The 72,089-nt window shown below is 35.3% G+C and overlaps 1 protein-coding gene across 4 annotated transcripts; it reads left to right on the forward strand.

The window, feature by feature from the left end:
• The first annotated feature begins 434 nt into the window (after positions 1-434).
• Positions 435-55,070, forward strand: LOC111513684 (uncharacterized). 4 transcript variants are annotated; one of them, XM_074178292.1, is made up of 7 exons: positions 518-653; positions 847-928; positions 990-1,155; positions 7,444-7,587; positions 20,790-21,224; positions 23,139-23,342; positions 52,876-55,070. In XM_074178292.1, the coding sequence occupies exons 3-7, from the start codon at positions 1,138-1,140 to the stop codon at positions 54,286-54,288; spliced, it is 2,214 nt and encodes a 737-aa protein (XP_074034393.1). In that variant the 5' UTR covers positions 518-653; positions 847-928; positions 990-1,137; the 3' UTR covers positions 54,289-55,070. The 4 variants fall into 4 exon arrangements, with proteins under 4 accessions (XP_074034394.1, XP_074034391.1, XP_074034393.1 ...); XM_074178290.1 differs by lacking the exons at positions 847-928; positions 990-1,155 and adding an exon at positions 442-472 and having other exon boundaries at positions 532-653; XM_074178291.1 differs by having other exon boundaries at positions 847-1,155.
• The last annotated feature ends 17,019 nt before the right edge of the window (positions 55,071-72,089 follow it).

Genomic DNA, 72,089 nt, shown 5'->3' on the forward strand with positions numbered 1-72,089 from the left:
ACACATTGAAAATTCTACTGCATTTACAACAAAATGTCGTTGTGAATATGAACATTTGCGTTTCACTGCAGGAATGATTATAATTTCACTGTCCATGAAAAGGCACCGTTACGATATGCATTGATTATCAAATCAATGAAAGCACATAGTAATGTGTTTAGTTAATATGCGAGTCGATTGCTGTCTTCAGACGGTTGTTTTAGAACATTCGGTTATTCTCGTATCCATTAAAATAATCACTATACGGATTTTAAACCGTTCGATTCAAATGATGCTTTCCAAAATCAGTATAAAAGTTGTAATAAATAATTTAAGTCGTTCGTAAAAATTGTGGAGAGGCAACAGTTAGGGCAAACCAATTGTTCAATGTATTCAGGCCGACAACCGCCTAATGAAAAGGTAGCTTAAATTAGAATAAATGTTTAACTACAGGTTATGCAGCCATCAATACGAGCATAATGTTTACAACTGGGTAATTTAATATGAACATCTTTATGTGAATTTATTTTATTAAATTATTTCATAAACCAGGAAGTATGTCTCCTGTAAATTCCATTTGTCGATTATGTCTTCAAAAAGAAGAAACTATATCAAAGTTCAATATTTTCGATTTGGGATTGAGTGATTCATTGTACTGGATATTTGGTGTTGAAGTATGTATTTTCTTTTTTTATTTATATTTTTTTGTATGTACCTATCCTTGGCGATTTATTGTAATCGTTAAAACAATTGACATCCATAAATTTATCAAATGAACTTGATCTACCATTGTTTCACTTGTACTTAGGTGCCTGGATGGCTGCTGTGCTGTCTTAAGATATTGATTTTTTCTTTCTCTCCTTACAGTTTCATGTAGGTACTTCCCAAGAATAAATAACTGAAGGAAAAAGAGAACTAGTTCTCTGAACACTTTCAAAGAAAAAAAAAAGTAATATTATTGAAAACTTTCTAGGAAACGTGTACAAGTCATCTACAGGTGTTTCTTTCAGAATAAATAAGAAGATAGAGAGCCTTTTCAAGGGAAAAAAAAGTAAATTATATAGATGATATATTTGGTTTCGAATGTCCTTCCAATATCCTAGGAATTGCATCGAACTCAATCAAGAATTATATACATGTGATAGAGCTACTCAATAAATGGAAGATAAAAATAAAGTAAATTGATGGATGTAGCCGTTACAATGTGGTAGGAAATCATAATGAAGAAAAGAGAAAAGGAAACTTTCTATATTTTTTACCACTTTTATTTGTAACTAACGTTACTGCAGTTTCGTTCTATACGGACATTTTCAAGGTGTATTGTATAAGTTTGAAAATGTCCATATAGGACAAAACTGCAGTAACGTTAGTTACAAATACAAGTGGTAAAAAACATAGAAAGTTTCCTTTTCTCTTCTCTTCATTAAAAATAAAGTACTTCAGGAAAATAATCGCTTGCTTCTGGAAACTTGTGATGTTCTAACACCATTTTGCCAAAAAACATAGAAATCAATGAAAATAGTTCTGCCACTAACCTTCCTTTAAAATTGCAAGTGGCTCAGAACGCGATTCCAATAAGTTATAATGCATCTACAAATTGAGACACTTTTTTTATATAAAATATTATCAGGGCACTTTTATTGTCCCGAACTACCCAGTTTGTTCAATTTGAAGATGAAGCAACCTGAAACAAAAGATGATAAATCTGTCTTCATGGTAAACAAGCACATGACAAACTATGGACGCAAGAGTCCACTATCAAGAATTTTTAGAGGCCAACGAGTCGGGTCTCGATTTTTTTGACAACTCTTTGGAAGTATTCAAACATAAGGTTAAGAATTGTGTATTTACTATGTAGTTAATGAGATTATATATTAGTTTTAAGTTGGTCTTTACTGTGTAAGTTATTAATTATATACAATTGAATTACAACATTATAAAACAGGGGTATCTCGTTGATACTACTGAAGAAATAAATAAACAAATCGTGTTGTAACCTATGCTGAAAGAGTTCAACACAGACATTTAATACAATTATAAGGTCCCAAGACGTATCTAAGAAGCATATTGTGGATCCAGGAGTAATTAAAGCTGGAATAAATGAGGTGGTTGCTCAAAATAAAATGAGGAAAATACAAGAAATAACACTGAGCACTGAACAAAGAGCAAACAGTGAATGGAATCAGCAGAAATCTAGTGGAAGACCACGTTGTCATTTCGTTATGGGAGGAAACAATGAGATGGTGAACCAGACAGTACCGAAGACAATAGCACTTATTTATCAGGTTGAAACTTAATTCTAATCCTGATGAACTGAAAAAGTACTAAAACCGAAGTTTCCAGAAGTGGTTTGTGAAATTCATAACCTAGATACAGCGGAGAGAACTTTTGAGGACTACATGCAATATACTCATCACAATATATCCTTTAAATTCCAAGTAAGAGATAAAATAAGTTTTTTGAGAAACACCCTAAACACCCTAAAAAACCTCATTGTTTATCCATTGACTCAACTCTTTAATCTCTGTATAAAAAAAAGTTTATTTCTATCTTCTTTAAAAATTGCAAAAGCGATTCTTGTTTATAAAAAAAGGTTCAGTTCATGACAGAAATAACTATAGATCTATTTCCCTTCTACCGATATTTTCAAAAAACTACTAGAGTCGCTAATGAATCAAATTATGAACTATTTTGAGGTTAATGGTTTGTTTGTAGATGATCAATGTGGGTCCAATAGATCTACTGTAGCTGCCATTAATGAGTTACTAGACATTGTATTGAACGGCTGGGAGCAAAAACTCTATTTGACCTGTCTCAACTGACATATTGACTGAAAGTTTTACAACTTTCGTTCTGATAGTACAGCCTTTCTTAGCTCCTACTTAACAGAACGCTCTCAGTATGTTCTATATGATGGTGTCTCTTCTGATGGTATGCAGTGGCTTCGTGGAGTTCCTCAGAGCTCAGGCTAGTACAGCCTTTCTCAAGTCCTACCTAACAGAATGCTCTCAGTAAGTACTATATGATGGTGTCTTTTCAGATGGTATGCAGTGGCTTCGTGGAGTTCCACAGGGCTCACTTTTGGGGCCTCTACTCTTCTTGATCTACATGAATGACTTAAAAGTCAATGTAGCTGTCGCAAAACTCATACTATTGGCTGATGTCACCACTCATCTGCAATTTAAGAAATTGTGGCCTAGGGACAGAATCAGATAAAAGAATGGTTCTTAGTATACAAACTTTCTCTTAACCAAACCAAGACCGAAAATATCAACTTTTCTCTCAGATATCTGCATCCAGATCTGCCAAGAAGTGATGAGGTGAATCTTTTTGGAATAATTATCGATAAAGGTCTAACATGGGAAAGAAACATAACTATCGTCTAAGCTATCGAAAATTTCATATATGATAAGATCACTTGTTGAAACTGTATCTGGAGAAACTATGTCAGCTTATGGTTACTTTTATTCAAACATGACATGCTGTGCTGAGTTGGGGTCACTGTTCTCATTCGGAAAACACTTTTAGGTTACAAAAGGAGATACATCCGTATTATTATGAATCTCAAATGTCGCCATTGCGATAGATATGAGATTCCACTGAAATGAATCAGTTCTAAAGGGGTTTCAAGTGACACCGAAAGTTCAATTTCAAAGAAATTTTCAACAGTAAAATAATAATTGTCAATTTTCCTACATTTCATTGATCTTTCAGCTCCATTCGATCAATTTCGATATGTGAGTTCAATGATTAGTAGGAATCACACGTTAGTTAGGAATCACACGTTAAAAGGTAAGACCTCGTTAGTCCTTAGCTCGCACAAGTTTCTCAACTTCTGAGAGTTGTCGTTCGTATGGGGGCGGCAGCTGATTAACGGAAAAACAGATTTTGAAACAGATTTCATGTATCATTCAGAAAAATGGGCATTCTGTAGCATACTAGAAGCATTACACTTGCTTGACTAGCAATATAAATATAGTGATTATATACTTCCTTCAGAAATTACTCAGTTCAGTATTTCAGGTCATTTTTAAAAAGGTACCAAATTTATTCTGCACAATTATTTCAAATAATTCAAAATTTCACTTATATAAAAATTTGATGGGTCTATAAATTAGAAAAATGGTCAATATTTCTTCTACACATTATTGAATGCATGGTTCCACTTATTTGGCTTCAACATGAATTCGGTAATTGTTAATAATATTCCAAAGACTTTTTTCGTTTAGAATAAGAGACAAAATTTATTTTAAACATCATTTGTCATACAGTTTTCACGTTCGTTTTAAATATTTATTAAATTATTTATTCATCCAAACAGGCTGATTAGCCTAAAAACATGGATATAATATCAAGAAAATATAGTCTAATAATAATAAATAATATTTTGAATGATGTAACTAACTTTCCTTTATTTTCAGTATTTTAATATTAATATAAGTCACAATATAAGCGCTTTTGTGACAGCTCAAATCCTTTTTGTGACTTATATTAATATTAAAATAATATATAATAACAATACAGTGTATTCATAACGATAACTATCAATATACAAAAACCGCAGGGAGAAATCATTCAGAAATATTAATTGAATTTAATATTAATCTTCGAAAATTGTTTTGAGATGAAGTCCAGTCCAATGATGTTGAGACACCAATTCAATATGACCATTTCAAAAAGTGTTTGGCTTGATTCACAGTTGTAAATAACCAAAAAAAAAGAAACAAAATTCGTTGTACGATTCATTGAGGATAACAAAAATATCTAACAAGCTGCCTTGTTTGATCTGGAAAAGGTAAATACAACACTCTTTAGAAAAAGGTATTGTTCGACACATTCTTGATTGCATAGTTGTCTTTTTCAACATGGATATATAGAGTAAAAATCCACAAGTTCGGCTTGTGGCTGAAATTCTGAAAGTCGGTAAAATAAAACCCATACATAAAACAGGTTGAAACTCAGGTTGAAAATTTCAGGCCCATCACTGTTCCCAGTGTGTTTGCAAAAGTTTATGAAAAGTGTGTGGCACACATGGTAATTTCTTACCAAATCAATTTGGCTTTAGAAGAGGGCGGTCAACAACGCATGCCATAATAACATTTCTTAATGAACTATATAATAATCTAGATGAAGGAAAGAGAACCCTGGGTGTTTTCTTGGATCTTAGTAAGGCATTTGATTTGGTAAACCATAAAATCCTACTAGATAAATTAGAAAAGTATGGATTTAGGGGCATTCCATATAAATGGTTTGAAAGTTACCTGGGCAGTAGAACACAATATGTTGAGATAGACAAGTTTAAGTCTATTCACCGTAATTATACCATGGGAGTGCCACAAGGTTCTATTCTGGGACCATTGCTTTATATAATATATGTCAATGATTTTGCAGGTGATGTTGTAATGTATGCAGATGATACAACCTTACTGGTAAATGGACCAAACATCTCTGCTACAGTTGACTCTGCTCATATAGAAATATTGAAAGCACAGGATTGGTTCTCCAAAAATAAATTAGTTTGCAATGATAAAAAATCCTCTTTTGTAAGATTTAGTTATGCACCAAAAAGGTATGATCACAGTTTATTTTTAAAAGCATCAAATGGTTCGTTAAAACAAGTAACATCAGTTAAATTCTTGGGACTTAACCTCTCAGAAGATTGTAAGTGGAATCATCACATTCATGAAATGTGCAAAAAAATATCACCAATGTGCTATTGCCTGTATCAACTTAATAAAGTTGTGGACAAATCTGTATTACTTATATTTTATCATGCACATGTTCACTCTTTAATCTCATATAGCATATCAGCTTGGGGTTTATCTAGTGAAGCGCAAAGGGTGTTTATTTTACAAAAGAGAGCTGTCAGAAATATTCAAAGAGTAAGTAGACGCACGAGCTGTAAAGAACTATTCAAAATCCTAAAAATTTTAACCTCACCTTGCATTTATATTTACCAGATACTGATGTTTGTAAAATCAGACAGACAATTGTTTGCTCCATTGAATAGAAACAAATACAGTACAAGAAATTCAACTTTATTGGAAATACCAATTCACAGACTGGCCAGGACCGAATCAAGTTCTTTTTATATGGGTATCAAATTATTTAATAAATTGTCAACTCATGTTAGAGAAATGTCGCTGAGAGAATTCAAACAGTATGTGAAACAACTTTCGATTGACAAAGCCTATTACTCCGTTGATGAGTATTTGAAAGATCCTATGTAATGTATAATCGGTTAATGCCTTCATGGGTTGATTAGAATGCCAATACAATTACCAAATGTGGCTCAGTTCATAATTATATTTAATTTTGATGTACCTACGATTTCAATCATATAATCGACTGTTTCAATCAACGGGGTTTTCTATCTATATATTTAGATTTTATTTTATTTTATCTATCATATTTATTTTTTATTTTTATTATTGACTTGTTCTATGTCATCATGTTAAGATCGTTATGAACGAATAAATATTATTATTATTATTGTACTGTGTATTAATCCCACAACTTGGACAACTCGAACAGTATATCTATCTATCTATATCTATACTAATATAAATGTGAAAGTTTGTGTGTAGATGGATGTGTTTATGTATGTATGTTTGTGGCTCTTTCACGCCTAAACGACTGAACGGATTTATATGAAACTTTACATAAATACAGCTTGTACTTCAGAATAACATATATGCAACGATTTACAAAGGTTTTGTGTAGTTTTGGTCATAATATAACGATAAGTATTAAGTAAGTCGGAAAAATTCTTGCTCCCTGAGAGCTATCTTGGCGTCCGCTGCCTATACCTTTGGAGTTACATGCAGATAATGTACTTTAAGAGTGTTTATCTCAAATAGTTCTAAATGAAAGTCAGCGATAGCATATATCTATCTCTTATGTGGTAGCCACTATATGCAAAATACTGAGTCATAAATACAATTGAATTGGATACTTTTTTACAATGCACATTTTAGAATATCTGTCAAATTTTTATAAAAATGGATACAATTGTGTTTTAAGTATTTAATATAGATAAACTTTGTCTTTTACACTAAGTAATTTGGACGAATCGTTTAAAAGTTATCACGATAAGATTAAGTTGACGCAACGCAGTAAGCCATTACGCGTCGCGTCTACCGTAAGACGAAGGGGGACGATGCGCGGGAGTAGAGGGGCGGTCTAAGCAATGAAGCACCATCGCCAAGAATGGGTTTCAAATGAAGAAGAGCAAAATATAATTTTTATGAAACTTATTTTATTTCAAGTCAGTTATTTTTTTTGTCCTTTGAAATTAAAACCACTTTTTCAGTTTGCTTTGATATATGATCTGAACAGAAAATTCAGAGTCTTTTCCTTTTGTACTGGATGACAATAGTAGAATATTCCTCTTTAATTTTGTATACTACTTACATGTAATGAAAACACATTGACTTACTAGTAATTGTAATGTTTTTTTTTCAGATTGACGTTGGAGATTTTTTCTCAAAACTAATTTGTCACAAATGCCTGAATATCGTAAAATATGTACAGCGAGTGCAGAAGCAATTCCAGACTAATCAGTATATATTGAGGGAAAGAATATGTCCCAAGGATTATGATGTTGAGGTTAGTTCTTTCAACAAGCAAAATTGATAAAAACTGTGCTGGAGAAATATTCATATTTGCCTAAAGAAAACTACAGAGAGATAAAACGACTTTATGTATGGCTATCGATGGGTTCAAAATTTCAAAATGTTGCATTGGTGATCCAACCGAATACCATTGATGCGATTTCAGGAAGATTATAACAGTCCTTCCGGTACTATTGCATATAATTAGTTTTTGCTTGAAAAGTGACTGACATTTTCAGAGTACCAGCCCTCCAAAGTTCCGAACTTTTTGGCCTTCTTTTTGCACAATACAAACTATAGAATCTGTTTAAAAATCTGTTTCAAATCTGTTTTTCCGTTAACCAGCTGTCGCACCCCTACGAACGACAACCCTCAGAAGGCGAAACTTGTGCGAGCTGAGGATTAACGAGGCCTTACCTTTTAAAGTGTGATTCCCAACACGGGTGACAAGTGAATATCGATCGTTCAGCCTGGGGCTTGAACCACCGACCAACACGGCAGGCAACTCGAGTGAGTGAACAAAGCACCCACGTCGACTCGACCGGCTACCGACCGACCGAGAATCACAAGTATTCATTCACCACATCAACTTCATATCTTATTTCACTTCGTTTGATATTTCTTTTCAGTTCAATAATCAAAATTTTTTCTTTTTCTATAAAAAACTTTATTGAGTGACTGAGCTCAAATAAGTCGAATTTTCATTTTCCTCAAAAAATATTAATTTATTCATCAATTTCTATTTTGACCCCTTCAAAGTAGTGCCCCTCAGGTATAATACACTTGTGCCAGCATTATTTCGAAACGTCAAAACAGTAATGATATGCACTTTTTTGTATGTCCTTAAGATATCTCAGCGATGCGATTCGGTTTTTATTTCCTCGATCGTCGCAAAAACGCTGTCCTTTCATGGGTCTCTTCAATCTTGGGAACAGAAAAAAGTCGCAGGAGGGCAAGTCTGGTGAATACGGTGGCTGAGGCAGGTTGGTTGGATGGAAGAGCTGCTGGTTGGATGGAAGAGCAATATCTGTTTGAAAATCTGTTTTTCCGTTAATCAGCTGTCGCCCCCATACGAACGACAACTCTCAGAAGTTGAGAAACTTGTGCGAGCTAAGGACTAACGAGTTCTTACCTTTTAACTTGTGATATCTGTCTTAATTTATCATGTGCAGATGTTGAATTCTGCCATTTGTTAGGTTAGTTCTCTTGAACTGAGTAACCTTTCAATAAAAGCATTTATTATTATTATTATTATGGTGTTTTTGGCCAAATAATTACCAACAAGCAATGACGAGTGAGCAGGTGCAGTATCGTGATGCGAAAGCCATGAATTCTTTTCCACAATACCATTGAGACGTTTGTACTTTGGTTCCGATGTCATAACCATATACCTATGATTCGTCACCAGTTATGATACTTTTAAGCAAATCTGGATCGTCGTAGACGTCATTCAACAATTCCTAAGCGATGCTCATGCGACGGTTATTTTGGCGAAAGTTCAGCAGTTTTAGAATGAACTTCATTGTCACAAGCTTCATGCCTATAATTTTCGAAAAAATTGTGTAGCATAAGCCAACCGATATGCAGACATCCTCAGCAAATTTTTCTAATAGTGATTTGACGATTGTCCATAACAACTTTCTTCGCTTTATAAACATTCTCATTGGTTGTTGATGTGCTGGGGCGTCCAGGGCGACCGTCGTCATCCACATCTTCTCGATCTTCTGATCTGATCGATTTGTAAAAATTTTTCTGGCTCAGAGTACAATCACAGTATGCCACTGTTAAAATTTCAAGTGTTTTTTGAGCACTTTTAACTTTAATGCCTGTCACCAAGAAACTGAACAAATATACAGGCTGATTCACGGTGGATGGCACATTAGACGTTTCTGGTGAACCAGACAACGGATCACTTTGAAAATTTAATGGAGGGCATATTCGGACATTCTCTAGCCAACTAAAATATTTTCGATCATGCGGTGTTGCCGCTTCTATTAGAAAGCAGTAGCAACTTTGATTTTTCAAATGGAACACTCTGTATATAATATTATTTTTGGAATCTCCAACAATTGCCCGACAACTTTTCTTGATATTTCCCTATACCTATCTGTTACCGTTTTCGAAATAAAAATTAATTTCAATTTTTTTCTTCGAAAATCATGACTTCTAAAAATGCCGATATCTTTTAGTTAAGAAGTACTATGATATCGAAATTTGGTTTGGAGTTAGGTGATACTTGGACACTTCCCACACGTCAGCCTAATCTCCGTTACTTCAATACAGGGTGGTAAAAAAATACAGTTTTTTCGTTTGCTTGAAAAAGTTGCTGAAATTTGATTATTTTAAATGGAACACCCTGTATATTATTGAAAATTCGGAAAGCTGCTGAAATTTGCTTTCTTTCTATGTATATCATACCTATACCTATACCTAACTAGTCAAGTTTCGGACTTATGAACATTTATTTGTGAAAATGTCCCTTTAGAATGGTATTTCCATTCGGTATTTGGTAAGCAGGCCATGATTACTATTTGACAGTAGCGTTGAGACATTCTCCTAATAATATCGACATTTTCGTCACTTCAGAAGTTGCAAATACCTTCAAAACGATGGAACAAAGTTATTCAAACGAAGTTCTTATGAATTTGTTTATTATTTTTGGACAGTGTGACAAAATTATCAGCAGAACATGTAGAAAGTTCAATGAAATGTATCCGAATCTACCGCCAATGAACCTCAAGAAATTTATACGAATTCAGAACAATTTCAATATGTTTGGATAAACTTTAAAAAAGCACCAAGAAACTTGAAATTGGAAATATTGATATGAATAATTATAAAAAAGTAAAACAATCATGTGGAATATTTCAAAATATGTTCGAATCGCTGGCCGTTCACTTCCAAGCACTTTAAAATGCGGGTGTTGACTGCTTTCGTGGTGGCAGATCTGATTTCATTGGGATCCAAATCTTCAAATGTTTGGGAAATCCTTTCTAACAATTCATCTCTCGAACGCACGGGTATTTTGTAAACTTTTTCTTCAAACATTCCCCACAAATAAAAATCTAATGGATTAAGATCGGGTGATCTCGCTGGCCAATTCCATGGTCCCAAGCGCCTCATCCACCGATCGTCAAATAGTCTATCCAGTTCTGCGCTCACTTCTCTTGTGCAATGTGCAGGAGCTCCGTCTAGTTGGTACCAACAGTTTCGATAATCTACGAGTGGCAGATTATCCACGAAACTGTCTACAGTATTCTCCAAAATATTCAGGTAGCTTCTGGATGTTAATGACTCCTCGTATATCACGTACCTCAATTTGTTGTCCATCAACATGCAGAAGACATTAAAACTAAATTTTTCTTGAAATCCGGCTTCTTTTGTGACGTGAGGATTTTCACTGGACCAATAATGACGATTTTTTCTATTGAAAATCCCTTCTCTCGAAAATTTCGATTCATCAGTCCAAATAATTTTATTTAAAAAAAGTGGATCTTCTTGAATGCGTGTCAACAACATTTCACAAAATTCTACTCTCTGTTGAGGATCTTGAGGCTTCATTGCTTGAATTTTGGTGAATTTATAATCATGCATTTTATGTCTTCGCAAGATTCTTTGAACCGATGAATATTTTATACCCAAATCTTCTTCAGCACTTCTTATCGATGACTCGGGAAATGCGTGAAAATATGCTAAGACATTAATCTGGTTGTCTTCGAAAGTTACGGGTCGAGGCAAGTTTCTTGGTGCTTTTAAAGTTGATCCAAATGCATTGAAATTGTTCTGAATTCGTATAAATTTCTTGAGGTTCATTGGCGGTAGATTCGGATACATTTCATTGAACTTTCTACATGTTCTGCTGATAATTTTGTCACACTGTCCAAAAATAATAAACAAATTCATAAGAACTTCGTTTGAATAGTTTAGTTCCATCGTTTTGAAGGTATTTGCAACTTCTGAAGTGACGAAAATGTCGATATTATTAGGAGAATGTCACAACGCTACTGTCAAATAGTAATCATGGCCTGCTTACCAAATACCGAATGGAAATTCCATTCTGAAGGGACATTTTCACAAATAAATGTTCATAAGTCCGAAACTTGACTAGTTAGGTATAGGTATGATATACATAGAAAGAAAGCAAATTTCAGCAGCTTTCCGAATTTTCAATAATATACAGGGTGCTCCATTTAAAATAATCAAATTTCAGCAACTTTTTCAAGCAAACGAAAAAACTGTATTTTTTTACCACCCTGTATTGAAGTAACGGAGATTAGGCTGACGTGTGGGAAGTGTCCAAGTATCACCTAACTCCAAACCAAATTTCGATATCATAGTACTTCTTAACTAAAAGATATCGGCATTTTTAGAAGTCATGATTTTCGAAGAAAAAAATTGAAATTAATTTTTATTTCGAAAACGGTAACAGATAGGTATAGGGAAATATCAAGAAAAGTTGTCGGGCAATTGTTGGAGATTCCAAAAATAATATTATATACAGAGTGTTCCATTTGAAAAATCAAAGTTGCTACTGCTTTCTAATAGAAGCGGCAACACCGCATGATCGAAAATATTTTAGTTGGCTAGAGAATGTCCGAATATGCCCTCCATTAAATTTTCAAAGTGATCCGTTGTCTGGTTCACCAGAAACGTCTAATGTGCCATCCACCGTGAATCAGCCTGTATGTTTATTGGCAATTATTTTTTGTATAAAAAATTTCCATGTTTGAACTTTGATATCAAAATAACTGATCAAGGAATAGAGAGGGTTCAGGAAATAAAATATTTTGGATTCGTAATTGATACCCAACTGAAATTTGATGAACATATAGACTATATTTCGAAAAAAATCGTCAAAAAAATTGGGTTTAGCGTATAGCTTCATCATTATCTCATTATAGTCGGATAACAGTGTACAATATTATAATATTGCCTCATTTCAATTATTGCAGTTCTATAATTTACACGAACATATCCAATTATGGCAGACTACAAATTCTACAAAATGAAGCAATGCGTATTATCCTTGGTTGCAACAGATATACGAATATAACATCAATGTTAGATGTCCTCAGCTGGCTCAATGTGAAACAAAATTATTATATTCAAACAATGAATTTCATCTTCAAAATGATAAATAATTAACTGCCAAATTATTTACAGTGTCAATTGATTCCTGTGAACAATATCCATGATTGAGCAACACGAACGGCATGCAATATGAGTTTTTATGTAAAATCAACCTCTATATCTAGTTCGATGAAATCTGTCTTTTTCAAAGGTATTGTTGAATTCAATCTTTTTCCTTGTGAAATCAAAGAATCTTCGCCCATTGAATTGTAAAAAACAAAATTGAAAGAATATGTGACAAATTGGATATTATATATATAGTGGTATGGGTTTCTTAGTATATTATTTTATTTATATATACAGGGTGTTCCAAATTGAGTCGGCACCATTGTCAACTCTGTTATTATTGATGCTACGAATTCAGTGCAAACTAGTGCAAACACTAGTGCACTATAAGTGCAAACACTAGGTTCTAGTGCAAACACTAGGTCCTAGTGTTTGCACTTATATTGCACTAGAACCTAGTGTTTGCACTTATAAGGAGAAATCTTATGTTTCTTCAGAAATCATTGAATAAGAGACGGTGGAAAAGCTATTTACCCCAAAGTAGGCTAAAACATCAATTTCTGTACCTTCAGATATTATTAAGGTTTTTCGTTTCTCCTCTTCTCAAAAACTTTTTCATTGTTCCTGAATCGATGATGAAGCACAGCAAAAACACGTCGATTAGGTAATTCACGATCGGAGAACGAATTGCTGTAGTGTTGGAGTGCTCTTATGTTATTTTTCTGTCAAACCAAGTAGGATTCTAACATATCATTTTTTTTGATGGGTAAACGGCATTTCTAAAAATATTCGAACAGTAGTTGACAGTGTCAATAATTAATGACATTGTCATGATATACTTGTGAATATTTGACAAATAGTATTTCAACAAAGTTTTGAGGCAACTTTATTACTCGTAATATCAAATTAAACACATTTTTTTCCAACCGCATTAATATGTCGCTCCAGTATTTTAGATTCTGTACAAAAACGGCTTCAATATTATCATTATAGAAGACATATTTTGATTTATAAAATAAATACGGATAGTGGAATAGCTTTATGATCTATTTGGTTAATACCAAATAGATCAGTGGTGTCAAGTGAGTGGTACGACATGATGATCACGAGTACCAAAATTGGGTGTTTGGACAATCATGAGGTTTTATTTCCCAAAACAAAGAAATTTTTTCTACTAGTGACATAAATAAATATTTTCACATAGGTGTAGTAATTGTATAGTAATATATGAGATCTGTCACAGCCATCCATTGCAATTCCTTCAGCATTGCTTTGATTGGTGTCTCTCTTGGTTTTCTTAATATGATCCTCATGGCTCGGTTTTGCTGTTTTTGTAATCTATCCATTTCATTTTTATTGGCGGTATATATTATCGATACACAAAATGTAAAATGTGGTAATATAAGTGTGTTATATATTATAATTTTTGTAGATTTTGTAAGTGTTGACGAAATCCTTCCTAGAAAGCTAACATTTCTTGAGATAGTTTTTATTACCTCTTGTACGTGTTCTTCGAATGTTAAGCCTCTATCAATTAAGACTCCAAGATATTTCGTCGCACTAACGGTTTCTATTTCTATATTATCAATATGGATATTTAAATGTCTGCTTTCAAGTTCATGATATCCCGTTTTATTAGTAAATAACATGAATTATTTATTACCATTTAATTTCAATACATTATAACTACACCACCGACTTATTTTTTGTAGTTCACTATTCATTGTACCTATCAAATGTTCCACATCATGTGCACAGTAATATACAAGTGTGTCATCAGCAAAGAGATGAATTTAACACTTGTCTACCTCATTAACAATATCATACCATACTGTCATACCAGTTAGGGTGACAGTGTTCCATGTGAGTACAATTTATTACCATTCATTCAAAGTAGAACTCATGTGAATGATATCTGATAGATAGATCTTTATTTCAAAATAGGTAACCCTAATATACATATATATCCCAATGAAATCAACGGTGTATATATACAACATTAGACAAACACAAAAAAAAGAAATACAATGCAGCAATAATATACGAAAATCACAATTTTAAAAATAGAATTAATAGAATTAGTAGAATTACAAAAATTACAAGAATTGCTTTCAATACGTTATCTATTTCATCTTAATAAGTTCTTTCAATTGTTTTTTAAACAAATTCAACGATGATGATGTTTTAATGAAGTCTGGTAGTTTATTGAATTCTTGGAAACCTTTGAAAAATAAAGAGTTCATAGTACTGCGATAAGCAGTGCTGCTAATGTGAATGTCTGATTCTTATTCCTCCACGAATGTTCGATATACAAACTGAATAGAGAAAAGTATCTTCTGTATAATTCAGTGTTCATATAGAAGTATTTGTTTCGAAAGAATTTTTTCTTTCGTGTAATTCAATGTTTATATGAAAGTAGCTGTTTCAGGAGGACTTTCTTTCAGTTTGTGTCTGAAAGTTACTTCTTTGCATGATCTACACATCCATGTATAGAGTTACTTATTTTCAAATTGATTAATCCTTCCTTTCTTTGGAAGATTCTCTCATCCATTTTTTTTTTGTATCAGATGGAGTAGTAGAAAGCCAAAAACTTTCTTTCCCAAAAAATTAATCACTCCTAAAAATATAACCCTTTCAAATCAAATTGGTGAATTTTGTTCTTTTCTTTTGGGGACAGCAAAGGTTTCAGTGTTTTCCACATTTTTTTGGGGTCACCACTACAATTATCTATTTTGTCCTTGTAAAATATTGATTTATGTTCTCTAATAACTTTCACCACATTATTTCTTGCCTGTTTGTAGTTTCTTTGTCTTCAATCTGTTTGACCACATTATCAAGTATAAAACTGGAATCTGAATTTTGAAATATCGATTTTATTAGAATTTTCAGATATGCTGCAAGGACAGGTATTTGAGAGACAGGATGACACTTAAATACCACCCTGAAAATTCTAAGGGTTGCTAAACTCATAAATTCAAGAGAGAATACCTACTTAAATCAAGTTGCTCGTTTAGGGGTATACGTTTCTGGTTTTCAATTGATTTGGTAATTTCCATGGCCTCCAGCAGATTCATTTTTCTCCCTTTATTACATATATATAGGATTTTGAGGTTATCTTCATTTATCTTGTGGTTTGATTCTTGAAGATGTTCGTACATTGCAGATTTTTTTGTCCAAACAGACGTGTTCCGCAGTCTTATTTCAAAGTTTCTACCGGTTTGGCCTGTATATACTATAGAGCATTCGCCCCACTCTACTCTATACATACCTGATTTTTTTATTCCATCCCGTTTGGGTTTTGCATTAAACAGGGTTCTACCTAAATTATTATTACTTGTGAAAGCTGTTGAAATTTTGTATTTAGGGAAATAATTTTGAATATTTTCTGAAAGTTTACCTTAGTAATTTATGCTACTGTACTTGACTATATTGTGTTTGGGTATAATTTACTCATAAGTGTTTTCTGAGTTTTACCTGATATTATCTTTTCTATTAGGGAAATTGGTACCTGATTGTTCACTGCAATTTGCTCGATTATTTTTATTTCATCTTGGAAATTTTTTTCAGGATTGCAAAAGCTCTGTGTATCATTGACCTAAACGCGAATAACTTATGTGAGAGCGGACTGAAAGAGTCAAAGGGAATTGTACAGTTTGTGAACGTGTTTTTCCGGTAGATATTGAATTGAAAACCATTGAAAAAATTGATTAATTTGTTTGTTTGAACCATCAAAACCAACCAGTACTTCATCAACATATCTGAACAAAAACACAATATGTTTCTGTGAAAGGGGGTATTAAGGATGCGGGTGTTTTCAAGTGTGTCCATGAAAATGTCTGCCAGAATGGGACTTAATAGTGAGCCCATAGGGAGACCTGGGTTTTGCAAGTAAAAATTATTATATCTGAAGAAATTTTGTTTCAGACATGTACCAAGGAGATTGCAGAATTCGGTAGTTATATAAGGATTTGTATGACTCTTATCTAATATGTATTTCACGAGGGGAAGACATTCGTCTGTTGGGATGTTAGGAAACATGTTTTTTACGTCGAACGATACTAAAGTCTATCCAAATCCAAGATAGAGTAAAACAAAACCGAAGCGTGATGTTCACGTGATCGCCCAGTGTCAGATGGAAAGGGCAGCGTTCATTCGTGAATTCGCCTTCTTGGTATGAGTTCGGTACCAGCACAGGGTTGTTAGCAGTCGTTTGCATGTTTGTGTGGCGTGTGTTATAGTATATTGTTTAAAATTGTTTTCCAAGATGTCCAGTACAGACACTGCTGATGACTCTGTGAGCTATCCTCTGAGTCCAGCCAGGAAACGATCCAAAAAAAGACATTTGAGTGTTGAGATGAAAGAAGTGATTTTAAATGTGTTCAAGATAGAGATGGAAGAAATTGAGACATCGACTGTCGACGAAGTCGTATCGAAAGTTTCCGATAAAATTGGAGTGTATTGTGCTTCGATTTACAATGTTTTATGGGAATATAAACAAAATCTTACATTTGTTTGAAGGTGATTGACAATGTTTCGTGATGAATTTCACTAGTTCGGACTTCCATTGTCTACTATATGAAATGATTTGAAATCCCTGAAACAAGTAAAAAAGAATAATTAAAAAGAATAGGTGAAAATAACAATTATATTAAGCAACAATAACCCTGAAATGAAATGATAGTGAAATAACCTACTAGTAAAAATATAATAATTGAATAAATAAAAATTAAAGGACTGCAAAAAGAAAATAATAAAAATAAAGTGTAGAGATTCCAAGTCACGTTAGTTCACGACGTTTCGATTGTTGGTATCTACAATCGTCTTCGGGTGATGACTGGACTGATTCCTCCGAGAGATGACTATTTTATAGGTCGTGGAAAGTAGAGAAAGTGAAAGTATTTCAACGACCTATAAAATAGTCATCTCTCGGAGGAATCAGTCCAGTCATCACCCGAAGACGATTGTAGATACCAACAATCGAAACGTCGTGAACTAACGTGACTTGGAATCTCTACACTTTATTTTTATTATTTTCTTTTTGCAGTCCTTTAATTTTTATTTATTCAATTATTATATTTTTACTAGTAGGTTATTTCACTATCATTTCATTTCAGGTTTATTGTTGCTTAATATAATTGTTATTTTCAACTATTCTTTTTAATTATCCTTTTTTACTTGTTTCAGGGATTTCAAATCATTTCATATAGTAGACAATGGAAGTCCGAATTAGTGAAAATCTTATATTTTCCAAGCCAAATACAAATCAGAATCGTCAAACCATTATAAAATCAATAGATGATGCTGATAAACATGCAATCAGGAGGAAAGTGCATGAGTACTTTTTCAGAAATGAAATACCCGCGATAGACAAAGTACTCACAGAAATAAATGAAGATATTTTATTGCCAAGTTTCAAGCGGTCAACATTCCATAAAATATTGAAACATTTGAATTTTGTATGGAAAAAACGAGGGCGCAATAGTTTATTATTGGATAGAGAGGAAATTGTGTTATGGAGGAGAGACTATTTGACCAAAATTAAATATTATAGGGAACAACAGAGAACAATTTATTATATGGATGAAACCTGTGTTAATGCTGGTCATACTACCCCTAAAGTATGGGTCGATGAAACTGTGACCTCATCTAGGATGACTTTCTAGATGGACTATCCACCGGATTAACAAATCCATCAGGTAAACTTATATTTATATTAGGACCTGCCTCAATCTCAATATTTAAAAAGTAACCCTCGTATTTGTTTTATTTACTTACATACCTCGTCATAATTTCATAAAGGAAAATGGCTTATTATTTTTCACTTCGGCAATGAGAATGGGTTTGTTGCTGAAGGGCTGTGGTGTTTCGAGTCGAAGAAAACTGGAGATTATCACGAAGAAATGAACGGTGAATCTTTCGAACAGTGGTTTTGAAAAGTTCTACCTCATCTGGAGGATAATGCTGTGATTGTAATGAACAATGCACTTTATCATTCGCGACGGTTAGAGAAGATTCTGACAACGTCTTCAAAGAAGGTTGAAATCCAAAATTGGCTGCGATCAAAGAATATTAGCTTTGAAGACTCAATGCTAAGAGTACAGCTACTAAAAATTGTCGAGGAGCGCAAGCTTCAATACCAAAAATATATAGTCGATAAGATGGCAGCATGCCAAAACAAAATTGTCCTTCGCCTGCCTCCATACTACTGCGAGCTCAATCCCATCGAGTTAATATGGGCGGATGTGAAGAATTTTGTAGCTCAGCATAACACCACGTTCAAATTTGCAGATCTCAAAGTACTTTTTGATGAGGCTTTGAAAAGAGTCACAGCGGAGAAATGGGAGATGTATGTTCGGCATATGATATCGGAAGTCGAGACAAAGATGTGGAAGCTTGATAACATAATAGAGGCACAAATCGAGCCACTGATAATTCAGATTGGTGAGGATGACACTACTGATGAAGAGATAAATTCATCCAGTTGAATAATTTTGATTAATATTCCTTTTGATTTTACATGAAATAAAAATTATCAATAAAGAAATAATTACGTCTCTTTTCATATAATGCTTGAGTGCGCTGTGAAAAATCCAATGAAAATCTTTTTATATTACACATATTATCTGCATTTTTCCCGTTAAACTGCAAAACTTGTGCATTTCACTCGTTATTATTAAAAAGTTTTCCTAAGTATGATATAGCATTTGCGATCAACAAGATGTTGGTTCTGAATACGACCCTGGCCAATTCTTGGGATTTTCAATATCACGTGCATAGGGCATGTCAGTGTTTACATCCACTCTATCTTGGATTTGAATTTGCTTTAGTTTGATATTATTTTTGATATTCAGATTTGATAGTTTGTCAGCTAGGTCTACCGAATTTAGAACTGTGATTGAAGGATTAAATTTTGTGAGGTCTTTGAGTCTTGAATTTAAAAATTTAGACAACTTACTGGTTGGGACATCTATATATGATACCACGGGTCTGGCTGGATGTCCTTCTTTGTGGAGTTTGATTAATCCATACAATTCTGGAAGCTGGGGGTTCATGCATATTATGTATAAATAAAATTTACCAGTGGTATTTAGACAAAAGTGTTTTTATCTATTTCATTTAAATAATCATGAATTACAATAAAGTAAACAAGTCATCAATCACACATAATAATAACGGAGTTGGCAATGGTGCCGACTTAATTTGGAACACCCTGTAGATCTGTGTGCAATTTGATCATGTTTCATACTATTTTTCTTTTTATACTGATTATCCGATGATAAATAAAGCATTCATTCATTCATTTGTTGAGCTCCTAATAGAGAAATCTTACATGATAACAGTTTCAGTAAAGTGTAAAAAGTAGTTACCACGACTGACAAGGGGAATACTGCAGCCACATAGGATTATTGCGTTACATACAACCTGGGAAACATGTTTGGTTTCCACTGTACATTCAGAGGTTCTGGTTTCAAGAATAAAAAAAAATACTTTGTTTTGAAGTTACAAAAATTATTTTGGCTTTTATGTTTCATAACAAATGCAACTCTATTCATAATACACCAGCATAACTTTGAAGCAAAAGTATGTAATAATTCATCAATATAAAGTATGAAAAAACTCTACAGTAAAATACAAAATTTGCATGGAACCTTTTTCCTGAGAATAGTACAGCGAACGTGTCACAAGCACTAGTAGTAGGGACAAACAGAAACTATTCACATGTAAAACGGTATTATTTACGTAATATTAATTTATTATTTAAAAATATAAATCTGATATAAAAAATCATTTTGTGCTAGTATAATGCCAACAAAGCATTGCTGTTTTGCGAATTGTACGTCGGATAATCGATATCCGGAAGAAAACGTGTTTTTTATACCATTTATGAAACCTCATAATAATGAAGTTAGATGAGGGAAACGGATACATGCTTCTAGGAAAGTGGATTTAACAGTGCAAAAAATAAATAAATATTTATTTCATTACCATATATATTTGATTCATATTTCACTCGTAAATAAATCTGAAATTCATAATTATTTTAAATTTCTTTTATTACAGTTTGAATCTACCTCTACTCTTTTACTAGAGTCTGTTACAAACCTGACTTCACTAGCCGAAAGTTCCAAGTCTGCTGGAACTGCAGCATTGTCTGGCGAGAAATTGAAAAGAAAAAAATACCAAAATCTTGGAAACAACTATCTGTTTCATCCAGTAGCGATTGAAACTTTTGGTGGTTATGGCCCGGAGGCTCTGTTATTCATTCATGAACTTGGAAGGAGAATAGGCCAAGCAACGAAAGATCACCATTCTACCTCTTTTTTGATAGAAAGAATTAGTATTGCTATTCAACGTGGCAATGCTGCTTCAGTACTTGGAACTATTCCTCCTTCACATAATTTTGATGAGATCATGCATTGCCCTAATTTCAGTACGGAACTGAAATCTCTTCGAAACAAGCCGAGATATGTGGATATTCATCAGTCTCCTATCAAGGTTAATTCACAAGTGATTGATCCACCTTTTTCTTTTTCAGTGCGGTCAGTGGACTCAGGTCATTCTTGCCCCCCAAATATGAGTTGCAGTCCTCGTAGAACTGGTTCCCTTTCAGTGGAAGAGCTTCATGAAGCAAGAGCCGAATCGATCCCTCTACGAAACCCTTCTTCACTTGGAAGGATCGATCGCAGCTTGAGAAATGGTTCTTATGGAGATTCTGTGAAACATGTTCTTCCTTACGAATCATTAGATAGTTGTCCTGAAAATCTAGAGAAGAAAACTGGATTGGATAAATTAGGAAACACTTGCTACATGAATAGCATTTTACAAGTGTTGTTCATGACGAAGAATTTCAAGAACGAAGTTTTAATGATGAACGAGAACGGGATTGTTTCCTACTTATTCATCAAACTCAAACACCTGTTCATGCAGCTGCAGTTTCGTAAGAAGGTATCATCTTTACCTCCAACCGAATTCCTGGAGTCTTTGAAGTTCACTAAATACTCGTTAGGACAACAAGAGGATTGTTCTGAATTCTTGGGTTTCTTGTTGAATACTCTTCATGAGCAAAATAATAGCAAAATCAATACTCCTGACCGCTCTGGACTGAATGATTCCGTACTGCCCATCTCGTCTTGTGTTTGTAAATCTTTTGCTGAAAAAATCCTCACTTGTTTACTTTGTGGTAAATGTTCAAGAAGTACCGAAAACTTATGTGAATTTCTGGAACTTCATCTAGCTTTTCCTAATATGACTAATAACCAGTCCATGCAAAGCTTATTGTTAAATCATCTGAAAATGGAATTTTTAACAGGTGATGATCGACTGTATTGTCAAACACGCGCCAAACTAACTGACTGTTATGAGGAAACAAGTATAGCTGAGGCACCAGTCAATCTAATAATAACACTGATGATTTTCAAACAAGACTCAACCCCTAACGGAAGCGAGAAACTCTTTGGAAGGTTCGAAATAGATGAACATTTTAACCTAGCAGACCACTATTATAATATTCATGCAGTCATTGTTCACTGTGGTTCTGGCGTTGAATTTGTCATTATTATGTCTTGGTCAAAGACGAAACGGACTGGTTTAAGTTTGACGATAGTCGTGTCACGAAGTGTTCTGGCGAAGCATTGAATTTATTGGAGCCTCTGGAGACACCCTACATTTTGTTTTATAAGAGACAGGACATTGTTACATCAAGATCTTCAGATGATGTGGTGCTGCAGGTTTTTCCGGGTTTTCCTGCAGCTGAAAAAGCAAATGCGCCACTGGAATCAATGAAGTCGCCCCGGAGCGCCAATTAATTTTTATTATTGTTTTTATTTTATTTTTATCGTTGTTTTAATATAATTTTTACCTGACTAGACTATTAATTCACTTTTTTTTTCAGTTACTTTTAAATTACGGCATGCAAACCAACGTTTTAATGTTACAACATTGTTATCCTTTACAGTTGCAAATTTTAGTTTTGCTCCAGAAATATCTTCTTCTGTTCAACATATTCTTTTTTAATTGTACTTTACCATATGTTTATATAAGGATTAGGCAGTGTTTGTCCCTACCAAACTACTAGCGCTGGTAGTGAGTGATTTTTTGTACTTCAGGAAAAAGGTTTATTAAACAATAATAAATAAACAATAATGAAGTTATCACTTTGGTTGATTTTTTTTTGTTTTCATGTTAATGAGTACGCTTATGTATTATATTTATACAGGGATTTTTAAATTTGAACCAGAAAATTAATTTTTCTCTGAAACGTATTGATGAATTATTACGAACTTACCACTCCTTTTCCTGAACTTATTTTTATGTCTGATCGGATATCTGTTCTTAGTTTGTTTTATCTTACCCGTTTGCGTTGCAATTGTAAATTTCAAATACTAAGATGTGATCAAACACTTGTTTCAGAGTGCCAATGCTACCAAAGATGTGAGTACTTCAACAGATCATGAACCAGCTAATGACCGTTTATCACTATCTATGAGTACACTGTTTATGTTGAATCGCCCCTATGTCTCAGTTGAGAAATTGGAGGAGAGTGATATCAGCAAGTACTGGAAAAAAATTGGTAAAAGCACATATCGAATCAGGAAACAGAGTGGATTGAAAGAGGTGAGATTTATGTAGGAATGTTTTTATCAGTTACATACATAATCGCAGTAATTAATTTTTTTTGACGACCAGTTGAAACTGGATGATTATAGAAAAAATTTGAAACATTGTAAATAAGTCCATTTGAAACTTGCAATGCAACTCATGCTTGGTGTAGTCTTTCTTGGATGATATCACATGCTGAAGTGGTATCCTGGGTGTACATCACAACATTTCGCTAAGATCACATTTGCTCTACTCATGTGCTCCGCTTGGTAGCTCAACTCGAAACAGTAAATAGTGTAGTGTAGTATAATATATAATATATGAAGCCTCAATCAACCTATTCCTCAGGTATTTACATGCTTCAAGGGTTTTGTCACTTGAGGCCGGGGTCTCCACAGGTCTCTTCTTTGGTTTCTGCAAGGGTCTTAACCCTTTGAGGACGAGTTAACTTTTTCGAAAACCTATAATTTTTGATTGTAGGGTGTAATAAAAAGATTAGTAAACAACAATTTTGCAAGAAGAAAATATGTTTTTATAATCCTTTTTTCACAATCATGTGGTTCCAAATCATGAGCACAAAGAAGCTATGAGAAAAAAAGTTCAATGGAACCAAAAGTAACAAATTCATGGTTGGTGAAATTTAAAAAAACAATTTGAAACTTCGGTTAAACAGAGTCCAACGTTGCAGTTAGAGCAGTGCCATCTGGTCCTGTGAGGCTGGGAGCGTGTGCTACAATGTGCACACCTAACCTTTGTACCATGAACTGGTAAATGTGCACATTTATCAAACCTTATGTAATGAATCTGAAGCCGGCCCTGACCGATGTCCCAGTCAACAAACGCATGTCGCATCGCGAAAGAGCGGGAAGGATGCGGATGAGTCCCGAAATCCGCAGAGGGATCCGGAACGATCGTTGACGATATAAAAAAAGGTCGCTCTCCGTCCCGAGGAGTAGTCTGTACTTAGAAAGTGAATCGTGCGTTTAAGAAAAGGAATCTAATCGTGAAGATAAATTAAGCGTTAGTTACTAAGTGTTGGATATAAATTAGTTGTGATAGTGAAATATTGTTAAAAATAAATTTGATTAAGACAGTTAATTCTTTAATTCGTTACAATTGGTGATCAGAAGTGGATTTTCAAAATAAATTTGTGAGCGCTTGGCGGACAATTTTTGTCTCACAGTGAAATTGACTATAAAACTTTCGCACTTTCGCGCAGATAGACTGGTGATTTATTGTCTTTCGCGAAGCGGACAGTACAGGACTACGGAAACATAAACTGATAGACCTTTCTCGCGAAAAATAGACTCGTGAAAATAAATAAGTGGACATATTCAGTTTTGAGTAAAATAGACAGTAAGAGTTGAAATATGTTCAAGAAAAGTGCGCCTAGTGGACTTGAAAGTCGCCGAATTGAAGCAAGAACTGGAGGAGAGAGAACTAGATTCTTCCGGAAAAAAATCGGTACTCCAGAAGAGACTAAGGGACAACTTGATTGAATCAGGAGAAGATCCCGAAACATATTTATTCGAAGTTTCTGGGGGTGATTGGAGTTCACTAATGAGCAAACTCGAGGAGAACACCAAATCGCTGAAAGATGAACTTCAACAAAATTCGAAGTGCCTGGAGGAGAAGCTTCTGGAAAATTCGAAAAGTTTGGAAGATAAATTTCTAGAGAATTCGAATAGCTTGAAGGAAGAACTTCTTGAGAATGCAGAAGGCTTAAAGAAAGAGCTTTGTAGTGTGGCGAGCCTACTCGAAGAAAGAATAGGAACCATTGAGACAGAGATAGATAAAATCAGGAAGGAAATGAACACAGAAGTAGAAGAAATCAAAGGCGGGGTTCAGGCAGAAATCAGCGAGATAAAGAAAACAATTAGCAAGTTGCAAAACAAAATCGTTAATTCTGCCCACCCTACAGAAACGGTTACTGAAAACTCAATTCCGGAACTGAAAAATGTCAAACTCAGTTCTGAACCAGGAAAGCTCTCCATGAAGCCGCCCCAGTTTGACGGAAAAACTCCTTGGGCAAATTACCGCCGACAATTTGAAGCTGCGGCCAGAGCGAATGGATGGAATGCAGGAGAAAAGGCGGAAGCATTAACATTGGCGTTGCGTGGAGAAGCAACGAATATCCTGCAAACCCTCACGGCCCAGGAACAGGAAGACTATGACCAACTTGTAAAGCATCTTGAACTGCGGTATGGACAGGCCCACTTAGAGCACGTTTACCATTCACAGCTGAAGAACCGCTGCCAGAAATCAGGAGAATCCCTACAGGAGTTTGAAGCCGACATAGCTCGATTGGTCCGTCTGGCATACCCTGCTACACCCGAAAATGTAATGGAGCGGGGTTAGCAGTTCAGGCATTCTTGGATGGACTTCGCGACGAAGAAACGAGACAGGCTTTGACGCTAGCTCATCCCAAACATCTCGTGGATGCACTGGCAAGCGCTCTGGAGTTTGAGGCTGCAAAACAATCCTGCAAGAGCCAGAGCAAAGTTCGAGCTATCGAGAAAAATGGACAAGTGCCTGCTGATATTGAGGCCACCATCAGAAAAGTAATGAAAGAAGTGTTGCCTGAGAGGAAACAAATAAGATGCTGGAACTGTGGTGAAATTGGACATGTGCGTAGCACAGCTTTCAAAGAATCGACACCCAAATCAGGAAAACTAGAGGGGATCGATGAGAGGGAGCAATCGTCGGCCTGTACCCAGCAAGCCCCCGTGAAAAACGCATATGTTGCCGTTCTCCAACGACAAGACAAAGGTGTTTTCGCAGACGGCTTCATTAACAACGAGCCTTGCACCATGCTGCTAGATACAGGTGCGACGAGAACCATTCTCGGGCCAACCTTTGCCAAAACACCGGCTAAAATTGAACCGTCAAGCTGGAAGCTACGCACCGCAACAGGGGAGCCAGCCACTGTAATTGGAGAACTACCAATTGAATTGGTGTTGGGCAGCACTAAATTGAAACATCGTGCATTGGTGGCGGACATCGAGGACGACGCAATCATTGGAATGGACATAATGAATTCCAGAGGGTTCGAGCTGAATTTCCATGACGGCGTCCTACGTGTCGGCGGAGAAGAGTTGGTGCTTCATGGAAGAAGCGAAGAGACGATCAGGGTCCTGTTGGCTGAAGACGTGTGCGTACCGGAAAGGGCTGAAACCATCCTGGAGGCTCGCTTGGACGGAAGTGCGAGCAGCGGCAAGGTGGTAATGTTCGAGCCCAAGCTACACGATGAGAAAATTGGACGAGGAATCGCACTGGGGAATACCCTGTTGCGTGTTGATAAAGTTGTGCCAGTCAGGGTCATGAATGTCAACTACTTTCCCGTGACCTTGAAGAAAGGAACCATGCTGGGGCACTGTTCGTCCATTTCCTCTGTAATACGGAGTGTACGCAGTTCTGTTAGCCAAGGCAACAACTTGCCTAAAGAGTTGGAGAAGCTGATTGACATTTCCTCCAAGGACATACCACCAACTCACCGATCAAAACTGAGGGAGTTAGTCAAGAAGTACCAGGAAATCTTCGACATTGGAGAAGGAAAAGGCGGCAGAACGAATGTGGTTCAGCATAGAATCGACACTGGGCATGCCCGACCAATCCGGCAATCGACTAGAAGACTCCCTCTTGCCAAGAGAGAAGAGGCAGACAAGATAGTCAACGATATGGGAAAAGAAGGAGTCATCGAACCTTCTGACAGCCCCTGGTCTTCCCCAGTCGTGTTAGTGAAGAAGAAGGACGGCTCGACAAGGTTCTGCGTGGATTATCGCCAACTAAATCACGTGACAAAGAAAGACAGCTACTCTCTTCCAAGAATCGACGACACTCTAGACACGCTAACCGGCTCCACAATTTTCTCGACCTTGGATTTGAAGAGTGGCTATTGGCAAGTTGAATTGGCCCCAGAAGATCGAGAAAAGACAGCTTTCACCATCGGCTCAGGATTGTGGCAGTTCACGGTTATGCCATTCGGGCTTTGTAATGTAATGCTCCAGCTACCTTCGAGAGATTGATGGAGACGGTTCTCAAAGGGCTCTCATGGAAGACGTGTCTAGTGTATCTCGACGATATAATCGTGGTCGGAAAATCGTTCGACGATCACCTGAAAAATCTGGAGGAGGTGTTCATGCGTCTGAGGAGTTCTGGATTAAAACTGAGTCCCAAGAAATGCCATCTGTTCCAGAAAGAAGTTCGTTACCTTGGCCACGTTATCTCTGGGGAAGGAGTGGCGGTAGACGAACAAAAGATCATAGCAGTTAAGGATTGGCCGATTCCAAAAGACATACATCAGCTTCGGAGCTTCCTTGGTTTATGCACCTACTACCGCCGATATGTGCTGGGGTTTACCAACATCGCCAAACCATTGACCCGCCTCACGGAAGGGCAGATCAAGTTCCAGTGGTCTGAGGAATGCCAAGACTCATTCAAGAAGTTGAAAAGAGCTTTGATCAACGCTCCTGTTTTGAGCTATCCCCTACCTGATGGAAAGTTCATTTTGGATACGGACGCCAGCAACGTGGGACTTGGAGCAGTCCTTTCTCAAATCCAGGATGGACAGGAGAAAGTTATTGGCTACTTCAGCAAAACGCTCAGTAAACCAGAGCGTAATTACTGTGTCACCAGGCGAGAGCTGTTGGCCGTAGTCAAAGGTGTAGAGCATTTCTACAAATACGTGTATGGAAGACGATTTCTGTTGAGAAAGGACCATGCAGCTCTCAAATGGCTTCTGCAGTTCAAAAATCCCGAGGGCCAAGTAGCGCGCTGGATTGACAGATTACAAGAATTTGACTTCGAAATAGGACATCGAGCTGAGACTAGCCATAAAAACGCAGATGCCCTATCACGGAGACCTTGCCCCGATGACTGCTCACATTGTCGACGAGCAGAAGAGAAGGAATAAGCTATTTGTAGAACTACAGCTGTAGACGACAACTGGGAGGATGATAAGATCAAGGAAGACCAAGAGAAAGACCCAGATCTTGGTTTAGTCATCGAATGGAAGAAAAGTAATCAAAGACCAACGTGGCAGGAGGTAACAGGTTATTCGCCTGCGGTCAAGTCCTACTGGGCACAATGGAACTCCCTTTCTTTGGAAAACGGGGTTCTGAAGCGGGTGTTGGAGTCTGAAGACGGTGCAGAAGAAAGGCACCAGACAGTGGTACCCAGGAGTAGATGACGGGAGGTGCTCAAAGAAATCCATGATGGAGTCACTGGAGGACATCTGGGAGTAACGAAGACCCTCCAGAAAGTAAGACAACGGTTTTATTGGGTTAATTGTCAAGCCGACGTCAAGGACTGGTGCAGAAAGTGTGCTGTATGCGCTGCCAGTAACGGACCTAGGATACGACCGAAAGCTCCAATGCGCCAGTATAACGTGGGTAGTCCTTTCGAGAGAATCGCCATCGATACCACCGGCCCGTTCCCAGAGTCCCACCATGGGAACAAATACATCCTGGTAGCCATGGACTACTTCAGCAAGTGGGCAGAAGCATATGCCCTGCCCAACCAGGAAGGCTTTACCGTCGCTGACGTCCTGGTAAAGGAATGGATATGTCAATTCGGTGTCTCATTGGAGCTGCATTCGGATCAGGACAGAAATATTGAGTCCAACCTGTTCCAAGAAATATGTAAACTGTTGGACATTCGAAAGAACAGAACCACAGCCTTACATCCACAGTCCGATGGAATGGTGGAACGAATGAATAAGACTATAAACCGTCTCTTGTCCAAGGTAGTCTCTGACCATCAAAGAGACTGGGACCAATACCTCCACCTGTTCCTGCTGGCTTATCGTTCGGCAGTGCATGAGTCAACCGGCCAAACCCCTACCAGTATTATAATGAGACGAGAGCTGCGGCTTCCTTGCGACCTAAAATTTGGGAAGCCTCCAGACATAGTCTTCCCCCGCAGAAGACACTGCGGGGGAAGACTATGTCAGCAAGCTTCGGCAGAGAATGAACGAGTCCATCTGAACATTCGGAGTGCCAGCGATAGGATGAAGGAGGCCTATGACATCAAGGCGAATGCTGGAGGATTCGAAATCGGTGACCTAGTTTATCTGTACAATTCTAAGCGCCGAGACCTTTTCAAGGTTCCAGTTGATTACGCCCTAGTTCACTGTGTGGCAGAGGATCTCCAAATGTCCAAGGGCATCGCTGTGGTATTCAACAAGAAATTCGGTCAGCTTCAAACATTACAAGAACAGAATCCAGAAGTCGGAGGAGTTGAAGGAGTTGAAGAAGGGTCAGAGAAACATCTTCTACTTAGTGACCAAAAAGCATTCTCGAGATAAACCGTCCCATGAAGATGTCTGGAGAAGTCTTACTAGACTGAAGGAGACGATGCTCGACCAGAATCTCGTGGAGTTGGCAATCCCGAAATTAGCCTCTGGGCTCGACAGGCTGGACTGGAGGATTGTGAGAAGCATGTTGGAAACGATCTTCAGATCCAGCGGCATCCAGATTTTGGTGTGTGGTAACGATCTTCCACTACCGAGCATAAAGACTGTGGAGTGTTACTTCCATCGAACTTCACAGTGCAAATATGGAGAGTTCTGCAGGTATCGACACACGCCAAGGATGACATTTTGGGGCGAAACGTCTTTAAGAAGGGGGCAATGTAATGAATCTGAAGCCGGCCTTGACCGATGTCCCAGTCAATAAACGCATGTCGCATCGCGAAAGAGCGGGAAGGATGCGGAAGAGTCCCGAAATCCGCAGAGGGATCCGGAACGTTCGTTGACGATATAAAAAAAGGTCGCTCTCCGTCCCGAGGGGTAGTCTGTACTTAGAAAGTGAATCGTGCGTTTGAGGAAAGGAATATAATCGTAAAGATAAATCAAGCGTTAGTTACTGAGTGTTGGGTATAAATTAGTTGTGATAGTGAAATATTGTTAAAAATAAATTTGATTAAGACAGTTAATTCTTTAATTCGTTACACTTATTTTAGCGGGAACTGAAATTTTGAATTTATTGACTTTCAGATTCATGCTTCGTGTGTCTGGTGTCCGGTCTCTGAATATTATAAAGACATTCACCATAGTAAGATCCAATGAATGCCAGAACAACCTGTGCCACCATTTTCTCAATTTTCGGTTCACTTTGTATAAGGAAACGAACATATCGCATTGATCTCCATATTCCATATGGGAATTATTATCTTTTACCAGTTTCAAGCAATCAATATTCCAAGACCATCCTTCTGCTTTCTCGGAACAGTTTGAACATCCGCTGGAGTATAGAAGTTGCTCAGAAATAAAACTGGTTTATTATCCATGCACTTCAGATAAAGTAAACCTTCTTTGCTAAGTGCCCAATCCCATGTACCTCCATCTACTTTTGTATTATTATTTACTATATCCTTTGGTTCATTTTTGCGTCTTCTTCTTATTGTTCCACAACCATAAATGTTGTCCTTCAGCAAATCATTTAGAAGCGTGACGTAAAGAAGTTATCGAAAAACACCTGGTGGTGTTTTCCTACAAGTGGACGTGTCAAGTCTTTGACGGCTCTAGGACCTAAGCCTTCTTCACCTCCATCACATTTTCCTGTATAAATCTGAAATTGTGACACAAATGCACACTGGTCTGCCCTTATCCATATTTTGTAGCCCCTCTTGATTGGCTTGAGTAGCATATACTGGCGAAATCCTATTCTCCCCTTGAATTTCACCATTGATTTGTCGATACTTTGATTTCCGCTGGGCTTGTAACATTTTCCGAAAGTATCTGACAGTATATCAAGCGTTGGTCGTATCTTATATAACTTGTCGAATCCTGTTTGACCTACTTTTGGTTGGACAGCATATTAATCAACAGCCAACTGAAACGATCACGAGACATGGAAGACGATATAAAATTATCTCGGATCTACAGTTTTGAAGACCAATAATCACGGTAACTAGGTTTCTTTGTTAGCCCAATCATCTGATTTATACCAAGAAAACATTTGATTTCGTCTGAGTCGGTTAGCAGGAAGCGATTGCCAAATTGCTGTGTAGCATATATATTGGTTTCGAAAACTATTTTGCCGATAGGTTCTGTTGTGAACAAGCACAGGAATATATCAGTTGGAGTATTGATATTTTCAGGAATGTTAGGATCAAAATCTTCTATAAATGCCATTGGTTTCTTTGCAAAATTCAAGTTTTTCGTCCACTCTATACGATTTTTGACGAAATTTGAAACTGGTAATTCATCCTCACTACCGTATTCTAAACTGATACTATCAGTAGGATTATGTTGGACCTCAACAAAATCATCATCCTCAGATGGAACACCTGAAGTGTAAGAGTCTACCTCTGAAGGGATCTCATCAACTAGAGTATAGGCGTCATCCGGCGTTAGTTTACTTAGAATAATCTGAAAAAAAAATGTTATATAGACAAGCACTTGCAGCCTTGTGCAGATGCCATGAATAATGGTCTCCTATGTGCCTCAGAATAAGAACAATAGGAAAAATGTTATTTTGATCTCCAGTATACCCAAACCTCCTGATCATATTGCGAGATGCAATTCTGTGGAAGCTCATTCATCCGAAATGAATTCTCGAAATTGTTGTCGCCCATGTCTTCAAACAAAAAATAGAAGACTAACAAAGTACTCCTGCAAACAGTGTGGCTTGTACTTATGCCTTCAGCACTGTGGTTTTATTTGTGCAGACGGTAGTGAAACCGATAAGAAAGTTGCTCCTGATGATGAAGAGGCATGACTTATATATCTATTCAATTATTATTTTATTATTTTTATTCAATAATTTTTTTCATTTATTTTTCAGTTTGCAAGTTGGGTGTACTTTTAGTTTTTTCAAATAAATACATGGAGAAAGTCGTTCTTTCCCCTATTTCACCTTTTAAATGATAAATTCAGTGCAGAATTTCGGTATTATTTATTCCTTCTCATTTGGATCTTTCAGATCCACAGCGACTATATATGTATCTGATAGGGGTGCGCCTAACCGCGTGTTAATAAACTGTTTCACTGCTTTTTTTTGTTTACCTGATTTTATACACAACTGGTGCTGGTTAACAATATTTGAACTCTATATTATTTTCACAGGTATAAGAATACAATAAAATAGAATTTATTCATTATTAAAATATCATACACATATAACATATACATTACTGGTACAATATTTATCAGACTAGTCACACAAACTGAAGAAAAAGCAGCTTATACATTCAAATCTAAAAATTCTTCGACATTGTAAAAGGCATTTTCTAGGAGAAGATCTATTAAAGCTTTTTTGAATGTATTGTAATTTTCAATATTTCCTAGTAACCTAGTTGCTTTGTTATAACATATGACTCCTTGATAGTTTGCCGAGTCTTGCCCAAGGGCTAATCATGAGTAAGGTAGTCTCAGTTTATTTCCTCTGCGAGTATTGTGATAATGTATCATACTGTGTTTTTGTATGGTGTGATTCATTTCTTTTGATATTCATAGTTATGAGCAAAATATATAGAGACTGTAGTGTTAAAATAGCTAGATCTTTAAAAACTGTCTCGCATGATTGTCTGCAATCTATGCCAGCGATACATCTAATTATTTTTTTTTTGGATAACAAACAGTTTTGTTAGGTATGCTGACTTTCCCCAGAATATTAACCCATTTGAGATATTAGATTGTACTAATCCGAAATAGGCCTATTTGAGTAATTCTAGAGATACTGTTCCATGTAGTTGTCTTATTATGAAGCAGACTCTACTCAGATTTGTTATTAGATAACCTGTGTGTTTTCGCCAAGTTAATCCTAGATACTTATATCGATTTACCTGCTCTATATATCAGAGATGTATTTTTATTAGTGAACAATGATCATTAGTAAGATTCTTTCGTTGATAATTCATGAAAACAGTTTTATTTACATTAACAATTAGATCGTTATTTGTGCACCATTGTGAAAATTTATCAGCAGTTTTATTTGCAGCTTGAACAGGGAGGAGTAGTTCATTTTCTGCTACTATTTGATAGGTATCATCAGCATATTATATTATTGTTTTTTGTGGAGATACACATGAATTTTCAATACAACTCATAAATATTATAAAGAGAAGCAGAGCCAATGTTGAGCCTTGGAACTCCTAATGAGACAGAAGCTGGTTGTAATTTTATTTCATCTATTACCACTATTTGCGATCTTTGACATAAATATGATGCTACCCATTCATTGGCTACTCCTCTCATTCCCATTCTATACAGTTTCTCAAATAATAAACGTTGTCAACTGTATCAAATACACGAGATAGATAAAGAATAAACCATTTGGAAATTTCTTATCATTGAGGTTTTTGTAGATGTTGTCACACATTTCGAATATATCAGATGATGTTGATTTTTGCTGTCTAAAACCATATTGACATTCTAGTATGAGTTTATAGTGTTCAACAAATTTACGAAGTCGCAAATAAAAGGCATAGTCGATAACTTTAGCAATTTGCGATTGCAAACAGATATTTCTATAGTTGGTTACATCATTTATGGAGCCCTTGTTTTTATATATGGGATAGACTTTGATGTTTTCAGTGATTCTGGATATATGCCGTCACATAAAGATTTATTGACAATAAATGATACAGGTTGACAAATTATGTCATTAACACTTTTAAGAGATTTACCGTGTATATCATCTATTCCTGAGGCTGTAGTTTTAGTGCTTTCATTGATGATTTATTGGATCTCTATATGTGATGTTGGATATGTTAAAGGTGACGCCAAAAAGTCCCTAAAGCCAAACATTGTGTTGGTCACAATGTCTTTTGACATAAGTCAGTCATAGTTTTAAGTTCTATATTAAAAGTTCTCTAGTTGAAGAAAAACTGTCTTTTAGAGTATGTAAGGTTATGTTATATATATATGTATTTGAGTATGGTGAATAAAAACACAAAAAGGGTAAAGCTAAAGTTTAATTTTGGATCATCCACCTAAAATATTAAAAGGATATAAGAATAAGCTGTTGTATGAGAAAGGAGATAATTTCAATTCATTTGTATTAGATTGATTTGTTTTTATGTCAATGAAAAATGTATTGAGAAGGTTACTTATTGTTGTTTTATCTGTAGTAGTATTACCATTGATTGTTAGATCTAAAGTATCATTATTTTTTATTTTATTCATGTTTTCATTGATAATTTTTCAACTTTCCTTATTAATATTTTCTGCATTCATAATTCTGTTGTTGTTATATCCCATTTTTGCCCGTTTTACTACTTCTGCATATAAGTTCTTCAGTTGTATATATTTTTGTTTGATAATTGCTATGTTAGAAAATTTAGCTAATTTGCACATGTCACATACCATTTGATGCAGTTCTTTGATTTCTTTTGATATCCAGGGTTTGTCCCTTTTACGATTATAATTGTTTGAGACTCTTCTTAGTGGAAACGCATTATGGTAATGATACTGATATGTTGTATAGAACGCATTGAAACATTCGTTCAAATCAGTTGATATGTAAACATCTTCCCAAGATGTTTACAGACTAGGTCTGTAAAAAAAAACTAGAATCATTACTCTTAACTGACCCAGTGATAAACTGACAAACCTGAAATCTGTGATCTAGTAGATGGGTGTCCTCAACTACGACATTTGTAGCGGGGAAATTTGCAAATATTCCATCAATGCCTCTATTGAGGCGGGTAGGAGAGGTAATCTGATTTACCATGTCAAATTCATATAATATATTTTTTATTTTCTTCGTATCTGCATTGTCCGTTAGCAAGTCTACATTTATGTCCCCGCAAAGTACATAAAAGTTATTTTTTCTGTAAATATTGCACATCAGATCATAGACCTCTTCTAAGAGTTTATCCAAATTGCTATTTGGTATTCTGTAAACAGTTATTATTTACTTTCTTTTTTATTTTTACATTAAACTCTTTAACAGCAATTGTCAGCTCACCTAATTTTTCTATAAATCTTGTGTAGCTAAAAGATTTGAAACATTTGTTTTTTTTTAAATACAAACACCGTCATGGTTATTTTGCACTCTACAAAAACTATTTATTACTTTATAATTTTTTATATTGAGGACTTGCATTTCAGTTGTATGAAGCCAGTGTTCAGAGGCACAGAATGTCTGGTTGATGCTGAGTTAATAAAATCTCCAGTTGTGGTATCTTCTTTGCTGCCATACCCTGTATATTAAGATGCATAACAGCCAGACAATCGTTGAAGTTCTTTTCCTTTTCCATTTCATTATTTGGTTTGTCAGTAGCATTGATATTCAGATCCCTTTTACATTTGGCTAGGTGTTGAATAGGTGTGGGGATATGGTAGTCAGTCATTGTGTTTAGTCTAAAGAAGACTCAGACCTAGCTTCAGCGCAGTCGTGGTTGGTTAGAAATCTACGTCCTCTTCTGAAATCAAATCCTTCCAAGATAATTTTCCTGGACCAGAAGTATGGTTTGTAGATAGCTTCGTGCAAGTGTGGTCGAACTCCTACCATGAATGATTGCGTGTCGCCTTTTGGATTCATAATATTCAACTTTTTAACGTGGGTATCCTCATCCCCGGTCTTTTTTTCCATATACTTTTTTACAGATTTTTCGTCTACGTCGTTTGGAACTCGTGAAATGAATAGCCATATTTTCCTCTGTTTTTGTTCACCCTCATGAAAAGCATCGTCCGTTCTTCCTTTTGTAAAACGTCGTTTCTCATCCTTGAATTTCCCACTATTTTCTTCAGACTGTTTTGCATTTTTTCTGGTACTTATTTTCCTACTTCTCTGTACCGTCTGCAAAATTTCTGAATTCTCTTTCTGTTCCTGTGGTGTGGGTTTCAAAATTCTTTGTTCTTGGTCTGTAACTTTCTTCTAGATTGATTATAGAATTCATAATTTCTGTTTGAGCTTTTATTAGATCTGTTATATTTTCTTTGGTGTTTTCCTTTCCAGCAATATTTTTGTTCATTCCTGTATATGCTTGACTAGATGTACATTCTGTTTGTTTATCAATTTCGTTTGCGTTGTTTTTGTCAGGAAATATGATTCTTGGTGGTTGTTTTTGTGAGGATCGGGTTTCTTTTTTGTAATTATTGGTTTGTAGGGTACTATGCTATATACTATACTACTAATATATACTATATTTTCATCGTCTTTTGAATATACACACATCGGAAAAGTCTAGGGATATTTTTATAACATATTAAATATCATAAAAATAAATGCATGAGGTCGTTTAATTTCGATTAAATTGGTACACTCGACCACCCTATAGATTTCTATGGGTTGAACAAAGCCTGCAAAAACGGTAACTAATCTTTTATCAAGTTTTTTACAAACTGTAGGTTTTCGGCTAAAATGAATAATCTGAAAGTGTCGAGTTTGTACATTCTATGCAGTTCTTGCTCAGCAATTAAACTGGAAATATTGTGCTTCAACATGGAACGTCATCACTTACCATTGGCTGAGATGAATAGAGATGTAGGGCTTCTTCAAGGTGGCATGCGACAAAATGATGTAGCTCTTCGTTTGAGGGTCTTCCAAAGTGTTATCAGTCGATTGTGGCGGCGTTTCCGTGAAACTGGCAGTCCAGCCGAACAACATCCAGGTCGAGGACACGCTACAACTGCAGTTCAAGACCGATTTTTGGTCTTAACCGCAAGAAGACAACCGACAATCACAGCACCTGAGTTGGTTAACGTGTTGCAGCAGACGCACCAGGTAACCATTGGTCGTGATACTGTCAGAAATCGACTACATGAAGCAGATCTTCACAACAGAAGGCCACTTAGATGTCCACCTTTGTCGAGAGGAAATCGCGGTAGAAGATTAGAGTGGTGTCAAGAACATCAAAACTGGGATGCAAATGATTGGGCCACAGTTTTGTTAACAGACGCATCCAGATTTGGATTTCATCCAGATTCTCGTCGAGTAAGACTGTGGAGACGACCTGGAAATAATGAACGTTTGAGACACGTCCAGGAAGTCCACACCTACAGAGGTGGTACAGTAATGCTATGGGGCGGAATCATAATCGGCGGCAGAACCGATCTCGTTTTTCCAAATCGCTCCCTCACAGCTCGACAGTACCTCGACACCATTCTTCTACCTATCGTCCGTCCGTTTGCTGGTGCTGTTGTTGAAAACTTCCACCTAATGCACGATAATGCTCGTCTACATGTCGCGCGTCTAGTGACTGACTGGCTCACCAACGAAGGAGTTGATGTATTGCCATGGCCAGCACAATCACCGGACCTGAATCCCATCGAGTATGTGTGGGACATGCTTCAACGAAGAATTACTCCGCATATGGGGAACATTCACACTACGTTTCAATTGAGAGAGCTTTTAATCGTTGAATGGGCAAATGTACCTCAACAAGACATTGACAATCTCATTTTATCGATGCACGATAGATGTAGGGCCATACTTTGTACTGATTCCAATTTTTTTTGTATTATGATTTTTTTTCGGGGTGCCAAAGAAGAGCCATATTTTTTTTTAGTTTTGCTTGTATGCGCAGTCACTATTTTTGACCATTTAATAAATTTTTTCCCTAAAGCGATCTAAAAATAAATATTGCCATTTTTAAAAATATCCCTAGACTTTTCCGATGTGTGTATTTATCGAACCACCATCTTTTATATCTTGAGGGAGGTCATTAAAACAATTTATTCCTTTTTAAAATAAAGAATTATGTGTACTATCTTTTTTATATGTGTTAGGAATCACATGTTAAAAGGTAAGACCTCGTCAGTTCTTAGCTCGCACAAGTTTCTCAACTTCTGAGAGTTGTCGTTCGTATGAGGGCGACAGCTGATTAACGGAATTTTTAAACAGATATTTTTCAACTTTTATGTTGTTTCTGTTTCTAGTATTATGCCCATGTATTTCAGCCACATAAGTTGATTTATTCTGTAGATATACAGGTGAATATCCAATTTCGATTTTGAAAATAAAAATTAGTGTTTGCTACTCGAAGAGTTTCTTCACTGGTAGCCATTGAAGGGTTTGCAACATGGGTGTTATCCTAGAACATTGTAAGATTATTCGCATAGCATGATTCTGCATCTTTTGTAGTCTGTTTATTTCATGTTGATTGAGAAAGAACAGAATGGTAGAACAATAATTTAAATGTGGAAGGATTATGGAGTTGTAGGCTAATCCATTTGGTTTTATCCATTTTTAACAAAATGGATGCATTTTGTTTCATTTACGTTCACCTTCAGCAGATTTGCAGAGCAATATCTATACACCTTTTCAAGACTAGCGTTTATAGTATCAACATACTCATGTACATGTTCACTACTAAGGTACAGTAGGATAACGTCGGCAAATAAGTGAATTCTACATTCCTCTGCTATGGTTACAATGTCATTTAAATATATGAGGAATAACAATGGTCCCAAAATAGACCCTTGGGGTACACCTATATTATTATGCATTTTATCCGAATAAACTTCCTCTATTTTCAACCTTTACTGTCTATTGCTCAGATAATTCATGATCCAGTTTAGTGCTATTCCATTAATTCCTATGCTTTCAATCTTTCTTATCAGTCTGCATCTATGCCCTTTGAAGGTCAAGAAATACTGCAATAGTATACTGATCCATTTCCGCTCCTTTCTTCCAATCTGTTAAAACACATTGTAACGCAGTTTCACAACTATGTTTGCTCCGAAAACCCGATTGATACTCACAAGACCCTGTTACTCTTCAATTAATCCACTATCTGTTCATATACAGCCCTCTCCAATACTTTAGCTGTAGCGTTAATCATGTTTATTGGTCTCAATTGAATAGCTTGGTTTGTATTTGGTCCTTTTGGTATAGGTATAATAGTAGATTATTTTAGTTCAGTTGATACTTCTCCTTTCTCTAAAGAACTGTTGGTAATGTTCAACAATGTATTACAAATGGCACTGAAACACTTCTTCAGAAGTTCTACACAAATTTCATCGGGACTACTTTTATTTTTCAAGGAACCAACAAATCTTTCTAGATATACCATATTGATAAGACTAAAGTTGGACAATGTATTATCAGTTATTCTTTTAGTTATAGGAAAATTATAAGAAAATTTGTTGTCAATTGCATCAGTTTTATTTATTATACTTTTGATATAAAATGTGTTAAGGCCATTTGGTATCAAAGTCCTATCAGAAATTATTTCACCATTGCCCAAATCAATAGTTGTAAGATTGTATTCTTCGTTATTATTCGGTATTAATGTCTTCAATGTATTCCACATTTCAGTGGAATTGTTTTTATTTGAATCAATTTTTGTCTCTTAATTGTTTTCACTGCTATATTTCTTTTTTGTTTATACTTCTCCCTGTTATCCGTTGTTTTATTGATTGTATACTGTTTCTAACTTATATCCCTTTCTTTTGTAGCTTGCCTACTTTCTCACTCCAGAATTCCTTATAATGTCGAAAGATCTTGACCGGAATTTTTTGGAACGACTTCATTTAATATCGACAATACATTGTCCACAAATTGTTCGTATCTATAATTTAAATCCCTTTCTGTGTAGTTCCACTTTATAAGTTTTAGTTTTGACTCGATCAGTTCATAATCAAGGTTTTTCCCCTAGTTTCAATTTTGACTGTTTTTGTGTCTTTTGGTAACACTTTTTTTATATTTCGGTGTGTACTTATTTTTGGTGAATCAAATACAGTAACATCTATGTCAGTATCTGTGAAAACTAGATCTATCATTGAACCTCCTGTAGCAGTTAAATGTGTTATCTCATCAATTGAGTTCGAAAAACCCACATCATCCATATAGTTCTTTAGTCTTAAAGTATTTGTATTTGATTCTAAAAAATTCAAATTAAAATCACCACAAATTATTATTGTAGAACTTCTTTCAGTTACATTTTCTTCACACCAATCTTCAAACAATTGCAAAAATCGTGCTATGCTACTACTGGGAGACCTGTATAAAACAACGACAATATAAGTCTTTGGAATAACACCGATACTCCCATTAACCAAAACATTTTATCAATACACTCCTTGAACACTTAAACTTTTTTCAGTCAATATTAAAGTTCCACGTGTATGTCAGTGGAATTTTCATTATTGTTATCTGACTTTGCTTGACTAGAAAGAGCAATATAAGTACATTCAATATTATAGCAGGGGAGCCAACGATACAAAATGGGGATTTACTCGAGCGTCATTGAGACATATTAGGTTGCAAGCTTAGATGATAAGAAGAAAAAATGTTATATAATATATACCTTTTCATCGGTGGTTGAAGCAGCTATAGATTTTTAAATATGTAAAAAAATACTGTTGCATGGACATACTCGAGCGAGTCAGATATTGATCGCATCAATGTCCTACGTATTTTTAATAATGTTGGTATGTTAATCTGATCGTTTGCATGATGTGGGTGGTTGTATGTAAGGTTAAAAAGTGAAAAGAAAAAAAATTCATTCGAGCGCGTCAGATTTTCTAAGGGGGTGTTAAGTGCAACAAAAAAAGCTCTCATTCAATAATCTGACGATTTCGATCTGACGCAAACTCGCGGCCATTATTAAAATGTGGATTAAGATATATATGGTTCATCTTTATGTTTTAGACGTGCTGTCTCATAAATCTGACGATTATCTAGAGGGATTCGCTTAATCTGACAAAAACAATATTTTTTTAATTTTTTTTAATTCATTGAACTTAATTAATTGAAAAGCTCAGAAAATAGCATGCAAATAAGTAAGTGTATGTTTTTAAGTAGAATAATTTTTTTTAAATGCTCAAAAAAATTTAATATTTTATAATCAATTGATTAATTAATGAAGAAAAGAGAAATTGAACTTTCTATGTTTTTTATCACTTTTATTTGTAACTAACGTTACTGCAGTTTTGTTCTATAAGGACATTTTCAAACTTATATATTGTATAAGTTTGAAAATGTCCTTATATATTGTATAAGTTTAAAAATGTCCTTAGAGGACGAAACTGCAGTAGCGTTAGTTACAAATGAACAATATATAAGGACATTTTCAAACTTATACAATATATAAGTTTGAAAATGTTCTTATAGGACAAAACTGCAGTAACGTTAGTTACAAATAAAAGTGGTAAAAAACATAGAAAGTTTAATTACTCTTTTCTTCATTATGATTTCCTACCACGTAGTAACGGCTACATCTATCAATTAATTGAATAATTGATCATCATCTTCATCTTCATCACGAACGAGTCTCTGTGATCAGCTGTGATGGCGTTATGGCGACAGAATTCAGAGTGGGGACGGAGTGAGAGAGTAATAGATAGAAAAAAGTGAATAGAGAATAGAGGAATAGAAACTCGGAGAGGGAAATATAGGTATCACACAGCTGCACGCATTAAACTTTACCGACGAATTTTTGTTATTTCGGCTTGCGGAAATCGTCAGATTATATATTTTTCGTTATCCTTGAATTATTTCCTTCAAAATAAAAAAATTAGCTACGATCGAGAATGTCGAAATTACGTTATTTTTTTTACAACTTTGCTGCCCTCCCCTTTCTTTACGTCTATTATTAATAGTTTTTTTTGTTATGAACAGTTTCATAAACACTTTCATTGCCGATCCAATTTGATTGACTGTTGAGTTGAGAATGTTGAGTCAAAATATGGCATCATGCTGAATCAATCTCGATCAAACATGGCTACCTCTCTTGTGAAAGGAAGAACAGGAAACGTCACACACCAAGTTGTTGAAATTTCAAAAAAAATATTTCATAATGTTGCTGACACGTTTATTTTATTCAATAGGTTAGTGTGTGGTAACAATGATAGATATCACAAGAAACTGAACGAAGTAAGAGAAGGAACTCTCAATGTGAAGTTGAATGATTGGTTCTCTGAGAATTATTGCAGTTCTGTCCATTTAACCAGTTATTAGTATTTGGCGATTATTTATGTACAGCAAGGTTCATAACAACCCAAGAGATTTTATTAATACCCGGGCGGGTATTCTTGGAATCACTCGTCATTCATAACTTATGCGCAAGTTATGCGCAGCGAACGATTCCGGAAACTGTTGTTACGTCAGTTAATATGTCAAGAAGAGTACTTTGACACCGCAACTGAATATGACTACCGCCGCCGTTACAGTTGAAACATATGGAGATTATAACCAAAAAAGACCACGGCAAAACCCGGAAACCAACCAAAACAGATTCAAAACGCCTTAATTCAGATTTTGTGAATTATATTTGCGACAAGAATTATCTTAATCTTTCTTATCTCAAAAATATGAGAAAGTACCTTCATGTACTAGTAGCTTCAATTAAGAAAAACCGTGACACCTGCAGATGGATTACCCCAAACGTCAGAGATTGCAGAGTCTACAGAAAATGAGTGGACCAAACATACGAGAGCATAGCAAATTACGCATATAAAGGCACCATAACTCATTGAGAGGAACGACTGAATCCCGAGGAGAAGCTGGCAGATCACTGACGCTAGAAAGAACATGAGGCTTCCAAAGGAGCAGTTCGGGTCGGCTTTTGATGTTCGAAGTCCCAGGATATTGGTCCAAGGTCATGTGTATGTAGAGAACACGTCTTCACCATTGATATAGAAACCTATAAATCAGTTGTTGAAAGACATATGGGACGAACAGAACCCTTTAATATATCATGGAACATTATCTAGTAGTATTTGAAATGATGGACGACTGCTTTTTTGTTCTCGATATCATGATGTTTTCACTGCAGATACATCTACATGGCAAAGAAATCTGGTTTAGAATAAAATAAACACCAGTGATGTCCAACCGATGTCCAAAGTGAGTGGATCTATTCAATCCTCCACTGCAGTCGAGAGGGGTGATTATGGCTCCTAGCTATTCAAACTCAACCAAATGAATACAGTCAAGAGTGGGATTTTGCCAAACGCCGAAAACCCGATTCAGGCCTCGTCGAAGCAAGCAGAGAGTACGTTCTCTAGTACCAGGGCCAGAATAATACAGTTCAGGTATTCAGTGTCTGTTTTCAAAACCTTAAGCGATGCCAATGCCAGATTCTGGTCTAATGAAACAATTTGTATCAGCAGTAGATGTAGTATATTCGTTCTATGAACGCTTGTGTAGTAGCGTCTTCCCATTGCGTTGCGAGGCAAGACGTAAAATAAATAATGGAGAACGAGGTTATGGAGTGTTTCCGCTTCGAAAAAATTAAGCATGAAGACTAGAAGCGTGCGTTGGGTGAGAAAGTATAATCAAAAAAACATATGTAGTGTTTTGAAAATACATCGTTGAAGAAAAAAAACATTGCCTATCGCTTAAACGTGCGACCCCAATGGGGAACGTATATGAGATGTAGTTCAAAATAACGCTTCAAAAAAAACCATGATGGCAATGCAGTGCAGTATACAAGGTGTGTTGAAATGGAAAAAATAGATATATATATATATATATATATATATATATATATATATATATATATATATATATATATATATATATATATATATCGTCAACCGTCTCAGTCTGACACAAACAAGGAAAAACAACATACCAAAGATTGAGGCCACCAGAGTGGTTTACAACTATTCGAGCCAGCACCTAGATGAGGCATCCACTGAGGCGCTAGCTAAAGGTTTCAACTTCGCGGTCGCACCAGGCCGCATACCGGTTGAAAATATAATTAGCAATGTAGAATCAGCCCTGAATAGAATAGACGACAAGGAGACGCAAGAGTCAATTAGACAGGACATTGCACACGTACTCAAAAATGCAAAACCGCCGACCAGAAATATACCCCATAAAGAATACCAAGCACTGAAAAATCTACGAGAGAATGAGGATATCATCATCCTACCAGCAGACAAAGGCAATGCAACAGTAGTGTTAAACACCATAGATTATGAATCCAAAATGATGAAACTACTAGAGGATCCAGCCTACAAGAAAATAGTTAGAGATCCAACTACCTATCTAGAGAAAACCACAAAAACTGCCATCAATAATTCTCCTATCGACGACGAAATCAAAAGACATCTGATTCCAAGAGAGAAATCATCCAAGTGCCCTAAACTTTATGGACTCCCCAAAGTCCACAAGGAAGGGGCACCACTCAGGCCAATCGTGAGCTCGGTAGGTTCGCCAGTGCATCAATTAGCGAAACACGTTGCTCATGTACTTCAACCACATGCGGAAAAGGTCGATTCATATGTGCGCAATGCCGACCACCTCATAGACATATTGAAAACACAAACCGTTAGTCCGGACGACATCCTTGTCAGCTTTGACGTAACCTCGTTATTTACCCAGGTACCCACCGGAGAGGCACTAGAAATAATCAAAAAGAAATACAAACCGGAAGAGCATATCATCACATTGGCGGAACATTGCATCAAAAACACTTACTTCATCTATAACGACCAACGATACAGACAAATTGAAGGGGCACCAATGGGCTCGCCACTATCACCCGTTGTTGCCAATCTCTTTATGGAAGAAATCGAAACCGAAGCAATAGCAACGTCACCCTTGAAACCTAAACTCTGGCTGAGGTATGTCGATGACATCTTCGTGATTTGGTCTCATGGTCACCAGGAACTGTCCAGGTTTTTTAATCATTTGAATGAAATCCATCCACGCATTAAATTTACGAAAGAAGTTGAAGAAGGCAACCAGCTCGCATTTCTCGATGTACTGATTATGAAAAAGCCAGACGGAACATTAGGTCACACGGTATATCGAAAGCCAACACACACGAACAGGTACCTAAACGCAAATTCACACCACCACCCAAAACAAATTCACGCGGTGGCAAGAACACTCATTACACGTTCGAGGAGGCTGGCAGACAACGATCACAGACAACAAGAGTTGAACACCATCGAAACAACGCTACAAAAGAATAACTACTCAGAAAGAAGTATAAAAGCGGCTGCCAAGATCACACGGAAACAACAAAAAACTCGAGATACACCGGTCATAACAACCACACTACCATATATTGCAGGAACAACAGATAAAATCAGCAGAATTCTTCACCGACATAACATATCAACTTCGTTCGTACCAGAACGAACAATAAGGTCCATGCTTCGTAATCCCAAGGATCAGATACCACTGGAATCACAAGGAGTGTATGAAGTACCATGCCATGATTGTGACAGGACTTACATCGGCCAGACCAACAGACGAATCAACATTCGCAAAGATGAACACAAACTAGCAGTGAAGGGAAAAGTCACCACGTCTTCTCTCTTCCAACACGTACTTCAAACAGGACATAACATCAATTTCGACAACACAAAAATGCTAGCAAGCAACGAAAACTTTTACTCACGAACAATCAGAGAGGCAATCGAAATTGAAAAACGACCTAATAATATGAACAAGAGGGATGATGCGCAAAGATTACCATCAACATGGAGATCTGTTTTATCACTTCGCACAAGCAATCAGACCGCTCAACTTCAGAGGCAAAACTCGGTACATGACAATACAGGTACAATAACAGAGACAGGAGAGGCAGCTCAGGTAATAAGACTAAAACAGGTAGTCGAACAAACACAGGTAGTGGCAGCAACACAGGTAAAGGGAAACATCCATCCCTATAAATTGAGACACAGAGTTCGAAGTAATCAGTCTAGTTGAAAAAACCAGACATCACCAGAAGATGGCAAATGAGACTTTGCCGAAACGTTGTGAAAATAATCCTTATGGGGAGAAAATACACAGAACACGGAGCGAAACCCGAGAAAACAGCTCATCATACTTTATCCGTGAGAATCTTCGAGTTAACATATATATATATATATATATATATATATATATATATATATATATATATATATATATATATATATATATATATATATATATATATATAGAGTGTTTGAAAATACGCCCGGTCTGTCGTTTTTTTTTATTCACTTCTGAAAGTCATAGGAGAGAAACTTAGTAAGAATTACCCCAAAGAAAATATGCACCTTAAAACTAAAGAAATACTAATTTCAGAACGTCAGGTTACTTTGCAAAACGCAAAATTGTATTATAAAAAAGGGGTTTTTGGGCTAACATGAAGTCATAAATAAATAGGTACAATTTCATTTTTATTACTTTTTTACATGTATATTTGTATACCCCATGAAGTCTGCAAACGATGTGTTGAAGTCCTTCGAAATTGGTTTAAGGACAAGAAAAAAAGCTTTCCGATATGCTATGGTATGACGCGAGTAAAAACCATAGTGATGATTATTACTTTTGTTTTTGTGTATTGTGAAAGAGTATAATTCAAAACGGAAGCAGTCAATTTTATACCCCAATCTGCAATCAGCTATTCGTCCCATCAGTCATGGGACCGAAATATCAGTGCCCAAGGCACCTGCTACCTTGTAAGAGATTTTAAGTTCTCACGAAGATGATGCTTATACCTGAAAAGTCAAGTTTTGGATTTGGAGATGACAGCAGCCATAAATTGTTTTACCAAGACGAGCTGAATGAATTGGTGAGAGACTTGAATCTTCCCAAAAACGCTGGATCAATGCTCAAAAGCAGGAACTTACTTTTGTCGGGAGTGTCTTCCTCCTAGTTTAGATATCGTGAGAAGCAGTTCACATCCTACTTTGCCCAAGAGGACAAGTCGGTTTATTTTACTAATATTGAAGTTTGGGTGGATACATGTAATATCTCGTATGACCCAGCATAGTGGCTTATTTTCATAGAAGTCTTGAAAAGAAGCCTTAAGCAGTTCTGCTTCACAATGGCGGTTTCTATGCCACCATCCCTGTCGGTCATTCCTTACACCTCCAGGAAACCTACAAGCATGTGGAATTGGTTCTTTGCGAATTAAAATATAAAGACCACGGTTGACAAAATTGCGGTGATTTCAAAATCTTGGGCATGTTGCTTGGACAACAATTTAAGTTTACCAAATTCCCTTGCTTTTTGTGTCTGTGGGATAATAGAGACCAAACAAATCGCTGGACCAAAAAGTGTTGACCTCCAAGGGAGCTTTACATTGGCAAAAAAACATCCTCGTTCTTCTACCACCGCTTCACATAAAACTGGGGTTGATGAAGCAATTTGTGAAGTCACTTCCAAGAGATTGTTTCAAATAATGAACTACCCAAAATCCACAAGAAGATTTTCACTCCCAATACTACAACCATTACAAGGAAAAACATCATCTTCTGTGAAGAATTCAAGGCATTTTGTCGAACTAGTAGGGGCAATCGAAGTCACAGAGCAAGATCAACTAATCAGTTTCGACGTGGAAAGCCCTTACATACCACCGTTCTGGTCGAAGAAGCACTCCAAATCATACATAGGAAGCTATCCGAAGACGAGGACCTGAAAGATTGAAGTAATTATGGAATTACTAGGATGCTGTGAACGAAACTGTTATTTCTAAACGAAGGACAAATTCTCAACACAAGATGAGGGACTGCAATGGGACCGCCACTCTCACCAGTTATAGCAAACATATTTATGGAGTGGTTTGAAACTCTGGCCATTGAAGAAGTCCACAAGAAACCCCGAGTCTGATTGAGATACATTGACGGCACCTTCATAATATGGAACCATGGAAATACTGATCTTGACGCCTTCCTGAAACACATCAATAGCGTAAGACCTTCCATCACTTTCACAATGGAGAAGGAAACCCACAACAAATTCCCATTCTTAGTCGTATTGGTGACGAGAACCGACTCTAAGTGGAAAACATCTTTATACCGAAAACCCACTCACACGGGACAGTATCTGAACCACGAATCCAGCCACCATCAATCGACTAAAAAAGGAGTAATTTGTGCCATTTATGCTTATTAAGAATTCGACAAATTGTCACGTAGGGTATACCTATCTCCCTTTCAGCCTCGTGCAGAGAAGCATTTGGAAATGCATGAAAATATCCCAAAACTATTATACCATTGTCATCATCATCCACTTTAGTCTTCTTACGAATGATTTTTGGACGGAAGGTTCCATTCAACCTACAGTTTTTTAGTAGTCGATTTATCACATTATTATTCGGGTTCGGAAGTTGTGGATATCTTTCATGAAATACTCGGCATGATTTACTTGCAATTCTATTGCACTCACCATAAATTATTAATAAATTCAAGAAATCTTCATTACTGTAACCTAATCTTGACATTATTCTAAATTGGTAGCTATCACAATCAGTCAAAACCACCAACGAAAGTCTGACGTTAAATAATTGGTTTATTTATTTTTCCAAAGCACACTATTAAAAAATATTAATGTGTACTGTTGTACGTTAGAGACCAATACCTCAATGTATACAAATTGTAACTTTTTCTAAGGTAGGTAGATACCAATTTCGAATTGACTGATCTGAGACACTTAAAAAACTGGATCAAAAAGAAATATTACTAAGTAAAAAAAAAATATTGAATATCCAATATAAGTGATGAATTCAAAAAAACGGGCAAGAAAACCACATCAGTTTCCGTTTGAAACAGTGTATCTCGAAAACGGTTCAAAATAGAAATAGTATTATCTGAACAAAGTTAATCTTGAATTGGATGTAGAGCTCAAAAATGTTGAAATATACAGGGTGTTCCATTTGAAAAAATTGAGTTCCACTCATTTTTTCATGAGATCAAAGTATCTGCATTTTTTGAAGACCCTGTGAAAATATGACTCGTACTGAAGATCCTCATAGTATCACTCCACTCTATTTCAAATTTGATCGTTTTAGTGCAAGAGAGTTCAAGATTATCAGCATTTATAAAAGTTCATGTTTGGTAAAAAAAATATCGTAATTAATTTATATCTTCTAAACGGTAATAGGTATAGGGAAATAGTATATGAATTTGTTGACAAAGTGATAATGAATCATAATATGATATTATATATGGGGTGTTTCATTTGAAAAATCAAAGAAGCCGCTACTTTGTAGTAGAAGCGACAACGCCGCTTCGTCTGAAATATTTTAGGCGTGTAGGTCATATTGATTTAAGCATACTCTGAAATTTTCAGGTTGATCCGTTAAATAGTTTGTCAGTAACGGCTAATTAACGCTCATCATGAAAAGCCCTGTATAAGTGGGCAATATGATAAGTGAAATATTCGCGAAATAGAGAAGTTTTATGTTGTGGTATTGTTAAATGTGTCCTGAATCTCAAGTTAAGATGGTGTTACGTCAGTTCTAAAGCATATTTTTTGGAAAAGATAAGAGGATTTTTTGTTTTAAGGAGTTTTTGAAAAAATGTTGCAGAATGAAACGTTCGTCTGGATTCCATATTCAACCAACCCACATTCCCGAGTAGATTACATATCCGTAATGAGACTAATGCATGCATTCTGGAGCCAGTGTTGCTACAAGCTATCTTTTCATCGAAGTAGATTTCTGAAAGAGAGCGGGGTAGAACCGGGGTGGATCCACATTCACTTGATGACACCAATCACAGTGATGCATTGACGTATACCTATGATTGTCGTTCTTTGTTCCATGATCAATTTGACGATCGTAATCAAAAACATAAGTCGCATGTCATCGAATCAAAATTTGGGATCAATGTGTTTCCAAACCATTCCTCGAAAATATTAGCTTCCATGGTTTTATGATAGTCAACATTGCAGTCCTCAAGTTTTTTTCCATATCACTTCAAAGAATTCGGACCCATTCTTTACTTCCTCCGCAATGAACAATGATTAGTCGCGATCCTTTGTTTGCAGGCTTGTTAGGTGTACACATTCTCGAACCATCAGTCCACCCTTTCGTAACTGTGTTGTGAGTGTTATACCAAGTTTCGTCCAAAAAGAAAATTGGCCGTTATTCTTGTCTATATTTAGTTATTTGTTCTGAGTATTTGTTACGCAATTTCACTATTCTTCTGCTTTACATAACTGTTTGACGTTTGTTTATTATTTTAAATCTGAATCCTAGTTTCTTTATCCAATTCTGAAGAGTTTTGTCACAGCAGCTCACGTTATGGAAAGGAAGTATTCTATTTCTTCCTTATGATTTCTGTTGTAGGAATCTCATTGCTTTCGTAACAGTCGTATATTGTTTTTTTCAATGATTTTATTAGATGAACATCTAAAGGTTTTGGTAATCCTGTATCACATCGCGTCTTGCGTTCATTAGGTTTGTTTTTGACTATTTTATGTACAGTTGAGAAAGGAATTTCGGTCAAATCTGATGTTACTTGTGAAAGTTTCTTTCCCTCGAAACCAAACTTGAGATGTATATTCTTATATACATTGAAACATACTCTCTGTGTTTTAATATTCGAATGCATTCGAATCTTATTCATTGGTACCTCTTTTATGCATTGTTCACCATCGCTATTGGAAACACTACACTGGAAAAGTCTGCGTTATTATCACACTCGTTATTACTATTAATACCTACTAGTCCAAAGACGCCACATTTTGAACAGATAACAAAAATTTTAAGTAATTATAACTGCACCAAAATCGAATTTCCACACTCAAATCGCGATCAGTTCCTGAACTGAACACGGCGGCGATAACCAAAGGCCGCATTCCCAGAATTCTATTCGTCAGTGTAACATGACTTCTAATTCAATTTTATGACTCTTCAGCCAATCACAAAACTCGGTTAGTAAAAATTATCCAATACGAACCGCCAAGTCTCTACAGTCCACGTGGACTAGTTTCCTGCCGGTTCATTTCTATGTGTTGGTTTTTTTGGCCTTCGAGAGTGCCGACAACTTTGAGAGTGCACAATATCGGTTACTTCGACTATACATATACCTACATTTATATCACAGACTGAGATTGCATATAATATACACATTTCCATATTTACATTCTAATGTCTAACTAAAAATGTCGAATGTCATGTCACAAACATCAAATAACATTTCACACGTACAGAACATGATCACGGCACTCGGTATCATTGGAAGAGCAGAAGAGCATTGTAGTGTAACTCAGTACTCAGTCACAGAATATCGGAACTATCGGTATAAAAGTCTTACAGTAAGACACAACCCAAGGAACCACTGCCAGTGGTGCCAGACACTCAGTCTACGCCAACTTTGCCACGGGTACTAGGCTCGTGTAACGCGGTAGATTCAAAATCAAACCACAAATATTTGTTAATTTTTTTCAATTTTCGTTTTACATTCCTTTGCTTTATATCTGAGCGGGGAGGATTTACTTGAGGGGAGCGAGAGGGTGAAATTAAGTTCAAGAGGGGTAGAACTACCCCGTACGGGGTAGCTGTGGCAACAGTGTCTGGAGCTTTTGGATTCTAAAACTGTCACTCTTCAAAATTCCCGAACCGTACACCACGTCTGCGTAGTTGACATGTGAAAGAACTAAAGCATCGCAGAGTATAATTTTACTTTTTTTATTCAGAAATGCTCTGTTGGAATGTATCATTTTCAAATTTGCATAACCCCGTTTAGGAATTTGCGAAATGTGTTTTTTAAAACGGAGACTGTTGTCAAGATATAGGCCCAAGTTTTTTGTAACTCCTTTCAAGGGAATTCTGTACCATCTATTACAATATTTGTGAGGCCAGAATGATTTCTTGCCGGTGTTCTACCAACAATTTTCCAGAAAAAGATTATTAGAAGAATTTGTTTTAAAAAACCACTCGATTCCTGTAAACCACTTTTTGCAAAGTTGAATATATTAACTGTTACTTGCATGTATATTCTTAATTGCGTAATCTACGTTAAATCAAATTGCTCCAAGTTTCAGAACAGAGATGATACATGTCTTCTTTCGGGCTTCACCCTGAGAAAAAACTATAACATTTTAATTCCTAGTCATAAGTTAGCCAAGGTCACTAATGGACCTCATATCATGTCAATAAAACTGTACAACAAGCTCCCAATATCCATTAAAAAAATAACTAGTGTAAAGCTCTTTAAACAAAAAGTTCGGAAACTATTATGTGAAAAGGTATTTTATTCGCTTGATGAATTTTTTCAGTCTGATTTGGAATTTTAAATTTTCATTTTTGTATCCCTTTTATGGTCTAAATGTTATATAGTATATCTTATAATTTTGTTGTTTTATGATTGTGACCTCATTGTAATTGTACTGAGTAATGTGACTTTTTCCATGCCTTCCCTAGGTCTACGGAAATAAAAATTTTTTGATTTTGATTTTGAGCATGACATTAGATTTAGATGCATTAACAGATAGGTAGGCAATATTTAGTTAACAAAGATAATAACGTATCGAGATCGTTATTAATTTGCCATAAAAATATAAGTTTTGTTATGAAATTATAAATATAAATTGTTTTTTAGTCTTTTATCTTTTATTTCAAGATGAAAATGTGATGTTCTATAACAAAATGAAAGTCATTGTCAGATTCAGCACACCCAAAAACATAAGAATTATGCAAAAAAACCAAAACAGCTCTCAATATTTTTTTGCAGATTTTTGTTATTTTAATTGATACTAAGTACCACTAAAAAATAATTATCTGGTAACAGGTTTGATTATTTCCATATATTATATATCATTCAAGACTGAAACATAATTTGTTTCCAATAAAGTTAAAGACAAATTTTGAAATTTCATTATTTCAATAGATAAATTTAATTTGTGACTTGTTGCGTAAATGTAATGTTCAAACTTTTTTGGGGTATATTTGAACAATGTTGTTTCACTATTTTCAGATGGTTTCTGGCGAAGTTGCAGCAGTACAACGGATTTCAGTACCCATAGACGTATTCAGTTCGTTTCCTTCCTTAGAAATCCCCAAAGCAGATGACATATATGGTCTTGAAGGATATGAAAAAATTAATGATACTCTCTACAAAGAACTCCCAAAACAATCACAACTTACTGCTGAAGAAAGAGAAAATAACTCTGAAAAACAAGCACACTGTGATATGATTTCAGTTCCTACAAATACATTTGACCTGTTCTCTTCGCCATATGTTGAAGTTTCCAGAATAGATCAAATATTTCGTGAAGAAGGATTCAAAAAGATTGGCGAGTTTATTTATAAAAAAATACCATCCAGTTTAGGTAAACCTATAATTGAACGGGACAGTTCAAATAAGAAACAATATAATTGCCAACCACCTTCAAACAAACAAAACGATAATTATTATTATAATTTACCAACTTCGGCCTTGAAGGAGTTGATTCAAGACAGGCACCAAGAAATGAACGGCGAAAAAGAGAGTCAGCAAGAGATTGATGGCGACAAAAAACAAAGGTTGATTCAGAAACCTACTAGTAAAGGTAAGAACCCATCATTGCCCAAAGTGGATGAAAGTGTCACTATTGAAGTGTGTAAACACTGCAACCAGAATTTTAAAACTAAAGAACTACTAACACTTCATTACAGCATCAGACATAACAAATCAAACATTTTTTCAAACATTAAAACTCAAGCAAAGACGGAGAGTTTAAGGAAACCTTTGCTGAATGGCATTTCCCAAATTGAAACAAAATTTAGAGCGAAAGGAGGAAGGGGGATACCTAGTACAAATAATACAATGAAGAGAAAACGATCCATGAAGTTGAATAAACGTTCATCCAATTTCGAAAGATTGAATTCAGATAGAAATTTTTCAAGAAAAAGTAGAGAGTTGCACTTCAAGAAAAAATGGATGTCCACAAACCAGCATTCTTTCGAAAATAAAATACAGGAGGCCCCCAACATTAAACCTAGCCTGAAAATACCCACAGAAAGCTACTTGTATCAAGAAGAAGAACGTATTTGGTTTGCTGAAGCGATGGGAAGTGATAATGTTGACTCAGATGACAATAACTCTAATATAAATGATAACGATGAGAAAAATAAATTTTTTTCATCATTAAAAAACAAATTGAGCGCACGTTTGAAAGGGAATAAGCTAGGCGACTCTGTTTTTCCAGTGAAGGAAAACATGGATGAAAATGGCAGAAATTTCTTAGAACAGCCAATGAGTAATCTAGAAAAGACGATTTTTAAACTTGATTTGTTGAAGAAAATACAGACTGAATTGAGAAATGAAATTAGTCAGAGTAAACGTGCTGATGAAAGATATGATTTTATCATGAAATTTTTATCCGAAAACAACTATGATTGTAAGTAATGGATGGAATTGTTCCTTTATAGTTGCCATAAACATTTAGAATACAACAGACGAAATTTTTAACGAATGAGTTCAGAAGGAATAAGAACAAGTAGAGATTTCAAGTGTTTTCAGACTGTTTTTATTTAAATTTTGTTTCAAAATATAGAGGATTTCTTTTCAGAAATTCATATAAATATGATAGAGAATCACTTATAAGCGAAAACTATGTATGTGAAAATGTATGATGACAATGGTTCAGTTTACCATATAGATGAAGGACTGATTTTTTGCATTTCTTATTTTTTGGAAATAAAGGATATTTTCGTCTTCCAACTGAATGGCTACAACCATGTACCTTTGTTGTAATTGCTAGAATGTTTGTATCCAAAAAACCTTACATTTAATTCAAATGAGGAAAATATAATTTTTGTTCATCAATATCTAAATGGTAATTTATTTTTGGTAAAACCAACATTTTATTTTCACATATTTTATTATTTCGTGATGAGCCTCCCATGTTCATGTAAATGTCATTTGTCATGTGAATCTTAAATATCATATTCATTGATCATGAAAAAAAAACTATGTACATTGAAATGAAGATTTTTTTTTACGATTTTTTTTTAATTCATTTTGAACATTTTTAAAACTCATATGTGAATGTACTGTATATACATTGTAGACCGTTGTATATTTTTGTTGTATAACATTTTAATATTTAAGAAAATTTTTATTTGTATATTGTTTTTATTTTGTAAATATTGAATCACTTTTTGAAATACACCATTTTATTTTTTGATAAACTTGTTTTATTTATATAGTCCTGTCAATTTAGACAATCGAAGCTACCTAAATTCCCACCAAGCTGAAAATCAGTAAGATTGTTTAAAATATGACAAAAAATAAAATTAGAAAGACAAATGTCAAAAAAATAATTGGTTTTTCGCGATTTTCAGCTAAACGGTAAGTTTTATCATAAAAATACTTCAGAGAAAAGTTGCAGATCATTTAATTATCTACAAAAAATGTATCAATACTTTTTTTTCTACGAGCCACCGTTTTTAAGATATAACTATTCAAAAAGTTGTAATCGTCATAATATGCACACGTTTCCACGCCACCTATGAGGTAGTGCACTTAGCGCGTTTTTTTAACGTGGTTTACCCTGTGGGCCTATTCCATGAGTCAGCTGTGATCTTGTTCATTTCAAAACTATTGCAAAATGATAGATATTAGCAGAGATTGAAAAGATAAAAGCAATTTGAAATGAAAAAAAAGTTGTGAAATTTAATCGTTCTTGTTCTTCATCTTCATCCTGAGTACATGTAAACCGCGTTAATATTGTTGGCTAATTGTTGTTGGCCAATTTCCAACCCCAGTCTGTAGGGTCCAGCTGATAACCAAGCCACACTTGAACAGGGGACATATGTTGTCTCAAGGTTACAATGGCGTATAAATTAAGGGACTGGGTTTCATTTCACCTGATATTCTTATAGTTATAACTTATGTATATTTTATATTATAAGTGTGAGTTACAATGACCAATAGAAAAAAATTACAACATATATTACGTGGCGTACTCATGCATATTACGAGTATGACGATTACAACTTTTTGAATCGTTATATCTCAAAAACGGTGGCTCGTAGGAAAAAAGTATTGATAAATTTTTTGTAGACAATTCTATGATCCACAATTTTTGTCTGAAGTGTTTTTTATGATAAAACTTACCGTTTTGCTGAAAATCGAGAAAAACTCATTTTTTTGACCTTGAATAAAATTTATTCCATACAGGGGAAAGATGGGGAACTTTCAAATTTTATTTTTAATCATATTTTAAACAATCTCAATGATTTTCAGCTCGGTGGGAATTTAGGTAGCTTTACTCTTATTTTTCGGTCTAATTTGACCTGGCTAATAACTAAAATAGTTATAAAATGTTTTGGTTTTGAAGTCATTTAGACATAAATATTTGCTTGGTAAGCAGTCAACTTCTACTCGGAGGATTCTACTCGTGTCGACAATCTTTAAGCTCCATCTTTTGACAGGCAGACCTGAGACATTAATAATAATGATACGCCATTGTCTGAAGTCATACAACATCATTGACAAAGCTTGAATATAATTAAAACACATGTGATATCTACTAAAAACGTGAATTAATTGGTTCGTCACCTAGTGGAGAGTTAGGAGAATAAAATATTAGTAGTACTACCTACTACTACTAGATTTATTTTATTTTTGACAAATTCACAATTTGTATAAGAATAGTCATGCTTATCCTAGATCATAAAAAAATAAAATACAAAAAAATATAAAATTACGAAGAAAAGTATATACAAATAAAAACTCCACGTACACAACGTTAATACATTAACTACAGCTTATGCACAAAAGCAATAAGTGTTAGAGTATTTATCGTGAAACTCAGCTAGTGAGTAAAAGAACTTTTCTAATAAAATATACTCCAAGATTTTTTTGAATTTAACTGTGTTGACTGATTTGTGCTTTAAATCACAGGGAAATTTTGTAAATAATTTCAGGCCTAGATGTGAAGGAGTATTGGTTGTCACTTTGTATTTACAAAAGGGCTCATAATAATCATTTGTTTGCCTAGTTTTTTTTGAGTGTATATCTCTGATTTTATTGAAAGTATTCTTGTTATTGAATATGCACAAACATGATTCCAAGATGAGTAGATATGGCAGGGTGAGAACACCTAATTCTTTGAAAATTGGTCTGCGTGATACATTTCGTTTCTTTCCAGCAATTATTCTAATCAGCATCTTCTGTGCCACGAATAGATCATTGAACATTGTTAAGTTGCCTCACAAACAAATACCATATCTCATTGTAGAAACTGCTTAGCTGTGATACAACATTAATATTTGAAGACTTTTTTGTACTGGTCTTAGAGTTTTGAACATATATCCAAGAAAATTCATTTTGCTTATGGTGCTTTGACAGTGACTCCTCCAGTCGAGGTTCTCATCTGTAATGATTTCAAGGAACTTCGTCTTTTCACTGTTTTTGACAAGTGAGTCATTGACTTGTATCCCAGTTCGCGAGCAAATTTTTTGTCTAAGATGGAAACGAATTAATTGTGTTTTTTCGTTATTGAAGAACAGATCGTTGGACCCACGCTTCCACAATATTGGCACATTTCGAGGTGAGAATATAATCGTTCTTTTCAGAAATCAATAAGGATGTGTCATCGGCGCAAGTGACAAAAAATGCTTTATCAGTTACTTTATCGATTTCAGTGATATATAATATAAATGAAACTGGACCCAATGCCGACCCCTGTGCTACGCCAGTGAGACAGTTCAATGGATCCGAATTGGTATTATTTATTTTACCGTTTTCTTCATATATTTCTCTGTCTATATATATACAGGGTGATTCAAAAGTACTTTGACAAACTTCAGGAAGTGATTCCTCACAATATTCTAATATGAATTGTCCAAATAAATGAATGTTCGGAAACGCTTCGTTTCCAAGATACAGGATGTTGAAGTTTTATTTTTAATTTCGTTTTTTTTAAATAACTTTTGAAATACTGAACTTAATTAAACGAAACTTGGTAATAGGAGGTTTTCGAGGTGTCGAATTCGAACCTGATGTTCTTATTGCTCTTACTCGTAGGGGGAGCCACCTACACGTCTTTTTGTTTTTTAAAGATTCATAACTTTTTTGGGCGTACTTCTAGCACATTTTTCAGTAAAAAAATCGATTTCTCTATCATATCTACGTAAATAAGCTACTCTTGTTACTAGTCGCTGTAAGCAACCGTTTTCTAAATATTTGGACTTGAAAACTTCAAGTCGATTATTTGATAATCGATGCATGTTGAAGTTATTACCAATATTTTGCATTTTTCACAAGAATGCTTTGGAAATAAATTTGACGTTTGTGAGTAGTTTTGGTAATTACATATTTTGTAACAGTTAGGTGTTTTGTTGAAGTTTCCGTAAGTAGAAGTATAAAACACTTATTTTGAAAAAATGGATTATTTAAACAATAATGCTCATTTAGCCGATACGCATTTCGTTTATGGCCTTGCGGATGGCAATGCGCGCGAAGCAAGACGTATTTACCAGGAGCGATTTCCTAATCGAGTACTGCCTTCAGCTCCAACATTTGCTAGTTTCCACCGTCGTTTGGCAGAAACAGGTAGCTTTAAGAGGGCAGCTGATATTATTGGAAGACCACGAGTAGTCCGAACCCCAGAATTGGAAGAAGCTGTTTTGAACGCTCTCGAGGAGAATCCAGAAACAAGCACAAGAGTAATTGCTGAAGCTGTCAATTCTACTCAGTCCATAGTTTGGAGAATTATCCACGATCAACAGTTTTATCCATACCATATTCAAAGGGTACAAGCTCTTTTGCCACGAGACTTTCCCCAACGCATTACTATGTGTCAATGGTTTTTGAGAAAATTGGGTGGAAATCCTCAATATTTAAGATATGTACTCTTCACGGACGAGGCAAACTTCTCCCGAAATGCTATCACAAACTTTCATAACAACCACGTTTGGGCTCTCAAAAATCCGCACGCAGTTAGTGAAAGGCATTATCAGTATCAATTTTCTGTAAATGTATGGGCGGCAATAATTGATGATTACTTGATTGGTCCTTTCTTTCTTCCGCTCTGACTGAATGGCGCAACCCTCAGACACTTTTTAGAAAATGAATTGCCGGGACTACTTCAGAATGTACCATTAGAAATTCGTATCCGCATGTGGTTTATGCATGATGGGGCTCCGGCCCATTTTAGCGTTGTAGCCAGGGAATTCCTTAACACAGTCTATCCAAATCGATAGATCGGTAGGGATGTAGAAGAACCTAACCAGGCGTGGGCACCAAGGTCCCCAGATCTAAACCCGATAGATTTTTATTTTTGGGGACATTTGAAGTCACTAGTTTATAAGACTCCAGTAGTGAACGAGGAAGATCTAAGAAACCGAATAGTAGACGCCTGTGAAACAATAAGAAACACACCAATAATTTTTGAGCGGGTACGAGATTCAATGACTAGACGACTGACTGCCTGTATCTTCGCTGAAGGTGGACACTTCCAACAATTTATTTGGATACAATTTAGTTTCGTTTATTTTAGTTTATTCTACATATTCAAAATTTCCAGAAATAAAATGTTCACATTTCTTGCAAATTGTATTAAAACAAATACTGATTATGTACCCTTGATACAAAAATAACTATTTCGCTTAAGGATGACATAAAGGAACGTACCCAACTGTAATGACTTCTTCAAACGAGTAAAACGTCAAATTTATTTCCAAAGCATTCTTGTGAAAAATGCAAAATATTCGTAATAACTTCAACATGCATCGATTATCAAATAATCGACTTGAAGTTTTCAAGTCCAAATATTTAGAAAACGGTTGCTTACAGCGACTAGTAACAAGGGTAGCTTATTTACGTAGATATGATAGAGGAATCGATTTTTTTACTGAAAAATGTGCTAGAAGTACGCCCAAAAAAGTTATGAATCTTAATAAACGAAAAAGACGTGTAGGTGGCGCCCCCTACGAGTAAGAGCAATAAGAACATCAGGTTCGAATTCGACACCTCAAAAACTTCCTATTACCAAGTTTCGTTTAATTAATTAAGTTTAATTAAGTTATTTGAAAAAAACGAAAATAAAAATAAAACTTCAACATCCTGTATCTTGGAAACGAAGCGTTTCCGGACATTTATTTATTTGGACAATTCATATTAGAATATTGTGAGGAATCACCTCCTGAAGTTTGTCAAAGTACTTTTGAATCACCCTGTATATTTTCTCTGTCTCGAATAACAGGCGATTTGTATGTAGACTATCCCAGACGTATTTATTAATTTTATCATGTCGTTAAAATTAACGATTATACTCTGAGCACTCATAAAATAAAATTCGATATTCATTATACTTTTAAGTACTTATTGACAGTTGACAGTTGATCTAAATAGGGTCTACAGACTGGATAATATATTTTCGACCCTAAGTGACATGATAATGAAATGAATGACGAGGTTGAATGTTTTAAAATATCAGATTTCTTAAACATGGTTCTGGTTGACCTTAAGACCTGACCTGAAAGCTGATAAAGGTTCCCTTTTGCTACGAAAACCCATTTGTTTTGGTAATAATCAATATTTAACGAAAAATAATGTACCAGTTCGTGCGAATGAATACTTCTGCCGTATATTTTTTACCAACATATACGTCTTGGTGTTGAGTGAATATTTTTTTTCGAATTATGCAAATTTTCAAAGGTGGTTTCACTTTTTCGTAGAAATTATATGAGCAAATTTTAGAAAGTAGTTTGTATTTCTAAAATTTGTTTCCGATGTTTCACGTTGATTTCTATTAATATTTCTCTACGTGCTTAAGATTTCTGGACTTGGTCTTTTTATACAAAAATTACTTCATCGTTGGCAATTAATTGATTGAGTTCCAGGTGAAGTTAGAGTATAATAATAATAATAATAATAATAATTTTACATTTACATTATAAATATCCCAGCGAAATGTGATTTTACGATGCAAATAGGAGGGTTTCTTTGTAACAATAATTTTGTGGAAAAAACAAAAGTAGCATATGAAAGTCTTCTCCTCTCCATACAACAACCATACTCGCATTCTATTCGTCACCGTAACATGACTTCAAATTTAATCTTATGACCCTTCAGCCAATCATAAAACTCGGTTAGTAAAAATTATCCAATAGGAACCGCCAATTCTTTAGTCTAAGTGGACTAGTTGGCAGCGGCTTCAATTCTCTGAATTGGTTTTTTTTGGTCTTTGAGAGCGCCGACACATTTAACTATGCACAATACCGTTTATTTCGACTATAACTACATGCATTAGCCGTGTTTTGTTTTAACTAATGAGAGGACATTTCGCATCGGCCTTAAGTGCGGCAGTGACCAGCGATTAGAGGCTGGCGTTTATTTTTGACGACCAATTCTTTTTTTCCGGTGATAATTCATGTAATTTGGAGCGGTTATCAAAACGCGTCTAAAAAGGTAAGTGTTTATATTACTACTATAGTTTTTTTACTATGTATTACTACTAATATAAAATATTGATATGTTTCGCACAAAATCAATCTAACCTTGCATTTATTTATTTTTGTTCGTTATTTAAAATTATGTTAGACATAAGGGCGTAACGAGAACATGGCTACTGGGATACCCCGTTGTGCCCCGTCCCCATTATGCCTCTGAATGGTCTGTTCATTTACCAATATTACAATAATATTGTATATTTTGTTTTAGGTTTTTAAAAAATGGTACGAACTTACAAAAAGAAAAGTTCCAGAGGCAGTTGGTCTGTAGAAAGCATGAAAAACGCAATTGATGCAGCAAATCGGCAGGTTACAGAAAAACAGCTCAATTGTACAGTGTTCCACAGACCACATTGGAGCGTCACGTCACAAAAATAAGGAAAGGCGAGGTATTTCTTAATTCAGCTCCAGGTAACTTTAAACCCTTTTCTTTTTTTTTTTCTAATTGATTCGGCCGTTACTTGATGAAGATCCATAGTAATTTCAAAAACTTCACCTGTCGATTTGATCTCCACAAACTTTATTGGAAAATTATATCACAACATGTTTCGCTAAAACATTAGCTTTTTCAAGTGATTTATAAATATATAATTATAAATAATGATAATAATTATATATATATATATATATATATACTATATATATATATATATATATATATATATATATATATATATATATATATATATATATTTCGGAAGTTTCGGCCGAAATCAAAACTGCTGAAAAACCAGTTCAGCATATATATATATATATATATATATATATATATATATATATATATATATATCGGAAGTTTCGGCCGAAATCAAAACTTCCTTACAAGGATTATGTTTTGAGGGAAAAACGAAGAAAACGTTATTATAATCGGTGAGTCTTTATTTTTTTATCTATAAATCACAACGTTATTCACTCTTCGACATTTTTACTTATTGATAATCAACATAAAAAACCCTTATTCAAGAAAAAATATCAATTGCATCTTAAAAATACTTAAAATAGGTGAGGTGTTTATTTGAGAAGGTGTAGATTTTTCTTTTGACTATTATTGATGGGTTTTCAAAAATATTAAACATAAAATTACTTGAATTCAAGGGGTTATATTATTAGGAGTGATTAATTTTTGGGAAAGAAAGTATTTGGCTTTCTACTAATCCATCTTGATACAAAAAAATGTGAGAATCTTCCAAAGATCAAGATGGAATAGTAGAAAGCCAAAAACTTTCTTTTTCATAAAATTACTTATTTGAGTTGTTACCTAATATCACAATAGTCACGACATGATTAGACACGTGGAAGCGGCAAAATGTCTTCGTCGCTTGTCGTTTGAAATTCAACACGCCGAACAAGACCGATCACAGCGCGGGAACTCCCTAATGAAGTTTCGGTTTCGGTCGTAGTTTCGGCAGGTTTGGCGCCGAAACCGAAACTAAATTGAAACCCGCTTTTTTACCGAAACTCGACCAAAACCGAACTTTCGGTCGGACACTAGTATTGACAATTATCGTCCTACGAAAACTAGCCTATCAGCTCGCAGAAAAAAATTCTAAGACTCACAATTTCAACCATGTTGAAAACATTGCTAACGTTGATTGGTTCTAAGGCTTAACAAAGTGGCCGTGAATAAATTATATTCTTTGCTTGGGAAAGTTTATGACAAATATAATTTAACGCCAGAATATATAACTACGACGAGACTAGACTGTCATGCGTCTCCAAAACAAAGAGCAAAATCATTGCTGAAAAGAAAACAAGTAGGCTCCCTTTCTTCTGCAGAACGAAGGCAGACGATTACCGTCGGGATATGTTTCAATGCAGCTGGAACTTATATGCCTCCTATGCTAATAGTAATATTTACTTGACAGAGAATGGAGCAGGAGTTATTGGATCGAGCTCCTCCAGAGAAGACGGAAGAATGCAACGCTCCAGGCTGGATGTCAAGTGAAACCTTCATGAGCTCGTTCCGATGGTTGGTCAAATTTTATAAGGCCTCAATAACTAACCCGGTCTTATACTTCTAGATGGGCACGTAACGCATATGCAAAATATAGAGGTTATTGAAAATGCACGTAAGAATGGTGTTGTTATGCTTTGCTTTTCTCCCCCATTGCACCCACAGGCTCCAAAACATTATGATCAAGGCGAATGATAAAAACTTTTCAAATAAGCGAAATTTTTGCAAATGCTCATATTCAATCTGCAATAATGCAATAACGGCAATTAATGCACTGGAATAATGTGGGATATGGCCATTTAACCAAAATAATTTCACCGATTCAGATTATTTATCTGCATCAACAACAGACATACCGTTCATAAATGATGAGCCTGAAATAACTTCTTCAACTGCTGAAATTCAGCAACCACCGTCGCCTCCCCTTGAAGAGGTACCTCTTGAACCTATTTTATCTGCAATATCGACACATTCACATCAGAAAACTCCTATCTCAGAGCCTCAGCCTGGACCATCTATACAAGACGAAAATAGTGTTTTCCGGTCTCCAATTCGAAGAGTATGTCGTAATTCAACAACTTCCTCTGAAAACGCTTCTCACTCTGTTGGAGAAAATGTTGAGGAGTATGTCTCATGCGTCTATTGTGTTGACTCGTTCTTTCAATCTTGGCAAAGATTGGTCCATGATCTTCTGTAATACGGGCTCTGTAATACGAAGGAAGGTCTCAAGAAAGAACTAGGTATCGTCAAAAGATCTTCAACGGAATGATTACTCGAAAGTGATAGTAAACAGACTTTGGATAAAAAACAGCAAGAACTTCACAAGGAAGAGAAGCCGTCAGTCACAACTAGTGCTTGCACTTACCTACATGAGAGGATTGCATGAAAGGATATGAGGAATTGGGTCCAAGTACAACATCAGAACCGGCTTCAGATCTGGAAACACCATCCGCAGTACCGTCACAGAAACCAGGTCACCAAACGCGGTTTGCGATTCCAAGAATTGCATTTACCGGGTACCCTGTGAGTGAGGCAAAACTTACATCGGTGAAACTAAGAGGCCATTGAAAGTCCACATTGCTAAGCACAAGAAACACACACACACCGAGGGGAACCAGCAAATTGGATATAGCAGAGCATGTTTGGACCCATCAACATAACATCAAGTGGTCCCAAGCTGAGATCATCCACAGGGAGGAACACTGGTTTACGAGAAAATTCAAAGAAGCTGCATACATGTTGTCCAATGACGCATTCAGCCAAGCTAGCGTAGAAATACGCAACATATGGAACCCCATAATAAAGAGGTAACCGGTCAACTCACGCCAAACGGCCATCTCCCGCTAAACAGGTGAAGCGTAGAGAGGGAAGGGGGATAGGTGAAAGCACTCGAATGGCCTATAAGTAGTCTTCTTTCGGGAGAATAAAGCCAATGAAGACGATTGTGGATACTGATAATCGAAAAGTGATAGATTTCGAATCATATTATATCATACAATGGAAGTCCGAACTAATGAAATTCTCCATGAAACATTGTCAACCACCTTCAAACATTATCAAATGTGATGAGGTGACGGTCGAAATGCTTGAGTTGCTCTCAACGCAGAAACTGCAATTCTGCATTGTTGAATGTAATGAAAATATAATATTTATTCAGGAGAAAATTCAGATAGTCATAATTTGTGGTGAACACCAATGTCATGAAAAAAAACCAAAATTCGTAATGCACAACATTGTTATGATGGTGGTGGGTGAAAAAATTAGTAGTACTACCTGTATATTCATTAACAATAAAAATATTGTCTATTGCCAGAGCTGCACATCCCGACCTTAATAGCTTCTGGTTACCTGAGAGGATCAGAAGAGGTTTCTGGCTACTGCAGCAAGTACCCTGCAGCCATGGACAGGCGTTCTAACTACCTACTATCTGTATATTCACTGAAAAGAAAATTTTTGTAGCCAGAGTATGCAATATCTTGTTGCCAGAGCATGGAGTCTCTCTATCGGCGTGTACGTTATTTATACGCACATTATATTTCAAAACTATTGCAGTATCTTCAGGTCACAAAGTCGTTCAGTTCAAAAACGTAGCGCATTAGATAAGAATTCAATATCATGAAACAATATCCGTTAATTTATGTGAAGCAGGTTTATCAACCGCAATAAACCATGAAATATTAAATCAACCATATTATTATCTTCCAAAGTGGAACAAATAAGATAATTTTAATCAAGCTAACATTCGTTGTTTAGATAAATAGTTTTAAAGTCTGAAAGTATGAGAGCCAAGCGGTTAGAATTTGAGACGATAGCTGGTTATCGATTATTTTAACGGAAGCACCGCGTTTTCCCACTTTTTAAAACGGGCAGGAGTCGCATAACAGCCATTCAATGCGTGCAGAAACAAAATGTGTTTTTGTGAACGAGTATACTTATCAAAAATTTTGGGAGGGTAAATTTTTGTTTTTACATTTCCTTTGCCGACCTTTCTGAAGAAAATTTATTGTTGAAGAGATGGTGTACGCCCAATTAAAATGACAATTAAATCAATATCTTCCTATATTATAACTGTGGTTTGTTTGGTAGTAATATTTGACACCTTGTAATTGTTCAATGAGCATATTGATGAGCTTTTCTTTGTTACTTGCGTAGTTGGTACAACCTTTGTTTTGTGGTAACTGACGAATAGTTAAGGTTAGTAGAAAGTGGTTCCTTGAATGAATAGGAAAGTTTCTGCATAATAGGGGTCCCAATTTCCAGGTGAAGAAGATTTACTTATATATTTTCTATTTATATATTATAAATATAATATTAATAAACACAATGAGAAAGAAAATTCTAAACTTTTGGCAGTTGAATGTGTAAAAGTTGTTGAAACAAATAACTTTCCTAATGAGGATTTCATTAGAATTGTTATATCTAGATCTCTCAATAATACTTTCTCATTACTTTTTAATACAGATGATCATCAAAATATTCTAATGCTAGGAAAATACACACGATGATTTATTTGTGAGAAAATGAAAAAAACTGATTGGGTTTTATGTCCCAAGGTACAAAGTGAGGCTTGTACTTTGGGACACCGATATTTGTACCTTGGGACAAATATTTCCAGGATTTTTATTGAAATTTAAAAAACATTATACATTGTAATAAGCCGTAAAAATATGACCCATATATCCTTATCTGTCAAATATAAAAGTAAAAACTGAAAAATCAACTCTTAGAGAGCATAAGTAATAAAAAGCCTAGTTTTTTTAATAGCATTTATTTATAATCACTTTCTCTTAAAAATTAGTAAGAATAAAGATTTCACATATTCCTAATTTAGTTTAAGAACTTAACAGTTATGCTTTGGAAGTTTGGTTATTACCACTAATTAACAATTAATTTACGAACTAAGACAGATCGAGACAAGACGATAAAATATATCCTATTTTTTGGATTTTGTACCACATTTTTGACAATATTTATCAAAACTGGTGCAATCTTCGTGCACCCAAAAGTAACAAATAACACATTGAATGCAGTCTTCTTTACTTGAGGTAACAAAATAATTTTCTCCACATCCGACACAATTATTTTCCTCTTGATCATCATCACTTTCTAAAATCACATAAGTGTCTTCCTCTGAACTAGAATATTAATATTTTTTATTGAAAACTTTTTTACAGTCTTCATATTGTTTTGTAATGCATTTTTTCTTTCATTTGCAGCCAACTGATCCAATTCCGGTTTTTCAGGAGTATCGGTTAAGACTTGTTTTACCTTTCCTGTTTCGAGTAGTTTTATTTTTTCTAGGTGGGGCCTTTGGAAAAGGACGAAAAATTTTTGGGGACATAATGTTATAGTTTGTTTCTGTGTTTGTTACAATAGGTGCTGCTGGCGATTCTGTGTTGGACTGAATAATATATGTTTGTTGTTCAACAATGTGAGGGTTCGATGGTCCAGGTAAATCTATATTTTTTTTATTCCAACCACGTTTGGTGTGCTTGCTATGGTGTCATCATTTACCAGAGGCCTATCAGTTACAAATGAGCTTAAAAACCATAATCCAGTAACTTTAAACCCATTTGGAATATTTGATGGCGTGAAAGCTAATAGATAAGCATTTCCAAAGCATTCAGCGATATTATAGGTATATTGTTAGTGGCGTTCCTGGATGCTCCATAAGCCACTCGTTACAAGCTTTGTTATAATATTTCTTAAGCGGAGACAAAGACAGTTCGATCTAAAGGTTGTATCATGTGGCTTGTGTGGGAAAAGAATGTGCACATCATTATACAATTTTTTTTAGCCAACTCTATTATTTTTATTGATAGGCGATTATCCATTATCAGCAGCACTCTATTGTCTTTACTAGGTCTTACATATTTTATAGCAAGTCCCAACGTCTCCGGAGGAGCACCATTAGTCATGTGGCTCTTAAAGTGAACTCGCGGGAATATTATGCAAAGGTGTATCGAATTGCCACGGGCATTAACGCAAGCAATAATTGTGACATTATTACCTCTTTCTACTGATGTCACAGTTCCCACTTGTTTTGATCCTTTTGGCGCTAAAACTTTCAACGGCGTGTGCATAGTAGACAGCAAGGATTTCATCAGCAAGCCTTTGTATTTTTCAAAAAATTCATTGGCATTAGCCTTGTTAAAGGCTGTGGCACGGCCAAGACTGGTAGCTTCGGGTTTTCGCAGGCTCAAATTTTGATGACGTATGATAAAATATTCATAAAAAGTCTTGTCAGCTTGCTTATTTATATCCCAAGCACTTAGACACGTTTTCTTCAAAGCTACTGCATACTGATATGCTAGTTTCAAGAATTTTTCTTTAGGTATGCCATAATGAAATTTGGATGCTGTCAAACAATACTCGACTAATTGCTCTTCCTCTTCATCTTTGAAGACTCTCTTCATCTTTGAAGACTCTCTTCACAGCATTATTGGGTTTATAAATGACAATTGTAGTTTCGTTTTCTTTATTCAGCTTTACATAACGACCTATTGAAGATTTTGAAACCTTAAACTCTTCGGCTTTTCGGATAGAAAACCTTTTTAACGACATTTTTTAACATTTTTTGCAATTAGTTGGGGTCTACTAACGTTATTTTCACTCCGAGGCATCTAAAATAACAGTAAAAAGACTAATTATAAGTAAACTAGAGTAGACTATAGAAAATATCAAATGCTTATACCTACGGACATTCCCAAGGTAAAAAAATCAACCTGTCCCAAGGTACGAATTTCGCTGGTTTTTCCAAAAAAGTGTGGTTGAGTTTTTTATTGGAAATCCAGTATTTAACTGCTAAATAAGTTATTACAAATGTAGTTGTCACCTAATGTAGTAGTATTACTAATGTAGTTGTCACCTAATTATACTCATATCAGATTACTTACTTTAAAATTTTTCAGGAAACACAATTATTACGCATATTATGAAAAAAAACGCACGCGAAAAATTTGACAATGCACCGCAATGACGTGACCAGTCAAAATGGCCGACTTTGTGGAGTGCAATCGAATTGTTGTTTTACCGCTAGATGTCGCTTGAGGCAATTCTCGGGCTAAATTTTGTATTGATTATGAAGTTGGAGTACATGGAGTCCCGAAGTACAAGGATCTCCCCAACCTGAAATACATAAAGATATTATGTCTCTTATTGCAACTCTCCGGCTCCCAAGCTAGCTTCTTAGTTGAATTCACTTATCAAAGATATCACTTATCTAAACAATCCTCGTTCTCTGTTATTTTCTTTTGATCTCACTCAAAAGATGAAAGATATGGTTGTACCATCTAATTCTATTCTGTTGTCTTTCGATGTTGTTGATTTGTTTCCTAGTATTCCTCCCGAAGATTGTATTAGATTAGTTAGGGAGTTAATATTTAAATCAGATACTTTGTTATTCCATGCCCTCAATTTATGTTCTCTCCTAAATTTCGTTTTTCAACAAAATTTCTTTCAGTTCAATAATTAATATTTTTCACAGCTATGGGTAGCAATTTGTCCCCTCTTTTAGCAGATATTTTTATGGCTGATTTAGAACATATTCTCCAAATTTTTCTCTATACAATCAAATATTGTTTTGGTACATATATATTGAGGATTGTATTGTACTTTTCAACGATAATCATCAAGAAGTAAACCTTCTGTTAGATTTCATGTATTCCTTACACCCTTCTTTATGCTTCACTATGGAATTAGCAAAATATAATTCTCTTCCTTTCCTAGATTTATTGATCAACATTAACGTTTTCAAACTTGAATTTTCTATTTTTCTTCTTGCGACCCGTATTTCCATGCATTTGCAGCGTTTAATTCATTATTTCACAGATTATTTAATATCCCGATGTCACCTGAAAGTTTCGATATAGGGTTGAATATTATTAGAAAAATAGGTCATAATAATGGTTTCCCTGCTTATCTAATTAATAGCATCTATAACAAACACAGAACTAAATTTCTTAATCGTAGTTCAATTCCTATCAACAACTCCAATAAATATTGTTCTATTCCCTATTTAGGTAAAATATCACAAGATATTTCAAATATTCTCAGATGGTACTGTAATGATATTATTTTTTTTTTACTATAGATCCTATTTCCAAATTGATAGTCAATACTAAAGATAAAGTATCAATCTCCCATTAAACAGGCGTTTATGGTATTTCTTGTACACAACTACATTGTTCCTGCTCAGTATGTTGGACCAAGTGGTAGGAAAATTAAAACAAGAGTTTTTGAACATGATAAACTAATTGATAATTTCAGAAATCTACACTACACTATAGCACAAAAAGTTCGTTCTTTAATCACATCCTTAATTACAACCACAGTTTTGATATTGATTCTGATTTAGATATTCAACATGTTTACCAAAAAAGCACTTTACTCAAGTTACTTGAAATTTTTCAAAATAACTCTGCGCTATCAATAATCCTAATGTTATCTCTCTTAATAAACAAGTACAGTTTGATTGCAAAAAGTTTTTCAATTTCCTTACTTTTAATTGAATTTCCCCTGCCTTGATATTCCATAAACCCTTATTTTATTCATTTTATTGGTATAGTTGTACACTTGTTTGGTGGTCTGCTCCAGTTGTTTGACACCTTTTCTTCATTCCATGTATGGGCGATACATGTTTCGCATGGTGGTGCTGATCGGGACAATTGTTCTTCCAACCTTACTGATCTCCCAGTTAATCTAATAGAATTACTTTTAAAAATTATTGTAACAAACTGGCATGCATAGATGGTATGGGATCTGTTTGCTCAGAACACAAGTTGATATGTATGTGGTGGTCCTTCTTCTGTTGTGTTCTGTGTATGCAGGTCTCTTGTCACTGTTCCATGTCATCTCGACTTTATTTCTTTATATATCTTTGACAGTTGATTCTCATTTCTCATCTTATTCAGTTCAGATCTCTTTCATTAGAATTCGCTTTCATGTGAGGTTTTTTGATTTTGATGTTAATTACTGGGTATGAACGCTCTAAGCCTCCCATACTTCAGTCATTTATAGCTAGACGTTATAAACCTCCTTCATATTACTAAACATAAAAATTTTCATTACTATTAACATGTCATTGTGACCAATTATTCATTGGTAACATGTAATAATTTTCGTTTCTCCACTATAGAAATTTTCTTCTCCATATAAATAATGTTTTACTTCATTATATTAACTATTGTTATGTTGTTCTTATTTTATGGTGCAGGTGTTTTCAGTCGCAGACCCAACCTGCCTAGGAATCTATGCGACTGTATTTCAAGCGGAAGTTTACGCTATTGAATTGTGTGCGGAGAGATTGGAAGAATCCAACCTCATACACAAGTCAATAAAAATATTCTCGGACAGCCTCTTGATTGTCTCTGATCTGGATTCCTGGCCAAGGCCACTGTCTAAGGATTTATAGTCGGTCAACCACAATGTAAAAAGCATTGGATGGAGGTTGCCAGAGCCATCTATACTTTTTTTACTAGAAATTCTGAAATTGTATCCCGTAATGTGGCGCCTTCATCGGAAGGAAAGCCAAACTTTCATTGAAGAAAGTGCAAAATAATATTATGAATGAAATAATGTTGACCTGAATTAAAGTCGAGATATAGTTTGCATTCTGATGTTTGAAATATCAGATTTACTGAAAAATAACCAAGTATAGATATTGAGGTATATCATGATAGATGAAGAGTTTTGTAATTTAATTCCGATTTTAATAAAAATGGTATTTTGTCAAATATTAGATATTTTCACAAGATTCAAGATGGCGGATAAGCTAGGTGATTTATGGTCTGATTCCATTTAAAATTGGTATACAGGTGCTTTTTGAGCCATGATTTTTTACTACGTTTTTATTGACTCGCTTTCTTGTCTGTTTGTACTGTACAAATCTTGTGAAGTGAAATTTGTTAAACTTCTTGTTAAAATTTGGCAGATGTTCATAATTTCCGTGACAATGCATTACGAAATTTTTGTTACAGAAAAAGAAAACAAAATGGACGTGCTGTATGATTATGGTCTGATTCTATTAAAATTGGTTTGTGGGGATTTTTGGAGCCAGATATTATGAATTAATAGTCAAGATTACTAAAATCAAGATGGCGGCTCCAACATGGCTACGACTTTAGTGATTTTGATCCGATTCGATTGAAAACTGATATGTGGGGGTTTTAGGGATCCGGGATTGTGAATTTTTAGACGATTCTCAAATTTAAGATGGCGGACTATGGTTAGATTCAATTCAAAATTGGTATGTGGGGAATAAAGAGGTCGGAGATTAGAAATCTTTTGTAAAA

The sequence above is a fragment of the Leptinotarsa decemlineata genome, unplaced genomic scaffold (assembly GCF_025532065.1).
Source record: "Leptinotarsa decemlineata unplaced genomic scaffold, Ldec_3_MD MMD2_tig00003736_RagTag_RagTag, whole genome shotgun sequence".
In the NCBI taxonomy this organism is placed as follows: Eukaryota; Metazoa; Arthropoda; class Insecta; order Coleoptera; family Chrysomelidae; genus Leptinotarsa; species Leptinotarsa decemlineata.

Coding starts and splice junctions, on each gene's coding strand:
- LOC111513684 (XM_074178290.1), top strand. CDS start 537: ATGTCTCCTGTAAATTCCATTTGTCGATTATGTCTTCAAAAAGAAGAA. Junction 21,225..23,138: donor TTCATCAGTCTCCTATCAAG/GTTAATTCACAA, acceptor CACTTGTTTCAG/AGTGCCAATGCTACCAAAGA. Junction 23,343..52,875: donor AACAGAGTGGATTGAAAGAG/GTGAGATTTATG, acceptor CACTATTTTCAG/ATGGTTTCTGGCGAAGTTGC.